The sequence below is a fragment of the Helianthus annuus genome, chromosome 9, assembly GCF_002127325.2.
Source record: "Helianthus annuus cultivar XRQ/B chromosome 9, HanXRQr2.0-SUNRISE, whole genome shotgun sequence".
Classification (NCBI taxonomy): domain Eukaryota; kingdom Viridiplantae; phylum Streptophyta; class Magnoliopsida; order Asterales; family Asteraceae; genus Helianthus; species Helianthus annuus.
Genome location: NC_035441.2, coordinates 165,127,732 through 165,199,820, shown reverse-complemented (window position 1 = coordinate 165,199,820; position 72,089 = coordinate 165,127,732). Strand labels below are relative to the sequence as shown.

General features: G+C 36.5%; 2 protein-coding genes across 2 annotated transcripts; one reads left to right on the top strand and one right to left on the bottom strand.

Annotated features, from left to right (window-relative positions):
* Positions 1–32,765: 32,765 nt before the first annotated feature.
* Positions 32,766–39,277, top strand: LOC110879393 (kinesin-like protein KIN-4A). The gene is made up of 24 exons (XM_022127844.2): positions 32,766–33,180; positions 33,560–33,706; positions 33,784–33,933; positions 34,006–34,259; positions 34,346–34,524; positions 34,626–34,750; positions 34,845–34,881; positions 34,972–35,171; positions 35,256–35,372; positions 35,451–35,529; positions 35,634–35,746; positions 35,826–35,924; positions 35,996–36,226; positions 36,308–36,388; positions 36,479–36,550; positions 36,634–36,724; positions 36,807–36,838; positions 36,911–37,008; positions 37,079–37,177; positions 37,262–37,483; positions 37,561–37,726; positions 38,236–38,391; positions 38,473–38,817; positions 38,903–39,277. The coding sequence occupies exons 1-23, from the start codon at positions 33,040–33,042 to the stop codon at positions 38,710–38,712; spliced, it is 3,129 nt and encodes a 1,042-aa protein (XP_021983536.1). The 5' UTR covers positions 32,766–33,039; the 3' UTR covers positions 38,713–38,817; positions 38,903–39,277.
* Positions 39,278–41,258: 1,981 nt separating this feature from the next.
* LOC110879392 (probable inactive receptor kinase At5g67200) lies at positions 41,259–44,463 on the bottom strand. The gene is made up of 2 exons (XM_022127843.2): positions 42,867–44,463; positions 41,259–42,017 (listed from the first exon to the last, which is right to left on the bottom strand). The coding sequence occupies exons 1-2, from the start codon at positions 44,284–44,286 to the stop codon at positions 41,458–41,460; spliced, it is 1,980 nt and encodes a 659-aa protein (XP_021983535.1). The 5' UTR covers positions 44,287–44,463; the 3' UTR covers positions 41,259–41,457.
* Positions 44,464–72,089: the final 27,626 nt, after the last annotated feature.

The window sequence follows — 72,089 nt, the reverse complement described above, 5'->3', positions numbered from 1 at the left end:
CTTGGCATCATTTAAATGCAAATGACCACGTCTTAAGCACGGGGTGTAGGCATACACCTGACTGTTGCGTATGAAAAACGGTATCTCACTCTCTTGTGGGCCTATACTTGTGGTGTGTCTATTAATCTTGTCTCGGTTTCTATATCGGGCCCTGAATGTATAACAAATATGTAAATCTGTATACAAGATTATTTTTAAATAATTGTCCCAAGTTATAAAAGATTTTATGCCTGGTGCATCCAAATCAATTTTTATAAAAACTTTTCAAAAGAGTCAGTTAATTGTATTTACTAGTGAAAACTGACGTATTTTACAAAAAGGTTAAGTGCAGGTACTACACGAAATGGGCTGGAACTCCTGAGTGATTAAATAAAGAGTCTTGCAAGCTTTTATCACTTTAAGTCTGTTGAACAATATTCCTTTTGTTTTGATCCGCCTGTGGATCCATTTTGTAACCGTTGTGTAATATTTTATTATACTTTCGAATCGGTTTGTAATATTATTACTTTAGTCTTCCGCTGTGCATTGAACTGTGAATAATTGACTATGATGATATCAACTACGTCAAGATACTCCCCACCAGGCCCACCGGTAATATGTGGAAATATTGGGGTGTGACATCCACTAACCTCATGATGTTCACCATTGCACAAAATCACCACAAAGATGATTCGGATGGTCATGAATAATATGAAAACATAAGCTAACTCTTCTAATTCACCATGTAACCAAGTGAGTTCAACTAGACGGGTGCATTCCAAACATGATTATGGTTGGAGACTTTGTGTACTTTGTTCACTTTGTTTACTTGAAAGTTACTTTGTGACTTAGATTGTATGAAAATGGAGGTATATTGTTACAACCCCCGACCCTTCCCTGGACGGGAGCCATGAACCGCACAAGTGGTACCGGTGTTTATTAAAATTATCGCAGCGAAAATTTCATCAGGACCAGGTGTTAGGGAAAATATCAGAGTTTTCAAACAGCGTAGTTTTCATGTCATAATATATGGGATGAAACCCATACTTACATAAAGGGTTTTCACGGGGATAAACCATTAATTACAAAACACGTTTTATTTAGGTTACATAGCCACTTATTTAAGTTTGAGTGCCTCGTAGCACTTTTCCTTCCCTTCATAGTAAATCACCTGAAACGCGTTTTAAAAACATTTGATCAGCGAAAAATACCGGCGAGTTCATTCAATTGTATAAAAAGACACAATGTTATAATTACAGTATTAAGGGTTTTCACATTTGTTTATATCATTAGATTACTCAAATCAGTACTTGTCACACGCCCATTTCGGTGACTATGGTCATATCACTGTTAGCCCTCAATTGTCCAATAGCAAAGCTTATCAAGTAGTGTATACAAAACCCCACATACCGGCAGTAATTTAAGAATACAAAAACTTAATCCTCTGTAATTATAAGTAATAACTGGAAAAAATAGGGTTTTGAAAGCATTTGACAAAAGAGAATGTCACACCCCAACCGATGGCAGAAACATCAGGGCGTGGCATTAAGCGAATCAGATTGCTCAAGAGAATCCACAACACTACTTGTTTCGATATAGATTAATCAAAATTTCATAAATATGTCTAAAATGTCAAACACATTCCACAACCAATCATAATGTATCAAAATGACATAAACATTCAAATATTGTTCAAAATTTTCTAATTAAGATGAGTTTCTAAGCATTATCCTAGCTTGTTTTCTTGATTCCCAGCTACTATATGCCTGCAACATGTATTAAAATAAAATCAACAAAAAATATTGGTGAGTATACAAGTTTGAATACGTAGTATAATAGTTTACGTATAAAACTCATATCCAACATGAACAACATATCACAAGTTTCAACATGCTAGTTAACGTGGTTCATATGATAACCCAAGTCTCCAACGCGTTAACATGCCTTTCCTAATTCGACGCATTGAAGAGGAGGTAAAAGAATCAAAACTTAACAATACTCCCCAAGACTCTGACGGAATTTCACTTGTTTCCGGCTCAGATCTGGTGTAAAAGTGTGAGATTCCTTTAGATTTTGTATAAAAGTTGTGAAAATCCTTTAGATCTGGGGCCGATCTTGGTTAAATGGTGCTCCACAACAGTTTGCATAAACAACTGAGTGGAAACCACCTTCAAGAGGCCCAAACTAGTTGATTTTCAAGAAAATGTTGAAGTGTTCGTGTGATTTTGATGAAGAATGTGGTGTAGAAGTGATTAAGGATGAAAGTTGTACAAGATTTGAGGTGAAATACTTACAAAAAGGGCTTGAATCGTGATTGAAAGGGTCTGGGAGCTTGAGAGCAAATGAGCCGAATGAAAGGTGAAAATGGAGGTCAAGTGCTCTATTTATAGGTGACAGCGACAACTCCCAGTCGGTGGAGGAGGGCAGGCGATCAGATGGCCTTCTGGTCGAATGGCCATCCGATCGGATGGCCATCCGATCGGATGTCCATCCGATCGGATGTCCATTCGGACAGTCGACTCTCGTTTGCTAGTTTTCCAACTTTGGTTCGTTTTGCGAGCTAGATTAAGTGTTGCGTTTCGTATTATTGTGAGTAATCGTTGCATGTGCACAAGGAGTTTCCATGTTTTAGGTTTGCGTTTAAGCTAGTTTTTCGTTCAGTAAGTGTCAAAACATAACAAGTGTCGAGCTTCTAGAATATACAAGAGTCAAGATTCACATCGTTCATGTATATATAGTATCACGAGAGTCAAGCATCACAAGAGTCAAGATTCTGTTTAGAGATATCATTCACACATAGAGTAAAAGTTTCACATGGTTCAACAAAATTTAAGGTTCAAATAGTATCATTTCTTATTATGATCGATTGTCTCGAGATTACAAGCATCACAAGGTTGGAAGTATGACGAGACTTGCCAAGATAATAAAAGTATCGAAACGTTGGGCGTTACAGAGAATGACTCACATTGAAGAATTTTAGGGTTTTTAGGCCTCATGGGTTTAAGTCATGGTTCCCAGATATACACACAGTGTAACACGTATTAGTGTAAGAAAAAATCAAACTTCAACGATAATCACGAGATCAAAACGACAACGTATAAAGTATCACCTTATTCAGGCAGAACTTCGCCTTTTCGTTGCTAGGGTTTCGGATTAATCGGACAGGGCATCATTTCGGTGCTTAGGGTTTTGTACACGGGTATCGTGACAGAGACTCGGGAACAGAGATTCGAGGAGTATAGAAATCGAATTTGAGAAATTCGCTTGTGCAATGTGACTGTCCCAGAGCTGCCCTATTTATACGCGAAAAAAGAGCATCGTCGCGTCATGCGACAGGCACCTATGGTTTGGTCGCGACATGCGACGAGCACACCTAGAGCTTAGGTATGCTTAGTCGGCCACATAGGCTTGCCACGTGGCACCTGCCACCTGGGAATCTGGTCATTTTCAAACCACGCGACAATGTCAAAGCTCCGTTGCGCCACGCGATGGGCATTTTTTATACTCTTTTCGTTTTTGGTTTTCGTGGGCACGTGTTCGGGGTTTCGATTACGAGTTTCTAGAATCTTTTGGAGATTTGTTACATATATGACCTTAAAGTTTATGAATTCATACCTCAACACCAGTCTTCCAACAATAGAACTTGTTGGTAACTTGGTTTGTTGCAAAGAAATCCAAGAAACAAAGTACATGATGAACAAGTATGAAAGTTTTACGAAAAACACCCAACTTGGACCTCAAAATGGTGATGTACCATATTTGTTTACTTGGTAAACATGTGGTACCACTCCTAGAGGTTATCCAAGGAAGGAGAAACAAGAAAACATGAAGAAAAGATGAAGGAAGTGAGTTTAAAACTCACTTTTGCACTTAGAACTTTTCTGCCCAAACTTGCAAAATCCTGAAGATTTGGAGTGTTTAAGAGTGATTAAAGGGTGTGTAAAATGTTTATGTGGTGGTAAGGGGTTGGGATTAGGGTTTGGGTGTTATATGAGGTGGTTGGGGGTTTAAAGGAGCGAAATAGAGCCAAAATTCATGAGTTTGAAACATTCTGCCAGACCTGGTGATTTTCGACAGTCATGCGGATCAAGTGCGTGGTCGTACGGATCACGACAAGCATGACCGTGCGCATCAGGTGCATGGTCGTGCGGGTCATGGAATGCATGGTCATGCGCATCAGTTACATGGCCGTGCGGCCTGTAAACAAACCGAACGAACACGAACATAGGCATGTTCGTGTTCGTTCATTTAACTTTAACCGAACACGAACACGAACATATAATCGAATACATTTTTTTGTTCGTGTTCGTTCTGTAAGAAATCAGGAACGTTCGTGTTCGTTTATGTTCGTTCGTTTAAAGCCTAAACGAATAGTTCATGAACATAAATGAACACAAACGAACATAAAAAAATTAACTGCACATATTTGAATAAACATAAATTAACATGATTGAAGAAACAAGTCTAATATATTACATTTCATCCGAAAACATATCTAAATAAGGGTTCATAGATATACTAAGTAGTTATATTTATATAAGTATTTAGAAAACCTAATATTTATATAAATAAAACTATTTATGTATTTATTAAAATTTAAACGAACATAACCGAACGTTCACGAACATAAATGAACGAACACAAGGTGTGTTCATGTTCGTTCATTTAATTAAATGAACAAATTTTTTTGTTCGTGTTCGTTTGTTTATTAAATAAACGAACTTCCCGTCGAACAAGTTCATGAACAGTTCATGAACGTTCGGTTCGTTTACAGGCCTACGTGCGGCACATGCATAATTTACCAAACTTTCCAAGTTTTGCAGTTTGACCCCCTAGAGTTTGATAATTCCATTATTATATGCTAGAAACTCATAGTTAAGCATGTTTTTGGGTATTTAGGTGTATGCAAGAATGTATAATAATAGAACACATATGATTAACGTTCCAAATAAAAATATAATCTCGATGTATGGTTGGGTTTTTAATTAAAAACACGTATTCGTGATTGTTTACGTATTATGCAAGTATGATTACGCAAAAATGATACAAAATATGATTTCCGTTATGATCAAGTCTTGGAATTACAAGGACTAATATTAAAATATGAATTACAAATAAAATAGAAAAAGATTGAAAAATACGGAACGTTACACCTACCACTAATTCAATAAACCATTTCTTTCTTTTTTCTTCTTATTTTTCTTATGACCCATCTTTGTGTGTTAACTCTTCCACCTCCTTCTCGATTTACAAGCTCTAATATCAATTTTGGAAAATAAGTCCTCAGGCGAAAACAAAAACATGAGACGAACGAACTTGTTCGAATCTTTTTATTATAAAGTTATAAGCTAAAGCACACGGTTACAATCACCTAACCATCTATTTATACTAAACCAACATCTTGGAAAACAAGAAACCTAAACACCTCATATAAGAAACTATATAAATGTCACACCCCAACCGATGGCGGAATCATCGGGGCGCGGCACTAGGCGAATCAGATTGCTCAAGAGGATCCATAACAACTATATTGCGATAATATTTATTACATTTGTCATCCCATACTAACAAACAATACAATCACATAAGTTATCACAGATTTCTTGTCCTCTCGAACAATTCAAATCCGACAACCTATAATTTAGATGAGTTTCTAGACTTCCTAGCTTGATTTGATGTAAACTTCGGCTAAACCTGCAACATACGTTAAAACTTTGTCAATACAAAAGTATTGGCGAGTATACAGGTTTGATATGTGATAGTGTGATAGATTAAAAGTGCTGCGAATTTCCACTTACATAAACGTAATACACAACATATATACTCACAAAACTGATACTACCAGCTAAGTCCTCGATGCTCGACTCTTGATGGCATAACTAGACCCCGTCGGGCGAAATAGTACTATACTAGTCTTGGTGGGACGTCACGAGTATAAGTCCTAGCATACATGTACTAGCATCACGTATATCTATGCAAACAGTTATTCGCAAGTGAAAAATAATCCAATTAAATCATTCGTTTGATAAGTTTGGTTTTTATGGAACGTATGTTACACCCAAAATTCGATAAAAGGGGTCAAGTATACTCACAGCGCGTTTTCGGTTAGGTTTGCGGAACCGGTGCCGGAGAATATCCTGATTTCAGATAATTTACGTGAGTGATAGGTTACTATGCGTTAAACGGTATCGATTTGCGTGAAACCGGGCGAAATTGGGTTAAAATCGGACAAAATAGTGAAATTGGGCTGAAAATTGTAATTGGGCTGGAAATTGTAATTGGGCTGGCCCAGTCGAACAGGCCACTCGATCGAGTGGGCCTGGTCGATCGGTTGGGCTTGGTCCTGATCGATCGGACAGCCTGATCGATCGACCAGCTGTTCGATCGACTAGCTGCTCGATCGACCAGCTGTTCGATCGACTAGCTGCTCGATCGACTAGCTGTTCGATCGACCAGCTGTTCGATCGACCAGCTGTTCGATCGACTAGCTGCTCGATCGACCAGCTGTTCGATCGACTAGCTGTTCGATCGATTGGGCCACTCGATTGGCCATCCTGTTCGGCTGTTTTCGATGATTTTTCGAGCGTTTTTCAGCGTTTTGGGTTAGGACGTTACGATGAGGTGTTAAGCAACTGAAATCCCGTCAATTCCGACCTGTTTTAACGGCCGGGAATCACCCCGTTCGTCGGAACTGGTCGTTTTTGTCGGTTTTTCCGTGTTTAACTCGAAATCGATCATTTTATCACTAGATCTGATGTAAAAACCTTGATTTTACTTAGGAAATGCCCTGGATCTGAGTTGTTCTTGATGATATGAGGTCAACACTTGAAGTTCATAAGAACTTTGTGATGAAATCTATCCGAACATCCCAAATCCGTGGCCTTTTGATTAGAAAAACATTGATTTGGTCGAGATTCATGAAAAATCGTATGTAAATCATCCGAATCTGAGTTGTTCTTCATGGGATGACATCACCTTTGAAGAACTTTGTGGTGACATCACCTTAGAACACCCCAAATCCGTTGATTTCACGGTTAAAAATTGAGATTTGAAAGATAGAAAGATGAAGGATTGCATTTGGATCAAGAAAGTACAAGATTCGGGTTGAAAACTTACAAGAATCGGAAGAAATCGAGAGATTTGAGGGCTGGAACGTCTTGGTCGGTTAGGAGCAGCAACACAAGTGTTTGGGAGTGAATGGAGGGGTATTTATAGGCAAGGAAGGGGAAAGGAAGGCAAAACAGCGACTGGATCGGCTGGCCCAGTCGATCGGCTGGCCCAGTCGATCGGTTGGCCCAGTCGATCAGCTGGCCCAGTCGATCGGTTGGCCCAGTCGATCGGCTGGCCCAGTCGATCGGGTGGCCCAGTCGATCGGCTGGCCCAGTCGATCGGCTGGCCCAGTCGATCGGCTGGTCCATTCGATCGGACTGGTCCATCCGATCGGACTGGCCCATCCGATCGGACTGGCCTATCTGATTGGGCCGGTCTGACCAATTGGACTAGTCTGATCGAATTGATCCGTTCGGAAGCCTTTTGATCCCGTTTTTGGTGCGATTTCGACGGTTTAAGCCATATTTTTATATATTTATATAATTATTAATTTATTTATTATAATTAATCACAAAAGGGCCGTATATACGTATTTATGTATCCAATTCTCAGTGCGGTGATCGAGTTACGCGTGCCTTCGAGTGCGTTCTTCGATGTGATGTGCCACAATGATTATCGGGGCACCACTTACTCATATTGCCATCATCGTCATGACGGTTAGAGTCATAGTACTCACCCGATAACCCTCGTTAGCGTTGATTACTCACATTTTGACACCTCACGCTCATCGAGAAGGGTAGTTTAGGCCCATATTCGACATCATCGTGAGTGTTATGCGAAATAGGTTTGTAATTGCGATAGAATATGCGTAATTATTCGATTGTACTTCGATTTAGCGATAAAATTGATATAGTTACATTATGATCCGAATCTCCGGTGCTAGGCGTAACGAGTGTATCGAGTAGTAACAACGCACGAAGGTGCGGGTTGTTACAGTATCCCCTCCTTTAGGAAATTTCGTCCCGAAATTAATCCAATAGTAGGGTCGTAAGAGTTGATGCGATTGAGAGTAGAGATTAATAGCGTCTAGACAACGAGCGATCGATTAAGATTTGGCGAGTGAAAATAGAGAGAGCATATGATTCGATTACTTAGAAGTGATAACACATACAAAAAGCAATTTTATAGCGTTTTAAACTTACCAATACTCTATTAATTTCCGAAGTTAATTAAGAAAAATCTCCTCATGGCGCGGTGTCGACCGTTTTGATGTCCACACCAGCGCTATGTGGAGGGTTTTGTTATTTGATAACAGGTTTTGAGTTTTACATTTTAAAAGAATCAGGTGGCAAAATAAGTTTTAAGAAAACTTTCCTACAACGTGGGTTCGAGCGGAACTCGACTGCCGAACCCTCGTTCTCGGGAAGATTCCTGTCGGTCATTGCAAAGGTTTTTAAGAAAAGAATTGGACTTATGAAATTTTCATTGGGCACGGAGCCAAACTGATTCAATGTTTTCTCCATGTTGTAAGGAATTTCATTTGTCCAACGGTTTTAGTAAAAATTTTATAAAAATAGGTTTTCCTTAATACTATGGAAAAATAACTTACATCGGGCCCCACGTGGCACCTTCCCACAAAAGTTCGTTAATATGGTTAAAACACTTATATATAGGAAGTACCAGCGGCGTATCCACCATGCTTTACCCATATTAACTCTGTTTCATGAGGCAGTGTCATGCGTGCCGATAAGACACAGATAGAATTTCGATTCCCTTGATCCTAGCGATGAGGTGCTAGATCGAGTTTTGAATAGAAATAAGTTGGATGCAAACCAAGCGTAGGCAGCGGGTGCGAGTAGTCCGGTCGCACAACGCTGATATGGTATGCTTGGTTGGGCAACGAATGACACGATTTTGATTCGGGTAAATGAGATTTCGATTTGATTCCATACGAAGTTCGCATGGCACGTTTCCACAAGACTTGCTAATATGACAAACACCATGTTTCCATATTAGTTTTATCTTGTGAAGCAATGTCATGCACCCTAACATTACACCACCTGCGATGACTTCCAAGTAACATTCGAACATCGATAGACAATAGATTTCAACAGATTGATAAGCGACGATTGTTGCGTTGCGAGTGATAGACGATTGATTGAACTGATTACACCACGAATAGTACTAAGGCTAGCCCACACGGCCTTTTTCCACAAGGTCAACTAATATGGTCAAAACATCACCATGTTTCAACCTTGTTAGTTTCGTCTCGTGAAGCGAGGTCTTGTGCGCTAACATGACACGTAGAATGCGTGCATTGATAAGTAATAGCGAACCATGATAAGAGTATCGAGTTGGTGGATTAGGTGCGAGGCGCGTTAAGAGTGGAAGGCGGCGAGTGATTCTCGATACTCGTCCTAGCGAGTCCACCATAGGCGATCCACACCAGCTGATAGAGATTCACTCAATTGACAATAACTAGCGTTAGAAATTTCTAGACAAACACATAATGCGATTGCGAACTCGAGCCACATATCGAATGATTTGATTGCGAGATTGATCCGGCAAAACTGCGATTAAGTTGCGTTCTAGACTTTACGACCAGTCTCGCGTTGCTCCAATTGCTCTTCGGGGTGAACTTACCTAAGTTCATCGATGTGGCAATTTGTGTACGCGGACTTACGAGAAGCCTCGCAGTGATGCGGTTTAGTTTTGTTACGCCTTGTGATTGATGGTAGAGTGTCAAATTAACCATAATAGTATAATAGGTCTAATAACGTCCAACTCCACATGGCACTTTCTTCACGAAGTTTCGGTAGTATGGTAAAGCGTACCCCCGCGTCACCCCTACTACTTATGCCCCGTGCTTTGGTGTCACACTTTGTTGACACGACCAAGACCCTTGACCGTGCTTTGAAACGTTATGGCACTTTCTTCACGAAGTTTCGGTAGTATGGTAAAGCGTACCCCCGCGTCACCCCTACTACTTATGCCCCGTGCTTTGGTGTCACACTTTGTTGACACGACCAAGACCCTTGACCGTGCTTTTAAACGTTATGGCACCATTAGAACTTCACTACGATCTCCGTGCACTGACCAAGGTAATCCCGTGTGCACCCGTGATTAGTTGTCCCTTGCACGTATACCGTACCTCATTCTAAGAGTGTTATAGGGATAAAATACATAATATAGTACATAGTGCTAGCGTTTAGATAGTGCCCGATTGTAAGAGAAATAGGATCCACATGCGATGATATATGAAATAAGTTCCAGAAATGATAGCGATAAGTCGGATTATTACAACAACATTAGGATCAAAATAACGTTGTTGTGGATACTTGCGGAGACGGCGGTTGCTGATGACTTCCTTCCAGGTTACGGTCTTGTACGGCACTGCGACGTATAATGCCCATACCAGTTGCAACTTGCGCAATAGCGACATTTTGCTTCTAGCGGGTGATGATACGTGCATGTGAAACACAGGGGATGAGATCCATTGTAAGCGCGCTTAGACTGAACTGGAACTGATCGGAGAGGTTCGGGTTGCGGCAGTCCAGTTGTTGAAGAGTCTGGGCTCACGGTCCTTCGTTTGCGGCTCGGTTGGGCTTCTTGAGTTGATGCAGTGTTGTTTTCGGATTCGCCTGACGATTTAGCGGAGGCATTGTCGGAGTAATTCTTAGAAGAATCCTTCGAGGAGCTGTCAGATGATCCATCGACCGATTCTCCAGAGGAATCGTCGGATGAGTTGATGATGATTGCTTGATGAGCTCGTTTGACAGGCTTCTTGGAGAAGAATCCGTCCACGACTCGTTTGCTGTTGAGCTCTGCGGCTAGACGGTAGGCTTCTTCGATGGTAGTAGGTTTTGCAGCTTCGACAAAGTCACCCACACACTCTGGTAAGCCACGAATATACTTCGCGATAGCTTTCTTTGGAGTGTCGACTTGACTTGGGCAGATTATGCTAAGCTGTTTGAACCTTGCTGTATAGCTCGCATTGTCACTTTCGGTTTGCTTGATTTCCCAAAATTCGTTCTCTAGCTTCTGGACTTCGTGAGGAGGACAATATTCTTCCTTCATGAGTTCCTTCAGCTCGCCCCATGAGAGGGCGTAAGCTGCGGAGATCCCACGTTTGTTGCGTTCGGTGGTCCACCAATCGAGTGCTCGGGATTGGAATACTCCGGTGGCGCAAGTAGTTTGAAGGTCCTCGGGGCACCCACTCTGACGAAGGGTAACCTCGATGGCATCGAACCACTGGAGTAATTGAGAAACACCTCCTTCACCCGTGAAAGGCATTGGATCACAGGCTTTGAAGTGTTTGTAGAGGAATGCAGATTCCGTCTTGACGTCTTCCGGGGCTCGAGAGTGGCTTTGAGAGTGCACTTGCGCGACAATTTGAGGAATGAGCTTGACCACTTCCTTGGTCACAATTGAGGCAATCCTCTTATCGGCGCGTCGTTGGGCTCTTCTCCTAGCTACTCGTCTCGAGATCGAGTTGTTGGAAGGCATCTAGACAGAAGGATTCGGAATGAGATTCGATCATAATGATTTTTAAACTTTTGATGCGATTTGATTCGATCAAAACTCGGTATAGAATTTAATTAAACACATAGGAGCCACATAGGAAAATTCTAGGTTCCTAAATTCTCACATAATTGATTCGTTTTGTATATAGTACGTATAGGTATAGCTGTAGGTTACACATAGATATTGGTCCAGAATTCGCGAGGACGTGATAAGAGAAGTAGCGTAAGCGAATTCGAGTACTTAGGCGTTTGTTTTGTTGCGATCATTCGGTCTTTGTTTTAGATTGCGATGGCTGTGCAGGTTGTGCGCTTTGTAAATCGAGGTTCGTAAATTCGATAAATCGAGAAATCGGTAAATCGTAAAGCTTAAATTTGAAAACTCATAGACGTAATTGATACCATATACGTAATAGTTTAGATAGAATGCCTTGGGTGTTTAGGCGTTGACTACCCAAGTAACCCGACTATACCCAACAAGTTCGGGCATACGCGTTGACCTAGGGGACTCATGCTTCCACTGGGATGCAGCTCCTGACATTCGTCTCTCTAGTCTTTGCGTAGCCTGAGTCGTTGTTATGGTCGTGACCTTGGTGAGAGCTTTTGTAAACCATTTTATGGAGTGGAACAGTTGATTAAGGTATGGGTTTCACCCCTGGCTTAACAACTTCGTTCCCATTTGTGGTTGTGCTCATCGAATAAATCCGAGAGTTCCACCAGAATTTCGAAATGGAGACCTTTTGTCGAGATGTGGATGTCACTCCTAGCTCAACAAAGAGTTCTCGTGCTAGAAAAATACGCTGAGTGAGTGATCCTATCGAGAGTTATTGGTTTTCACACCTGGTCTCGACTAGATCACTCGGTTTTGTTATGCGAGTAGTTTTGAAAACATGTGTATTGTGTCAGCCTTAGGAAAGGCTAAGTAACCTTCTAGCCTTAGGAAAGGCTCTTTGTGTGAAGCTGTAGTATGCGGTGTTCACACAATAGTTGTAACTTTTCAACAAATTCGATCGAGAGTAGCAAGTTGGCCCAAACAAACCCTAACGAGTTCGTAAGAGTCGGCCTGTTGGTACTTAGACTATAGACTAGGTCACTTTCATAAGACATCGACCCGGACTAGGTCGAGTCTCAAACTTTGCCTAATTCCCTATAGTTATGGCTCTGATACCAATCTGTCACACCCCAACCGATGGCGGAATCATCGGGGCGCGGCACTAGGCGAATCAGATTGCTCAAGAGGATCCATAACAACTATATTGCGATAATATTTATTACATTTGTCATCCCATACTAACAAACAATACAATCACATAAGTTATCACAGATTTCTTGTCCTCTCGAACAATTCAAATCCGACAACCTATAATTTAGATGAGTTTCTAGACTTCCTAGCTTGATTTGATGTAAACTTCGGCTAAACCTGCAACATACGTTAAAACTTTGTCAATACAAAAGTATTGGCGAGTATACAGGTTTGATATGTGATAGTGTGATAGATTAAAAGTGCTGCGAATTTCCACTTACATAAACGTAATACACAACATATATACTCACAAAACTGATACTACCAGCTAAGTCCTCGATGCTCGACTCTTGATGGCATAACTAGACCCCGTCGGGCGAAATAGTACTATACTAGTCTTGGTGGGACGTCACGAGTATAAGTCCTAGCATACATGTACTAGCATCACGTATATCTATGCAAACAGTTATTCGCAAGTGAAAAATAATCCAATTAAATCATTCGTTTGATAAGTTTGGTTTTTATGGAACGTATGTTACACCCAAAATTCGATAAAAGGGGTCAAGTATACTCACAGCGCGTTTTCGGTTAGGTTTGCGGAACCGGTGCCGGAGAATATCCTGATTTCAGATAATTTACGTGAGTGATAGGTTACTATGCGTTAAACGGTATCGATTTGCGTGAAACCGGGCGAAATTGGGTTAAAATCGGACAAAATAGTGAAATTGGGCTGAAAATTGTAATTGGGCTGGAAATTGTAATTGGGCTGGCCCAGTCGAACAGGCCACTCGATCGAGTGGGCCTGGTCGATCGGTTGGGCTTGGTCCTGATCGATCGGACAGCCTGATCGATCGACCAGCTGTTCGATCGACTAGCTGCTCGATCGACCAGCTGTTCGATCGACTAGCTGCTCGATCGACTAGCTGTTCGATCGACCAGCTGTTCGATCGACCAGCTGTTCGATCGACTAGCTGCTCGATCGACCAGCTGTTCGATCGACTAGCTGTTCGATCGATTGGGCCACTCGATTGGCCATCCTGTTCGGCTGTTTTCGATGATTTTTCGAGCGTTTTTCAGCGTTTTGGGTTAGGACGTTACGATGAGGTGTTAAGCAACTGAAATCCCGTCAATTCCGACCTGTTTTAACGGCCGGGAATCACCCCGTTCGTCGGAACTGGTCGTTTTTGTCGGTTTTTCCGTGTTTAACTCGAAATCGATCATTTTATCACTAGATCTGATGTAAAAACCTTGATTTTACTTAGGAAATGCCCTGGATCTGAGTTGTTCTTGATGATATGAGGTCAACACTTGAAGTTCATAAGAACTTTGTGATGAAATCTATCCGAACATCCCAAATCCGTGGCCTTTTGATTAGAAAAACATTGATTTGGTCGAGATTCATGAAAAATCGTATGTAAATCATCCGAATCTGAGTTGTTCTTCATGGGATGACATCACCTTTGAAGAACTTTGTGGTGACATCACCTTAGAACACCCCAAATCCGTTGATTTCACGGTTAAAAATTGAGATTTGAAAGATAGAAAGATGAAGGATTGCATTTGGATCAAGAAAGTACAAGATTCGGGTTGAAAACTTACAAGAATCGGAAGAAATCGAGAGATTTGAGGGCTGGAACGTCTTGGTCGGTTAGGAGCAGCAACACAAGTGTTTGGGAGTGAATGGAGGGGTATTTATAGGCAAGGAAGGGGAAAGGAAGGCAAAACAGCGACTGGATCGGCTGGCCCAGTCGATCGGCTGGCCCAGTCGATCGGTTGGCCCAGTCGATCGGCTGGCCCAGTCGATCGGTTGGCCCAGTCGATCGGCTGGCCCAGTCGATCGGGTGGCCCAGTCGATCGGCTGGCCCAGTCGATCGGCTGGCCCAGTCGATCGGCTGGTCCATTCGATCGGACTGGTCCATCCGATCGGACTGGCCCATCCGATCGGACTGGCCTATCTGATTGGGCCGGTCTGACCAATTGGACTAGTCTGATCGAATTGATCCGTTCGGAAGCCTTTTGATCCCGTTTTTGGTGCGATTTCGACGGTTTAAGCCATATTTTTATATATTTATATAATTATTAATTTATTTATTATAATTAATCACAAAAGGGCCGTATATACGTATTTATGTATCCAATTCTCAGTGCGGTGATCGAGTTACGCGTGCCTTCGAGTGCGTTCTTCGATGTGATGTGCCACAATGATTATCGGGGCACCACTTACTCATATTGCCATCATCGTCATGACGGTTAGAGTCATAGTACTCACCCGATAACCCTCGTTAGCGTTGATTACTCACATTTTGACACCTCACGCTCATCGAGAAGGGTAGTTTAGGCCCATATTCGACATCATCGTGAGTGTTATGCGAAATAGGTTTGTAATTGCGATAGAATATGCGTAATTATTCGATTGTACTTCGATTTAGCGATAAAATTGATATAGTTACATTATGATCCGAATCTCCGGTGCTAGGCGTAACGAGTGTATCGAGTAGTAACAACGCACGAAGGTGCGGGTTGTTACAATAAATACCTTATATTTTAACAAAAAATACGACTTCATAAATAAAACTTACTACTTAATCCATCTAACTATTAAATTATGACAAGATCAACCCGACACCAACATCTAAATACCAAATCACACAACATATGAAAGGTGAACCCCACCCTTTGAACTTTGATGTAGATACACTTCTTGACGCAAAGTCTTTGTCAATCCCTTAGGTCTAATTCATATAAACCATCGATTCAATGCTTTTGGCAAAATCAGACGGTCGACCACCCAATAATGCCTAGAATGAGCCTTTTTATTTTCTACACCAATTTTTTGACAACTATGATTTTAGTTGATGAATAATACATTTACATATGTAGACCTAAAGACTTTAAAAGACATATTTATTTTATCTAAACAAATTTACAATCTCTAAATTTTGTTTTAAATATCATGTTCTAAAAAGTAGTTATAACTTTTTTATATATGAAACCTTCAAAATGTTTTAAAGATTTATAACCTTAATTAAATTAATTACTTTCCTAACAAAAAAATGTTGTGAAAGTTTCATTGAGAAGTATATAAAAGATTTTGTTAACAAAATAAAAAGTGTAATTTTATTGAGAACAAAACAGGACTTACTATAAAACACTTTTTATAAGAGATTGATATTTCAAAATATGACTTGTAGTATCTCTTTCTAAAACTTTAAAGTGATTATTAGTAAGAAAATTTAAATTTGAATGTTAATTTAAAAAATAGTGTTGTTTAAGAAGAGCCAATGGCTTGAATCCCGCTTGGAAGAAGCTCACTTGAAAGTGGATCGGTTGTAATCTATTAGAAGTTGAACCAACTCTAGACATGATGTCATTCGAATTTTTCCCAATACTAATTTATTTTAATCTACTCTAAATTTTATATTTAAAATATTTTAATTAATTTACCAAAAGCTAAAATAACATCCAATAACAAATAAATTAAGGGGTGAAATATGGTATTTATAAACTTATATATTTAAAATATTGCAATTAATTTTAAAAAAATCTAAAATAACATCAAATAATAAATAAATTGATAAATATTCATAATTATAGCTATAACAAATTTTATAAATTAAGTTTGATTTTATAACTTAAGGGTGAAATTTATTTTAAAACAACAAAGAAAGTTTAATTTGTATTTTACATATTACTATATGTAACACCACGCAAAATCATACCCAATAAAATAAAGACACGTGTCATGTAAGACAAGCATGTCAGGAACCCGGATCAAATAAAGATGTGTGGTAGGATTTAAAAAGGGGCGACATGTTATTAAAACACCTCTGAGCGACCCAAGTTATAAATCCCAAGATCCTTAAATCGTTTTGATAAACATCTGATATATTAGCCGGTTGTTTCCAAATAAATAAAATTCCATTTTTTTTACGGAAATTGGATTCTTAAAATATTACTACAATGATTAGAAATTTACAATACTTGATTAAAGGAATTGAACTTGAGCTAAACATGTATTCTTGAGAATTCCGTCATTTCAAAGCTTGCCATAAAGATCCAAGATGTGAAAGTTCATGCAAGGCATGCAAAAGCCTGCCCATATGGTCCCCTACTGCAGAGAAAACATGAGAATTCGGACACTACAAATTTGCATGGTCAAAATTTGGAAGTTTACAAAATTTTTGGATTCTGGTCATCGGTTACGGACCGTGTGGCTTTAAGCTTACGGTCCGCAAGGATCGGTTACGGACCACATCCAATTAAGCATACGGTCCGCAAGGAGCATACCTGGGCGCATCAGACCAGGGTCGGTTACGGACCGTATCCGTATAGGCTTACGGTCCACAAGGGGTGGATACGGACCGCAAGGCATCTTGCTTACGGTCCGTAAGCCTGTCGCTGGCAGCAGGTTTTGGACAGCTGCCTGTTCAGCCTGTTGCATCGCCTTATTAGTGTGGTTTTCGAAATCAGGGGCTTAGTAACTGGTATATAGCCACATAGGGGCACCTGGGATCATCTCACAACATTGGTAGAGTTACTTGGCAAGATCTTGTGACATTTGGTGCACTATATAAGAACTTGAGGTTACCACTTTGAGACTTGCTTGTTCAAACACAACTTCAAGCATCTCTGGAGCTTCTCTGGACAGCAATCAAGCAACTCTTAAGTCCCTAATCATACTTAGGACCATTGTAAGTGTCCCTAATCCTCTTTAATTTAGTTTAGCTTAGTTAATTAGCTAAAAGTCAAACCGTCGTAATTAAGGTTTGACTTCGAGATTAAGCTATAATTATCCAGTCAAATCTCGAATTAAAAATACCTATAAGTAGGTAATTATGTGGGTAATAAACCCTTAAAGGGGTATTCTCAGATTCCCACTCTAACTATGTCAATTGTCGGGTCAAAGCTTACTTTAAAAAAGTCAACGGAATGCTTATTTTCAAATTAATGCATAATTAGCAATGTAGGATTCATGCAACCTGTTTTATCATTAATATAACTTGGTAAATAATATAAGAACATGTCTAAACATGTTCAACTCGACAATTTTCAGTGTAGGCTCGGTTTGGAACCGAAAGTCGCATAGTTTGACTTATGCTTTGACTTTCAGTTCTGACCCGTTTAAGCCAAGTTTAGGATTGCCTTAGAGCTTCTTTTGGACCTATTTATGTGTTAGTATAACCCTCTGTGATTATACAACTTGGTTCATTAGATATCCGAATCATATGCATGTTTCCGCTAATTGCCTAATTGTTGACTATTATGCCCTTGTCACCTTAAAATGCGATTTTTGAAAAAGTAAAAGAGTAGGAACATTTGCTACTGATTTATAAACTTGTACCTAAAATTTGATATCAGTTTGAGGTCTAGATTTAGAGTTATGCTCATTAGCGTAATTAGAAGCCCTTTTAGTAAATAAATGGCATAATTAGCATATAGCCTATCTAAACCCAAATTTTAATATAAAACTTTTTACCTACTGATATAAAGTAATATTTTGGTATTTTCGAAGATTTTTATTTATTTTTAGGCTGAGCATAACTTAGAGTTTTAAGCTTATTTCGGTTATTGCCGGTTTTGCCCTTTTGGGCTATAAAATAAGTTTTATAAATCCTTTTGACCTCAAACCTTTTTCTACTAATCTAATATAGTAAATAACTTATTTTGAGCCTTCTGGAATTTTTAAAAAATATCAGCTTTCTATACAAAACCCAGAGATGGCTCTAAATCGCCTTTTTAAGCGTTTTAACGACATAGTATGTATCAAAACTAGTTTATATATATATATAAGGTTTGATACCTACTGATATATTCAGTAAATTTTTATATTATGACAGTAAACAAAAGTTTTAAACTCAGATTTTCAGTTTTGACCTTTTAGGCTTATGTGAAATTACCAAAATGCCCCTATGGTGCATAATATGGTTATAATTAATAAAATTCACATATATATGATACTTTACTGTTATAACCCATTAAAATGAGTATGTTTACTGATTTATTTAGACCTGTAACTCAGGTTACTAATTAAACTCTTTTATACCCTTTTAAATGACCAAATTGCCCTTATGAGGCATAATTTGAGTTTTAAATCATTTTGGGCATAATAGGAGATATCTTACTGATGTCACAACATATTTTAGTACATATTAACTCAGGGAACTTGTATATGATTCATATGGTTACTCGTTACGCACTTTCCGCGTTCGGATCGGCTTATGTAACTAGTTTACACATTTTAGCCGAAACGGGTCAAACCATATCATTATTGTCTTAAAATCCAGAATGTGATTATGTTACCCATATTAAACAAGCATGCAAGCTTGTCGGGTCAAAACCACATTCTAAACCGGTCTTCGCCTTCCATGCGATTGAACCGTATTCTTTCTTTAAAACTAACCGGTCTAAGCTTAGGCTAAATTAAAGACCCATTAGGATTCTAATAGGTTATTATAAACCTTCGTTCTAGAATAGGAGATCCAGTAAAAGATATTTGCACTTGCTAATTGTGACAATACTTGCTCAGGTAAATACTTTTAACTTATTTTCCCTTATACGGGCTTGGGGTACGGTATATAAAATACCGATTGGTCGGGCATTTGACCTTAATCGATTGGTGGTTAAGTATTATCAAGATGACCCGTTTGAAAATTTGTTTTGTTTGTTTAACGCCTTTGGGGGTTTAATGACCATGTCCCGGATATCCTTGGCATCATTCATAGAATGGCCACGACCTTAGCACACGAGTGTAGGCGTACACCCGTTAGTGCATTTATAATTATCAAGGTATAACCGCTGGTTTCCCATCGCGGGACTATACTATGTGGTGTGTCTATTAATCTTTAACCCGGCACGAACGAGGCGACTGAACGCATAACAAACATGTAATTCTTTACAAGTATTATATTCAAATAATTATCCCAAGTTATAAAAAAAATTTATGCCACGTGCATATAAATCAATTTTTCAAACCTTTTCAAAATGAGTCAGTTAAATTGTATTTACCAGTGTAAACTGACGTATTTTCCCAAAAAGGTTAAGTGCAGATATACTACGCGTAATAGGCTGGCCTCTCCTAGCATCAAATAGAAGTCTCGCAAGCTTAGATGCCAAATTCTGTTGAACTATGTTTCCTCTTTATTTTGATCTGCCTGTAGATCTGTTTCAACTACATTGTGATACTTAAATATTACAATATTTATTCGGTTGAAATAAATCTATCTTTTTGCTTCCGCTGTGCATTTTAAATTGTGTTGTTTGACTATGATGATATCAACTACGTCACGATACTTCCCACCGGGCCTACCGGTGACACGTGGAAAATAGGGGTGTGACACTATAAAGGTTTAAGTGAAAAGAAATCAAATAAAGAGGGTTTGATTTACATTTTAACTATTAACGTAAGGGCTGATTTGTTAACTTTGGGTGAAATTTATTTTAAAATAAACAAGAGTCTAATTAATATTTTACCTTTTACTATAAAGGCTTGATTAAAAAAAATCAAATCAAAAGGATTTAATTTGTATTTTAACTATTAATATAAAGGTCTAAGTTTAATAAAAAAAGCACCAAAGGGGTCTAAGTTTAATAAAAAAAAAAAGCACCAAAGGATCGGGGGTGGTGTTCCAAGACGGGAGAATTTAATTTTAATAAAATAAAAAGATACACAAAGTGCGTGTTATGTCTTTTTTTATATATATAAAATTTTCGTTGAGAAGTGTTTTTAACAAATTAAAAACGTTGCGTAGTGTCCGTGTTAAGTTTTCGTTGAGATTTGCTTTTTTTCCTATATGTGTTTTTATTTTAATTTTGTTGAAATAGTTAAGTCCGCCATAAAATGCAAGTTCTCTTCCTAATATATATGTGTATATCTATATATTTATATATCATTTCTTCTTTTTGGACATGTGATACTAGTAGGGTCTTAAAAGGAAGCAGGACTTATGTCTAGCCATATATTAGCATGAGTGAGTAATGACAAAGAAACACATCAATAATGCTTCCTCAATCCCAAATAAAGTTAAACCAATTATTTGTTTTTTATACATACAAATAAAGAGGATCAGAAATCAATACTTAAATTTGTACAATCTATTTGTTTTTTATACATACAAATAAAGAGGATCAGAAATCAATACTTAAATTTGTACAATCATAACATGCATTTTATATAAATTTTAAAAGATTGCCCACATAATTAATTTATTATATGAAAATATTAAACATAAACTTGTAATTGCCGTGTATACAGTCAAAAGTAAACTCACATTTTAACCTTTGAAACGTTGGGTAAAACTTCTTCTTTTGAGCGAATAGGTTGTTTATGTAAGGTTTCATGTCAATAATCATGTGTTTATAAAACGATATATTAATATAAATTATAAATTTAAATAGGTTGTTTATGTAGCGTTTCATGCCAATAATCATGTGTTTGTAAAACGATATTTTAATATAAATTATAAATCTATACTATATAATAAAAGAAACCACTTTTGAGACACTTGTCATCATATTAGGGCATCTCATATAGATAATTATTATTTTAATTTAATTTTTTCTAATTAATTATAGATAACTCTCCTATTAAATATTATTTAGTTTAATATCTTATGGATAATTATTATTTAGTTTAATCTTTTCTTCTCATTAGAGTTATCTATAATTAATTAGAAAAAATTAAATTAAAATAATAATTATCTATATGAGATGCCCTAATATGATGACAAGTGTCTCAAAAGTGGTTTCTTTTATTATATAGTATAGATTTAGAGAAAATTATGATTTTGGCCCCTGTAGTTATATCACTTTTACCCTTTTAGCCCAAAAAAGATTTTTTTTAACATCTGAGTCCCCAACGTCTTCTTTTCTAACCCTTTTGGCCCCTAACACTAACCCCATCCATTAAATGTTAGGGGCCAAAAGGGATAAAAAAAAAGACGTTAGGGGCCAAAAAGGTTAGAAAAAAAGACGTTGGGGGCTTATATGTTAAAAAATTCTTTTTGGGCTAAAAAGGTAAAAGTGATATAACCACGGGGGCCAAAATTGTAATTTTAATTTTTGATATATAAAATTAGATTTATTCAATTCGTACAATACATGAGGTTTTTTAAGGATATATATATTTTTTATTATTTAGTAAAGAAAAATTACATTTATTCAAACCATGTAATTCACATACTTTTAAATATATAATTTTTTTATTATTTGGTATATAAAATTACATTTATTCAACCCGTGGAATAAATGGGGTTTTTTAAAGATGTATTATTTTTTTTATTTGGTAAACAATATTACAATTATTCAACTCGTGTAATACATGTGGTTTTAAAAATATAACTTTTTATTTTGTATATAAAATTACATTTATTCAACCTGTACAATATTGTTCTTATAGATATAATTTTTTATTATTTAATAGATAAAATTATATTTATTCAACTCGTGCAATAAAGAAGGATTTTAAATATATATTATTTTATTATTTAGTATATAAAATTCATTTATTCAACCCGTGTAATACACGGGGTTATAACCTAGTTTAAATATAAATACAACTTACTTTTTGTCATTTAATCTTTTAGTTAACTTGTATCATCCTCTGTAGATTATATTTATATTCAAAATATATGTCAATTTGTATTATATCAGAATTTTCTCCCAATCACATACACTAAAATATAAACTAATAAACCCATTTGTACTTGACAAAAAATAACATTAATCCTAATGGTCAATATTAGCTTAAGACTGCGGGGTATGGGGCGGGGGTTTGGGCGTGGGTGGGCTGAAAACGTCCTAGCCACCACCCCGGGTGGGCATGAGTTTGGGCGTGGCCCTTGGGGCATGGGTTTCAAGCCGGGCGTGGGGCGGTCTGGCCAAGCTGACATGGCGGGCTCTAATTGGACAAACCAAAAGAAGCCGTTGGGCTAGCCGTTGGCCAACGGCTATTTAAAAAAAAAAAAACAAATAAAATTTAATTTTTCCACTATAAAACCTCACAATTTCTTCCATTTTTTTACCACATTCATCTTCAATTCTCCATCTACAAAACGAAAAAAATGCATCCTCATAACCGTCCTTTTGACCCGAACAACCCGTATGCATACCAAGAAAATAATCCTAGCCCACCACCCACTCGTCCAATGGCTCGTCCATTTTTCATACACTCTTCTATGCCCGACATGGCGGGTTATGCATCGTATATCGGGAATCGTGTGTTTACTAACTTCCCACACACCGACGATTCGATACCTACCCCGTTTACACAATCGCCCATCGACCTTTCACCAACCACCATCGATCTTTCACAAAACGAAACCGTCCCAGAAACTCAACCACCCAACGATGGTCCTTCTGCACCCCAACCCATAAAAAAGAGAAGCCATAAGAAAAAAACCGAGGCGGATAAAGCACTTGAAACCATCAAGCGAAAACAACTAAAATGGATCGTTCCTGAAGAACTTGCATTGGCGAGGGGTTGGTTTCAACAATCTCAACATTCAACTTTAGGTATTCTTAAACTTTGTTTTTATTGATGTTTTTTTTTATATAACTTTGTAATATATTAAATTTTGTTTTTATAAAAACAGGAAATTCTCAACATCGAACCCATTTGTGGCAAGGGGTTAGTAAAATATTCCATGAAGAATTGGGAAAAGAGGTTTATCGTGAAAACGATAGCTTATCCTCGAAGTGGACCGAGATAAGCACCCAACTTACAAAATATAGTGGTTTTTTAAATAAAGCAAAACAAAACCCAAAAAGTGGTGAAACCGAAGCCGACATTGTGACGAATGCATTGCTTCAATTCAAGACAAATGTGGGGACCGACTTCCGTTTCATGCATTGTTGGGAGATTTGTAAGTTTCATCCAAAGTGGGCGAATATCCCCAGTGGTAGCGAAAGCAACACGTCTTCCAAAAGGTCGAGGGCCTCGTCCCAATCTGATGCACGAGATCAAGAGATTGAGGACCTTTTTGATGATTTGCCAAGCCCAAACCGGCCTGAGTATGGAAGAGATGCCACAAAAAGGCGTGCTCAAAAATCAAGATGTGCTACGGCATCACCTTCAGCTGGGAGTTCTCTCTTGCATAGAGGAATATACAGCGACCAGTTGGATGCCATTTCATCCAAGATGGATACATTCAACGTCTTCCAACAACAAAGGATCGAAATTCGGAAGAGCAAAGAAGCTAGAGATGCCGCTAGAGAAGCCGAGAGACAAAGACGGGAGGATTTGAAAATTCTATCCCAGCCGATTGATCACCTAAAGGGTGACGAGTTGGAAATAGTCTTGCAGATGAGAGAAGAGATAAAAAACAAATATAAACATTAGGAAATTTTTTTATGTAATTTTCTTTAATTTTTATGTAATTTTCTTTAATTACAAAGAGCCCAAAGAGCCCAGCCGGGTCAGCCCAGCGAAGCCCACCAAACCCACGCCCAGGCAAGTCAAGTTGTAGATAATTAAAAGTTGTTAATTATCTAGTGTAATTCTAATTAGGATTACTTGTCTAGCGAGTTAGGATAGTTATAAATAGATGATCAGTGTTATAAATTCATCAAGAGAAGTGTAATCGGTTTTAAGCTATAATAGAACTTGAGACTTGTGCCTACTACATGGTATGATATGATGGTGGACACAACAACATAGGGTCTATCAGGGAGCGAGGTGTAATCATTTGGGTTGAGGTTTTGATCACGGTTCATGCGTCAGGAATTACTGTTTATGGCGTTTTTGCCTCATAATATTTATTGCCTAGCAGGTATATTATCGTTCAATTGTCCGAAGCAATAGATGACAAAAGAGGGAGGACCCTTATTAGTTAATGAAACATTAAAAAATTGTCAAAAACCAAAATAAAAATTTAATAAAATTTTAAAAGTTAATACATTATATTTACTAGTTAAGAAAATCTTAGAATAATCAAGTAAACCCTTTAACACAAGTCTCAATATTCAATGAAACACATGATATCGAATATGTTAGATTAAAAGTTAAACATATCATGTGATTTATTTGGTAGATAGAAAAACAATGGAAAACGATCTGTGTTCAAGATGCGGGTTAAGGGAGGAATCAGTGGAACACTTAATATATGAATGCATAATGTCAAAAGCGGTTTGGTGGAACATTCTTGTGTGGCTGAAATTACCGACTAATGCGGACATGAGTACATGCAAGAAGATGATGGAATACCCGGACGGCTTGGCTGGATCACCCGAATGGAAGAAAATAGTGAAACTAGTCTTTCAAACAACGGTATGGAACCTTTGGAAGACACGAAACGAAAAGGAGTTTAAAGGAGGCACGAAAGTAGGAAGTAAAGTAATCGACGACATTAAAGAAGAAACGTTCTTGTGGTTGAAAAGTAGATCAAAGCTCAAAGAATTAGTATGGGAGAGATGGGTGGATTTCAATATTAGAGACATAGTCAAATAATACGAGTAATGGGCGGATGGGGTGAGTTAAGGGCGTTATGAGTTTGTTTATATTTCTATTCGTAGTGTAACATTTTGGGTTTTACAGCATATGCTGGCCCTGTTCTATAATCATAGAATTCTGCCGTTTCAAAAAAAAAAAAAAAAAAAGATAGAAAAACAATGATTGGTCAAAGTACGATTCGATGAATATAATCATGTGTTGTCCATAAAAAATGTCAATTGTGTTTTTCATACAAACAATCTTCAAATCAAGGACTCATTCAACACAGGATGCCCATGTGTTAAACCATCAAAATATTACAAATTAAAACGTTGAGGTTATAAAGAAACCATGTACCGAACTAGTGAGATGCACATCTACTTGTCCGGGCACAAAAGTTGCCATAAAACGATCGTTAAAAGCAAGCGACTGGTGATGCTGGAAACAATACTTCAAGATGCATCGCCATCCACACCCATTCTTTTGATACATCTGACTTTGTGGTATATTTGTACTATGTAATGAAGTGTGCTAACAAATTCTTACTTTGAACTCTTCTTGTCAAATGCACTTCCAACATGTAACAGTAACCTGACTATGATATCATAGAAAATAACACTTTATTCATCTTAAAATAACTCTTCGTTTTTGTGTTATCTTCTTTGAAAACATGTTATTTTTACCACCTTTAATAACAAAATATTACGTGTGTGTTAATCATGCATACTTTGTGGTGATAAAATTGACATATCTTATTACATTATGTGACACAGAAAAGACATGTTTTAAACGTACATCGGTTAATTATACCAAATTAGGTAGTAACAAAAGGAGTAAATAATAAATGAGAAATAAAATTTGGAAAACTTGTTTGTAATGTGAACGAAAGAAAGACAAAAAAGGAGGGTTGGCAGAATCGTGAGGACTAAGATACACGGAGAAATAGAATGGAAGTAAGAAGATGCACTTGTTCATATTCCTAACATCACGTGCTATGTTCCCCACCTTCTTCTAATTGGCTCATATCATGACATAAACCATACTTTTAACTTTTAAGGTTAATTATATTAATAATGCTAATCATCGTTTGTTTTTATATCTTTCTAGTTTATTCTTGATAAAATTAACACTTTTTTTATTCCTTTGACAAAAGCCTTTGATTCCATCACAGGGACTTTGTTTATCGGTAAAATGTAATTATTATTTTTGTTGTATAAAGGGGTATTTTTATAGCAAGATTTTGTTGTATAAAAGGTTATTTTTATAGCGAGGTATAAAGGTAGTTAAGATTGTGTTTTAGATGTTTAAAAGCTTTTTTGAATTTATTTAAAGCAAAGTGTATGCATTTGAACTAAACTTATTATTTATTTTACTATTTAATATATCTTAAATTAATTATTTGTATCTAAATAATATAAAAGCGGTCCTATGATTTGACAAAAAAATAAATAAATAAATAACACACGTTTTTGTTTTAGCATTGGATCAAAAAGTAACAAGTGAGGGTGAGAAAGTACCGAATCATAACCAAAAACCAAAGCGTAAACCAATTGTTTTTACAGAAATTAATCATAACTGATAAAATTGATCGGTTATGATTAAGTGAATATGGTTAGCCGACCATTCAGTTATGGTTGTGGATATGGTTAATATAGGAACTAGGATCACTTTTTATAAAATATAATTACAAAATATATAATAGCGAGACACTCGTTATTCGTAGGAAATATCATAGTACAATAACTTTGATAGCATCTCTGGTGGGTCCTTCACACACATTTGATAGCATCTTAGACTCGTGTATTCATCATCTTAAGTTTTGAACCATGCTCCTTGACTACAACAAAGAGCACACTAAAACTTTGACGGTTTTGATTGAGGCACGTGTTCAACACGCTTCACTTAAAACAGATTCCACGCCTCCTCTCAGATGGTTATGTCTCCCAGGATACAACAATCGGAACAGTATGTGTACTGCTGGAGATGACTCTCATACCCGAGATAGCACCAGGTATAATGGTGTTTAGAAAATAGGAAATATTCAGAAGTGTAAAAAATATAATTTAGAGAATGCATTTCTCTAAATTTTCACCCAACAAAGACAACCTTCATCTGTGTATAATATTTCTATTCAATATGTCGCAGAATGAACCATGTTTCCTGTACTTATACACATTGTAGTCAACATATAATTAAAACCCATTTAATCTTGTAGTTAATACAATATTAAACAAGATAATTAATCTTGTAACTACAAGACCATAAAAAGGTTTTAATTGCATTAAAATGGAGTTGAAGTGGTCAACGTAACTGTCAATTCATGACGCTCTCGTAACTGACGGAGACTAGGTTGACTGATCGTGACCCGCGCCCAAGCGCGCTGCACACTATACAGTCGGATCCACGTCTATGCGAGTCGTAGGCCACTCGAATGCTAGACATGCACACTGCACTAGAACTCGCGCTATGCGCGCGGCACCCAGACCAGTGCGCCTAGTTACTACTGCAAACCTGCGTGCGCTTGAACTGGCCTGCCAGTCCGTGCGCCACGCTTCAAGGATCTGACGCCATGCCATATGGAGTCGCGCACCATACGAATGCCACTACGCATACCAGGACGCCACCTGGTCATGCGCCATCCATACTCGCGCGCCACTTGCATTCTTCGCCATAGCCAATGACGTGCGCCATGTGCCAGGAGCTCGCACCGCATCGACATGCGCCATGCCATGACATTCGCCTACGCCACCCAAGGGTGCGCCATAAGCGAACTCGCCATGTATCTGACCACGAGCTCATGGGCAAAAATACAAAGGCGGTGCGCGAAGTTCAAAGTGCACCACATTGGGCCTATAGCCCACGTCACACACGCATATGTGCGGGTGAGATGCACCCTTTGGGTTCCCACTAGTCTTTGCCTTTAATGAAACAATTTACAAGGAATGCTCCTCCTTATATACCACTTTAAGTTTTGTCATCCCACCTATGTGGGACAAGGTGACAAATCTCAATCCATTTTTCTCATCTTTGTTTTTACAAATATACAACTTCAAGCTTCGATATCTCATTCATCTTAGCTCTATTTGGACGTAGTTTGAACACAAACCCATATATAAATATTTATACAACACATATATAAATATTATTAATGTCCAAAATATTTAGTGAAAAACTCATTTTCACTAAATTTCCAACAGTTAATGTGTCTTTGTTAATTGACTTTAACCTAAACTGAATCAAACCTTGTATGTTTGTGATTTTCCAACTTTTATACATCTAATTCAAGCTTTTATGCTTCCTTTCCGGCTTCAAATATTTAAACGCATGTTGTGATTGTCCATAGCCGAGCTTGAAACTTGCGTAAGGGAGTTTGTAACACCATAACCTAACCATTTTCAGTTTGAACAAAGCCAAAACAAATTATTGAACAATTAACTAAAGTTAACTGAAACCTACATTGAACTGACTCGTGCTTGAACAGCCATTAGTTATAGTTATGGTTAAGCTTCCATACCAAACCGAATCTACTTCGCACACCCTAGTAACAAGTTTGACATTTTCAGCTTCAATGTTGTAACATTTTTCATATTTAACAACGTTCTTTACAAATTTTGTTAAGTTTTACAAATCTTACTAGTTTTTTGTATCAACCCATTTAGCAACTCTACATAATCATCTACCGGTCCCCTATTATCATGCACCTATCGAAAACTGACACTACCATTGTTTGGCTCTGTCCCATACCACCCTCCACTAGCAGCATTGTGACCTTACCTAACCCTATTGTTGTTATTTATCCACTTGATTTTAGATTTTGAAAGAGGAAAGGGATGGAAATATAGTTTGATATGGTTCACCAGAATTTCGATTTGGATCCATGTATGTTGAATGGCGACAATGGTTGTTGGCGAAATATTCGTAAAATCCCTTAGTGAACTAGGCCGATTGTCAATAGTTTCTCATGGAGGTTGATGGCGAAATTGGTTGGTGGTGGTTGCAGTCTTGCAGAGAGGTTAAGATGTTGGTCGGGGCCGTTGATCGAAATTTAAGGAGAGGACATGTCCTTGCAAACGTGGCTGTTTTTGGGCGTTAAACATCATGAATTGAGGCGTTATACAATGTTAAAAAGGGCGTGAGGAAATTGGCATGAGCTCATTCACGCTTGTGAATTCAAATCTTGCAAAAAGATGATGCTTTTGTCTTGGAATTTAATTGTACACACCAATGAGAATTTTTTTTGGCTACTTGCCCTACATCACCCATTTCTTTTTTTAATGTTAATTTAATGGGTATTGGGAAGTGAAAACTTATGAAATCATAATACACAAGCGTGAAGAAAAGTGAGTGAGAGTTAATGTCTATGTGACGATGACGTGGAGTGAGAAAGTATGAAACTAGTCTATAACAGATAGCCTTATTATTATTATTATTATTATTATTTAAGTAAATTACATAAATGGATTTTTGTGGTTTGTAAAGGTAAACTAGTCAATTTATATAAACTTAACAAAAAAATTTTTATAAGAAGATAGTTTTAGATCCAAATATGTTACGAAAACTTGAAATACTAACATGCTAATTTAAAAAAATTAGAACTCAAATTAGGGCTGTAAACGAGTCTAGCCGAGTCGAGTCAGGGTGGGGTCGAGCTCAAGCTCGAAATTAATTCAGGCGGTTAAACTGGCTTGAGCTTTACGTCGGAGTTAAACGAGCCTAAGAACGAGCCAACGAGCCGAGCCATGGGCCGAGCCGAGCTTAGCTCGAGCTGGGCTTGGTTACAAAATGAGCCAGCTTGGTTCACGTCATTTCAAATTGAGTTTTTTTTAGCTAGTTTTTCTCGAGCTTCTTTCGAGCGAGCTACGAGTCGCAAGCTTTTAGAACAGCCCTAACTCAAATCCATTTTTTTACCAAGACGTATGAATGATTTGTATGTTTAGCTCTATTGTTAATTGAGGTTCTCACGAGTGGTAAAAGAAAAAACATGAGGTAAGTAAAATTGTATAATATTTAATATTCATGGGTGGAGATACAATAGGAAGTTTATTTGGCTAGAAAGGATAGAAAGTGATCTTGACCATTCATTAAGTTAATCAAGGGCTAAGATTAAATCAGGGAAATTGAAAGGAAAAAAAGAGGCGCGTGAGTTTGTTTAAGGGCATTCTAGTCAATCCAAGCCAATAGTTTCTCTCTCCTCCAATTTCCCCTCATCTTTTAAACGTTAATAACTTTTTCATACGACATTATTTTTTTTTATAAAAATTGCACCAAAAAAACGAGCGTTTTTTTATCTTTAAAACGAGTATACTATTGCTATATTTTTAAAAAAAAAATTTAAAACCCAGTTGCGTAAAACGCAATAAAAAAACCACCAGCTACGTAAAACGCAATGAAAAAAAAAACCTTAAAAAATGACATTTTTCTAAAACGCAATGCACCAAAAACACAAAGAAATGACTTATTTGTAAAACGCAATGGCCAGAAAACACATAAAATGTGTTTTACCTAAAACACAATGCACCAAAAACACAAAGAAATGACTTATTTGTAAAACGCAATGGTCAGAATACACTTAAAATGTCTGTTTTCTAAAACGCAATGGACTGAAAACACATAAAAAAGTGTTTTACCTAAAACGCAATGCACAAAAAACACCAAGAAATGTCTTATATGTAAAACGCAATGGCCAGAAAACACTTAAAAATGACTCATTCTAAAACGCAATGGACTGAAAACACCTAAAAAATGTGTTTTTACCTAAATGAGCCAATTTATGGAAAATTATGGACTGAAACGCAATGGCCAGCCCTTGGACCCCGCCAGGGGCTGCCGCCCCTGGGACCCCGCTACCGGGGGCTGCCGTCCCCGGACCCCCGCAAAGATCGTAAAACGCAATGACTAAATAAAAAACCCAGATCATGAAAATGAAATTAAAGAATTTCTTACATGGATCGAAGCCGATTTCTTCATCAATTGACAAAATTTGAATGATAGAAACACTTATCAACGCTCGAATCGAACGAATCGAGTGATTATCTCCGAAATCACTGGAAAAAACGAGATTTTTTTATGTAATTAAACTGGGTTTTCTTCAAAAAAAAGCTGAAGAACACGTTGATCGGGTTCTGAATCATTGATTGGTGATGAAAATCGCACTATAATGTAGTGATTATTGAGATAGAAAGTGAAGAAATAGTTGAAGATTGTGGGTTTTGAAAATGGTGGGTTTTTGAATTTACTGGGTTCTGAAAAAGGAAGAAGAAGGAGTTCGATTGATTAAAATACCCTTTCTCTTTATTTTAAAATTTGCCACATGTCATAATCCTATGGCTTCCTATCCTTCCTAGTGAAAATTAACTTCCTATTTGATCTTTTCTCTAATATTCATTAGTGAGATCAAGACGTTAGGGTTTCTTTGGTGGCTGAATAGATCAAATCATAAAGGGATAGAGTGGAGAGATTGGTGTGCTTTTGTAAATATGTAATTGTTTTTTGGTTGTAGCTTTTTGGTCAGCCGCTGGTTTGTGAATGAAGTTTACCTTTAAAAAAAATTTTAATATTCATTATTTTATCAGTATCATTGAGAAAACAATAATTATTCCCGGGGAAATGCGCGAGGCTGTAAAAAAGCAAATAAGATGAGAAGAGCCGTTAGAAGGGCAATTTGGGAAAGTGTGGTTTAGACGCTTTACTGGCATCCCCACCCACACACAAACCATATGCCCACTGCCTTGACGTAAACACAACACTTTTTTCTAATTTTTTTATATATTTTTGCTAGAAAATTCATTAATTACTTACTTAAAAAAATATCTGTCCATGTTTAGGTCAGTGGGATTGAACGAGGATTCATTGTGTCACCTTAAATTCATCTTATCAATAGTTTTTTTTTTTTTTTTTAACTTGGAGGGCATGTGATAAAGCCCCATTCTCATTAATGGCGCCCACTCATTCACACACAGACATCTCACCATTGTTCGTCATTGCAATCATATCCCGTCAATAGCGCCCCCTGATGGTGCCGGTGGTATGGTAGGGGGGGGGGGTATTGTGTATAATTGGCTGATGTGGCATGGACATAACGCCCCATACCTCGAAGGCTTACACAACATTTTAATATATTACGTTTAACTTTAATAAAATCTATATCTATACTGAATAAATAAATAATTATCCCACTTGTCTACATGAGAGATGAATATTATTTTTTTCTTACTTTTATTTTTTACCCATTTTACGTAATATTTTTTCCGACTTATCTTGTTTGGCGTCAACGATTAGTTAATAAATTACATAAGGTACTTACACATAATTTTAATTGTATTCTATCTAAATATACCATTTATAATTTTCAATTCTTAATTGCTAGCTATATATATAACCTGTGTATTATACAACTTAACATTAAGAGCTCCAAGTTTATTATTTTTCAAATATAAACAACCTATATTGACTATTCCTATAGTTATAATAAATTCACCTATATTTTTTAGTCAGACAAATAAAAAAATTAATAAAAACATAAAAAATATTAATTAAGTTCTACTTACAGGTTGTTGCGGATGCTGTCGTTACAGTTTAGTCTCTCTTTCTCTCTCTCTCTCTCCCACCCTCACCCTTTTGCTGCACTCCACTCATCTCTCTCTCATATGTCTTTACATTTCTCTCTCATGTCGTCGTATCTGTAACTCCAGAAGAAGCTGATTTCCTTCCCTTCATACAACACACTTCCGATATTACTCTCTCCCTCCTTATCCGCCATTATTCCGATTCTCATAACTTCATCCTCATTCCGCCAAATCTACTTCTGTTTCTGATTTAATGTAATGGAATCTCCACCACCACCACCAGCATCAACCATGGAGGATTGTTGCGTCAAAGTAGCCGTACACATTCGACCGCTTATCGGTGACGAAAAGCTTCAAGCCTGTAAGGATTGTGTCGCCGTTGTTCCAGGAAAACCTCAGGTTCATTACCGGATTATTATTCTCCTCGCTATAATAATAATAATTTCGGTTAGTTTTTAGTGTCGTCTTAAGTGTTAATTGAATCTAGGTTATTAGAGATCCGGTAGATCTTAACGTTAAGTGACTCAATTATTATTATAATTTTGACTAATTTGATCGCAAATCATATTTAATTTATGATCTGAGAGTTGATTCAGTTGTTTTTGTTAATTGTGATGGAAATGTTTGCTCATTAATGAGGAAATCACATGTCTCTGTTGAGATTTTATTGTAGATTAACGATTGTTACATGGATGATTAGGTTTGATTTTGATGTGTTTGTTAATGTGTGAAATGATTAATTGGTCAAATACATGAATTATTGGTTATTCTGGTGCAGGTGCAATTAGGTACACATTCTTTTACTTTTGATCATGTGTATGGTAGCACCGGAACTCCATCGTCTTCCATGTTTGAAGAGTGTGTTGCTCCTCTTGTTGATGGTTTGTTTCAAGGATATAATGCTACTGTTCTCGCTTATGGCCAGGTATATTCAAGGAATTAAGATGAACAATATTATGTTGTTCATGATGATATTATTATTTGACATTTCAAATTTTACAGACCGGTTCGGGCAAGACATACACCATGGGTTCTGGCTGCAAAGACGGTTCCCAAACCGGCCTTATTCCTCAAGCGATGAATGCTTTATTTAACAAGATCGAAAGTTTAAAAGACCAGATAGAATTCCAGTTACATGTTTCTTTCATTGAGGTATGCTATTGTTAAGTTTAAGTTTGTAAATATGTATCCTTAAAGTTTTAACCAAACGATTCTTGTTTAAAGATTCTAAAAGAAGAAGTACGCGACTTGCTGGATCCAAACTCGAGTAACAAATCTGAGACACCAAATGGTCAACCAGGAAAAGTCAACATACCCGGGAAGCCACCGATACAAATTCGTGAAAATTCAAACGGTGTCATAACACTTGCCGGATCTACTGAATGTAGTGTACAAACACTAAAAGAAATGGCTGATTGTTTGGAGCATGGATCGTTGAGCAGGGCAACCGGGAGTACAAATATGAATAACCAGTCAAGGTTGATTACTCTAGTTTGACTTTTTTGCATCTTTCAATCTATCTCTTCTATACATAAGTTCTTATATATCTTAACCTTTTATGTAGCCGTTCACATGCTATATTCACCATCACAGTTGAACAGATACGCAAAACAAATTCTGGTGATAATAATTTGAATGAATCTATGAGTGATGAGTATCTTTGTGCTAAGTTGCATTTAGTGGATCTTGCTGGATCAGAACGGGCTAAAAGAACAGGTTCAGATGGCATGCGATTCAAAGAAGGTACTCATAACGAGTATTAGTTGTGTTCGGCTGTTCGCTATTCCTGATACTAAAAATACAAACATGATTTTTTTCTTCTTTTTTGTGTGTTTTGGAAACAGGGGTTCATATTAACAAGGGCCTTCTTGCGCTCGGAAATGTCATTAGTGCTCTTGGCGATGAAAAGAAACGGAAAGAAGGTGCTCATGTTCCATATCGTGATAGCAAACTTACGCGCCTCTTACAGGTTCGACACGATAAACTTTTCTTAGAACAAGAATTGTATTGTAGATAATACATACTCAATTTTGGATGATTTTTATACTTTACTAAAATGGCAGGATTCACTTGGTGGAAACAGCAGAACTGTTATGATTGGTAACTTTTTTAGATCCTAATTGTACTATTTTGTTACAAAGGTATTAGATTTTGCATAAAATTGTTAATTTAATAATTATTTGTTCCCAGCTTGCGTTAGTCCGGCTGATATAAACGCTGAGGAAACTTTGAACACGTTAAAGTATGCTAATCGTGCAAGGAACATTCAAAATAAGCCGGTGGTGAACAGAGATCCAATGTCAAGTGAAATGTTAAAAATGAGACAACAATTAGAGTGTTTGCAGGCAGAACTTTGTGCTCGTGGTGGTGGTTCAACACTTGAATTACAGGTACGTCTGTTAACATGAGTGATAATTCTTAATTCATAAAAATATAGTTATGAATTATTAAAAAAATCTGGTGTTTTATTTCAGGCATTAAGGGAGAAGATTTCTTGGCTTGAAGCTACTAATCAGGATCTTTGTCGGGAACTTCATGCTTACAGAAGCCGAGGCATTGCCATTCATCATTCTGAAATGAATGATAATCAAGTATGAATTGGTGTAAATATAACTTAATATCATTTGTATGAGTTGGTGTAAATGTAAGTTAATAAACACTTGTTACAGGTTGATGATTCTTTTTGCATGGAAAATGAAGTGCTAAGAAAAAGTGTTGATTCGTCTGATTATCAAATGAGTGAAAACGGTACGATTTGAGTTTCTTCTGATCTTGAATTCTTAACTTTAGGTTCTCTATCAACTATTATCTTGGTTAATAACATCTTTTTAACCTAAACGATGTATATATAGGGGATTCTGCGGTTATAGATGAAGCAGCAGCAAAAGAGTGGGAGCACACTCTTCTACAAGACTCCATGGATAAAGAACTACACGAGTTGAATAAACGTTTAGAGCAGAAAGAGGTGTGACATTGTTTTTTTCTGTTGTTGTGAATTTCTACTTTTATAATAGTTATTAATTACACATACATTTTATCTGCAGTCGGAGATGAAACTTTTTGGTGGATATGATACAATGACCCTTAAGCAACATTTTGGGAAGAAAATAATGGAACTCGAGGAAGAAAAACGGGAAGTACAGGTAATATGTGAACTCTTTTTTACCATTTTTGATATTTGATGTTAACTTTTGTTATCTACTTTGTGATGCAGAAAGAGAGGGACCGACTGCAGACGGAAATCGAAAATCTTTCATCTACTGCAGACGGGCAAACGCAAAAATTGCAAGATTTGCATTCCCACAAGTTGAAATCACTCGAGTCGCAAATTCAGGATCTCAAGAAGAAAAAAGACAGTCAAGTAATCGTTACGAAGCAAAAGCAAAAGAGTGATGAAGCAGCAAAAAAGTTGCAAGATGAGATACAATACATCAAGGCACAAAAGGTTGTTTTTTTTTTTTTTTGAAAAACCTATGTTTATACTTTACGCGGGTGATATTTGGTGCTAAATTATACGAGTTTGTAGGTTCAACTACAACACAGAATCAAGCAAGAAGCTGAACAATTTCGACAATGGAAGGCATCTCGAGAAAAAGAATTACTCCAGGCATGTATTTGCTTTTTTTTTCCAAACTCCGCTTATACTAGTAAAATTTCTTGCTAATTTATATGGAATCGTTTTGGTATACAATTGCAGCTAAAGAAAGAAGGGCGGAGGAATGAATATGAGAGGCACAAATTGCAAGCTCTAAATCAACGCCAGAAAATGGTTCGACTATAATCATCATCCATAGTTTTCTTTATATTTAAATAAGAAATTTGCAATGTCTCATTCATATACTATCACTAAAGGTTCTTCAAAGAAAGACAGAAGAGGCTGCAATGGCTACAAAGAGGCTCAAAGAATTACTAGAGGCCCGGAAGTCAACCCGTGACAACTCAGGTTTGGTTTGACTTTTGACACCAACAACTAAATCTTTATTTTTTGTTATTTGACTTTTGACCGTGCTGTTTTTGTTTTGTAGTGACTAGCCCTGGAAACGGAACAAATGTACAGGTAATCAATTACTGCTAGTTAAATTTAAGAACCTTTAATTCACTTTTATTAAATCAAATTATCTTTTTTCAGAGTAACGAGAAATCATTGCAGCGTTGGCTTGATCATGAGGTGGAAGTAATGGTGAACGTTCATGAAGTTCGACATGAATATGAGAAACAAAGCCAAGTGTATGCCTATAGTTTATTATAATAAAAATACAGAATTTTTTTTTCTTATTTTGGTTATTTAATTTGGCAGCCGTGCTGCACTGGCTGAGGAGCTAGCTGTTCTTAGACAAGTGGATGAATTTGCTTCTAAAGGAATTAGTCCTCCGAGAGGAAAAAATGGTTTCTCTAGGTATAAACAGTTTACTATATTTGTTACACAACTGTTTCCTTAAACCTCACAAAAACTAAATTCAGCCCGATTAACATGATTCAGGGCTTCATCGTTGTCACCTGAAGCTAGAATGTCAAGAATATCTTCATTAGAGAGCATGTTAAGCATTTCATCAAACTCACTTGTGTTCATGGCTACACAACTCTCTGAAGCTGAAGAACGAGAACGTGCTTTTGCCAATCGTGGCCGTTGGAATCAGCTTCGTTCAATGGCTGATGCCAAAAACCTGCTTCAATATATGTTCAATTCTCTTGCAGATGCCAGGTAACTGTTTTCTAATTTGTTATAAAACGCATCAAATAGGTAAGTCGTAAGATACTGATTTCTAGTGTTTGAAATAGGTGCCAATCATGGGAGAAAGATATCGAAATGAAGGAAATGGAAGAACAGTTACAAGAGCTCGTCGGTTTATTAAGTCAGAGTGAATTAAGACGAAAGGAAGTCGAAAAGGAGCTCAAAGTACGGGAACAACAAGCTGTCTCGATCGCATTGGCTTCATCAGCTTCGGTAAATCACTTCTTGAAATCTTCAAAACATTCTGGATAATATATAGAGTAAATTGTCATTTTCGTCCCAACATTTAGCCAGTTTTGCGACTTTCGCCCAAAGGTTTGTTTTTCGCATCTGGATCCAAAATGTTTGAAATCTTGCTATTTTCAACCGGCTCGTTAACTTCATCCGTCTTTCTCCGTTAAGTCGGGTATTTCCGTCTTTTTTTTTGTTAACTTAAAGGGCAATTCGGTCTTTTTCACTTTATGTACAAGTATTCAATATAGCGAATTGCCCTTTTAAGTTAACAAAAATGACGAAAATACCCCTGAATTAACAGAGAACTGGATGGAGTTAACGAGCCTGATGAAATGGCAAGATTTCAAACCTTTTGGATCCGGATGCGGAAAAGCATACCTTCGGGCGAAAATCGCAAAACTAACCAAACCTCAGGGACGAAAACGGCATTTTACTCTATAATAAATAAAATTTTTGTTTATTAATTCCTAACATGTTATTAAACACAGGGTAACTCTCACAATTCACTGAAACATGTGGCTGATGAAAAGAGTGGTCCGTTATCTCCAAACTCCGTTCCGGTACCCAAACAGCTGAAATACACAGCGGGCATAGTTAACGGTTCAGTGAGAGAATCAGCAGCCTTTACTGACCCAAAACGAAAGGTTAGTGTCTTGAATAATAATTACTAGCATAATGAATTTAGTCATTTATGTAGCTTGATGAATAAGGATATGTGAATGCAGATGGTACCCATGAGCCAGCTGTCGATGAAGAAGCTGGGCCAGCTGGCACTGGTGGGCCATTCCTCGGGGAAACTGTGGAGGTGGAAAAGGAGTCATCATCAATGGCTATTACAGTTCAAATGGAAATGGCAGAAACCATGGAGACTTTCGGAGCTCATCAAACACAGTGACGAAACAATCATGCGATCGAAACCTCGTCCGCTGCCAGCTTCTTCTGAAATCATGTACCATAGACATTAAGTTTAAATATATATATATATATATTTCTATTGTATATTCGTTCGTCTTTCACCACGCGTTCAACTCCAACATAAAGTATAGCGACGATTATGGAAATAAGCGCAGGTAACAAAACATTTGTAGCACTAATTGTGTGTTGAGTGTTGACGTATGCATATAAAGCGGTTAACTTTGACTTTATCTGGTGCAGTGTGATATTATAAGGTGACGTGTTGTGTGCTTGTAGATGGTTGTTTGATGTGCTGATCTGGAATAGGTAAGTTTATAGTATTGAAACATAGCTAGCTGCTGGGGCTGCTGCATCTTGTGATATGGGAGATTTATTTCATGGACCCTTTTTGATGTCTTTCCCCAGATGAAATAGTGTGTTGATGTGTTTTCTGGTTTGAATTTTTGGAAACATAAGTGTTGTTGGTAGTTGTATTGCTAATTTGTTTCTAGGCAATTGTTGTGTGAGTGCAGAAGATAGTGATTTTGTTGGAAACTGTTAAGACATTTATTAACAATGGCAGAAAATACATATTTGTAATGTTTGCTTACAATACTCTCCATTTTAATTTTTCAATGTTGTTGGGTGAGATAAGTCATGGATGGATGCATACGTACACGTATAGATGGTCAGATGGTCTTTTTTTTTTTTTTTTGAACGGCGATTTCATAAAACAGCGCGACTAGCAAGACGCTAGACCAAAAAAAATAAATAAACACCCGCAAAACATTACAAACTAAAGTTACACCAATTTCTCCATGATAACTCCTTACACGAAGTGACGAAGACCTATTCTGTATCCATAAGTATCTTAGTCACTTTATATCTTCGATAATCTTCGTGATATTTGTTTCCTTGTTTGAGAAAATTAGCTCGTTTCTCGCTTTCCACATACCCAACAAGCCGTCATTATGATACCTTGAACGATCTTTCTTTTGACCCGATCCATCTTTAAACTCTTGTGATAACATCCCGAACCGAGAATGCAAAATTATAGTGGAAATATAGCATGAAGAAAAAATATGGTCGCTTGTTTCGTCGTATTCTCCGCACCACTTACATAAGGCCGACTCCACATTCACATTTCTTCTAGCCAAAGCACATCGAGTTGGGAGCCGATCCATCTCCGCCTTCCATGCCAGAATGTTTACTTTTTTCGGGATCCAATTGTTCCAGTCCATAATAAAATGGGAATCGTTCAGGTGTTTTTCGAACAGGACCTTCTTCATAGAGGCTACTGAGAACAGCCCCTCCTTGTCTACCCACACCCAGCGGTCTGAAGCATCAGAGAGACATACATTTTGTAAAAGGCTTTGGCACCCATCTAGTTCCCTGCTCTCATCAATGGATAAATTTGAATTTTTCCGCCTCCATTTCCAAACATAATTCTACTCATCTTTGATGACACAATCTTCAATCAAGCAACCTTTGTTTCTTTCCTGTTTAAAAATGTTTGGGAAGAGAATTTTTAGCGGCTCTTGAGCTGACCAAGTATCGATCCGAACCGTATTTTATCACCCCGCCTGGCCACCCCTTTAATCAGATTAGAAAAAAAAAAACATTATGACTAGCCAAATAATTTTCCACTTTTGCAATCGACGTCCAAACACCGGAGCTATTTTTTGCGTGAGGGAGAAAGGGCCAGGATCTATTTGAAAGATGCAAGGACCCAATAACTTTTCTCCAGAGCGCATTTGTTTCGTTCATAAACCACGACCACCATTTCGAGAGGAGTGCGATGTTTGCATCTCTAAGAGGCGTGAGCCCTAATTCACCTGCGTCCTTCGGCTTTGTAATATTGTCCCAACACACCCAACTCATCTTGTTTTCACCCCAAAAAAAATTTCTTCGCTTTGCTTCCAGTTTATCAATCACACTTTGAGGAGCCTTATAAAGCGAAAAAAATATATATGGATAGTTTCTAGGACAGATTTTAGGATGGTCAACCTTCCTTCCACCGATAAAGTAGACGACTTCCATCCCGACAATCTCTTATCGAAAACATCGAACACCGGATCCCAATTCTGAATACGGTTCATGTTTGAACCGATTCGTAGCCCGAGATAAACACACGGAAGCGAATCAGCTTCACACTTAGTCCCATTAGCCATATCTGACACTTCATTTTGGTGAACTCCAACTCCATACAAGCTAGACTTTGCATAGTAAAAGCACCTTATAACCTAGCCATGTTAATGACATTCCTCCTCGACCACTCACCCACAATAATGGCATCGTCAGCAAACAAAAGATGGGAAATCACTGGACCCTCATTTATTGATAATTGATGTACGGATGAACATTTGTGCGTGTCAGCATGGTCATTTTGGGTTTGCTGAACATTTGTGCATGTCAGCATGGTCATTTTGGTTTTGTTCTTCGCTTCATCGCTTGTTGACCTGTCTAGACTCTAGACATTGCAAGGATGAACCACCGTGGACCTATACCACTTAGAATCACTCTACTTAACGGTTGTCTAAAAAAGATAAATTGTTTAATAAAACTATACTATTCAGTTATTAACAAAAAGATGTAAAAAGATAACTTATGAATATCATGGAGCAAAAAAAAAAAAAAAGATTAACATTAACAAAAGCATTTAAGGGTACGTTTGATTTGGAAGTGAACATGCATTCTACCCCACGACCCATCATGCAATAATTGTTCTCTCATCATCATAACTTCATTTTTGGAACCCGAATCTTTACAACACATAAAAAACTAAAAAAAATAATAATAAAAAAGGGCAAATTGCTTCACAATAAGGTCTCATTTAGTTCCTCTGTTACAGCAACTTCCTTGATCTCCTGAATCATCTTTAATACTTCCCACATGGTGGGTCTCTGCTCCGGCGAGCTCACCCTACACACTAACGCCACCTCAACCATCATAATCAGCCGGTTGTCCTCTCCGCCATTCATGGCCCTCATTGACCGTACCCAATTCACCATATCATCTGGCGTCAAATGCGGGTGCTCCGCCGCAGGCTTCCCAGTTAAAAGCTCAAGCAGTAGAACCCCGAATGAGTAGACATCGGACTTGGCTGTTGGCTGGTGGTTTAACTTGCGTGTTTCTGGTGCCTCATAGGCTGCAGAATCAGAATCAACATTGCCGCCGCCGCTGTCTACTAGGGCCGAAAGACAGTAGTCGGAGAGACAGGCTTCGAAATCGGAACCTAGGAGGACATTTGATAACTTAAGGTTGCCGTGAACAAGCCTCCATGCTTGGTGGATGTAAGATAGGCCTTGTGCCACGTCTTCTGCTATTTTCAAGCATGATGTCCAATGCAAAGGCTTTGCTCTCGTTGACTTTGACCCTGCATATATTACAATTGTAATGACAAAATCATTAATATTTATCACATAACATACGTAAAATTAAATTAAACAAATACACGTGAAAAGTACATTCCAACAGAATACTGATGAAAATAAAGATACGTGATCAATAAATGAAAAGCTAGCAGAATACTAAATTTTCAAAAGAAATATGACAACATAAAAAGTTTAAATATAAGAATTAAAATGGTTGATCATAAAATCCCAATAAAAATGGTTAATATCACGAAAACCCAATAAAATGGTAACTATGATGAAAACCCAACATGCTTTCACATTTTGCCTAAACATGCAAAAAACACATAAATGTTAGTTAATCGACCTATTTCTTTTCTATATTAAAGCCCCTACAACTTGTTTATAATGCATTTACTTAGAAAAATATATGTAAAATAAAAACTCAGCACCTCTTAAATTGATCAACATGTCATAAATTATCAATTTTTTTGTAAAATTAAAATTATACAATCTTATTTGTTTAAACATTTTTAAAAAGACATTTTCATTTTTTAGGACTTTAATATGTGAAAATTATGTCAAGTGACATTTAGAACACTAGTGCGAGTGTCATGGCTATTTTTAAAACATACCAACTTATTTTACAAAAATTTGTGCATCACTTTCAATAACAACCCACCAACCTGCAAGTCTGAAAGATTCCAATAGACTCTAGCGAGGGTAAAAATAATAATATTCACAAAACAACAAAATAATCCACGTGTGAAATATCTAGTCATAGATTTGACTAACCAGCTACACCGAGTCAACCCGGACCTAAACCATCCAACTGAGTTAACTCAACTCAAAAGTAAATTTAACAAACTCACCATGAATGAGAGAAAACAAACTCCCATTAGCCTGATAATCATAAACCAGCAACCTCTCTTCCTTGGCCTGAAAATACGCTCTAAGCGGGACCAAATTCGGGTGGCGCAACCCACCAACCGCATCCATGTGCCTCTCAAACATCTCCTTACTGGTCCCACACATCCTCGAACCATCTAACCGCTTCACACACACAATCGAACCATTCTCCAGCACCGCTTTATACGTACTCGCCAACGACCCCCTCCCCAACAACTCAGCATTTGCTCTCATCAACTGTTCTATACTATACACCTGCGTTTCACCCGCACTAAACACTAAATTCCCGCTCTTCCTCATCGCTATCCCGTTCTGCACCTTCTTCACCTTCTCTTCTAGCTCGTTTGTTTCATGTATCCTGATCACGTCAGCTGCAGCGTCAGCAGCTTCCGCCAGTTCCATCATCTCACTCGTCGTTGACACGATGTTTCCATTATTCTTATTCTTCTTTGATGATGATTTGGTTGATAGAAGTAAACACATAACAGAACAAAGTAGTAGAACTACGCCACTGGAGAAGCCTAGAATTAACGCTAATCGTTTGTGGTTACTTGAATCTGAGTTGTGATTTTGAATGTTCTGGATTCCTTCTTGCAACTGTGCGCTTTGTCCTAACATTATTCCAGGTGGTGGTGCTGATGTTGAAGATGATGACGTGGCGTTTTTACCGAAGAACGGACCGATGAAGCTGCATTCAGTACGGACGATCTCACCGCAAAGTCCAGGATTGTGTGAAAACGACGTCGTAGTGAAGTTAGCTAGCGTCGGAGTCACCGGAACCGGACCGGACAGCTTATTGAACGAGACGTTAAAGATCTGAAGAGACGAGTGATTCAGAGGAGGAACAGAACCGTTAAGACGGTTAGAATCGAGCCGGAGATAGTTCAACCGGTCTAGATTAGTAATATTGACAGGAATAGGACCGGATAATCTGTTGAAGGACAGATCTAGGGTTTTAAGACGGTGAAGAGATGAGATTGAAACCGGAATGGTACCGGAGAAACGGTTGTGGTTGAGAAACAGTGTTTTGAGGTTGATAAGTCTGGTGAGGTCTGGTATGGTGCCGGTGAGAGAGTTGTTTTGGAGGCTGAGTACTCGTAACTGGTCGAGAAGAGTTAATGTGTTGGATGCGAAAACGCCGGTGAGGTGTAGGTTTTCGAGAACGAGACGGATGACTTTACCGTTTGACTGGCATTGTACGCCTTGCCATTTGCAGTGAGTGGAGGTTGTGTTGATGGAGAACGGTAGGTTGTTGTGGAGGTCAGCTTTGGATGTGAAGGCTAGAATGGATAATGCGTCGGGAGGAGGTGGTGGTGGTGAGAGGGTTAATGCTGAGGGAAAGAGGGTGAAGAAGAGGAAGATGATGGTGTTGGTGGATATCATGGTTAATGGTGGTGGGGGAGATTAGAGGAGGACGCCATGGGAGGGGACCTGCAAATAATAATAATAATAATACACAGGAAGGTGGAAGGGGGAAGAGGGAAGAATATCTATCACGTGAATGGTTTTTGGATGAGGAAAATATAGAAAAAGAGGACATGGGTTTGGATTTGGTGAATCATGGGAGTTTGTTTTAAATATGGCTTTAATTTAAAATTCGGGAAATAGATTCACTTTGCTTCGTCACTTCTTTTCTTAGATTATTGAGGTTATGGATGTTAATTACGTACCAGGTGTTATATCACTCATCTCTAATATATCATCTAAAACCATTATTTTAATGGTGTAATCATGATCAAAGCCATTATCTATTTTGTTTTTTTAATACACTTTTGTCTTAAAATCATAGGAGGGTGGTAAACATGGTTCAATCCATATATGAACCATCATCAATTAAGGAAGGGGCGGTGTACCATTTAATAAATGGTCCTATATGGTAAATAATGTCCCAACCCACGCCCCCATAGCCTGATAATGAGGTTGCATTGAAACAGTAATAAAAGTAAGCACGCTATTTAAAATATCATATTTTGAAGGTTGCAAGAGGAAAAAAACCTCGGTAATAAAATAAAACTTTTAAGCAGTTTTGACGATTTGTACGTTCATGTTTCAATGACCTGTACATTATCACACCGACTCCACCGAATATTGGTGGTTAATGACTTAATGTAATATCAAGTGACCATAAAGAATACAACATTCCTAAGATAGTGTTTAAGACGTGTTAGGGGCGTTTATTAGTTAGTTTTATCAATTAGAAGTACAGATGGACTAAACTCGACTTAGTCACGTTTAACACACAATATGTAGAATCTTTAATAGACCTTCATCTTTCGAATTATTTATTGAAGAAACATGCACCTAGACTAAGGATCTTTCGAGTGAATCTGGTTTATCTTCTACAACAATAATCGGAACTTGGATTTGCAAAACAGAACGCCGTTAGGACTCTTCACAGGAATGGGGTTATCCTTTGACCACCCTTCAGCATGAGAATAAGTATTCGTGTTTGGTAGAACTAAGGTGTTTAGAGAGAGAGAGAGAGAGTGTGTATATCGACGGAGTGAACAAATTACCTTTGACTTGGTCTCATGTATTTGTAGTGATTGGTGGTTAAGGTTTTTCTCTTTCGATTAAGTCAAAATAGATGTTGACCAGTTTGTTATTAGGTGAACTAGGTCATACCTCGTCATTTATCTTATTTTGTTCTTAATTAACTATTCGCGTGAATCGTACATAAAAATATTCTTCATCTACAAGGATGTTATATTATTATCAAAATTTAAATATATAAAAAGAACTAAAACTTCAGTCACATGTTTAGCTAAAGAAATATAAAGCTTGGCTAAGTAGTTTGAATTGTTTCAAAATGTTTAGTCACTTTTTGTTTCTTTTAACTCTTTTTGTGTTTGAATTGTAACAGTACCACTTTTACGAGTCCTTTGAAGATATGTTATATATAAAGAATTATTTTACAAACAAAATACATAAATTAGATAATATTTACCAATGCACCTTTGTCCTTTGTGTTCTCCATGCATAATCATGAAAAATAATTTAGTTTAGATGTGAAGGACTATTTAGAGTTAATTATATAATTAGTCACAATGATTTACATAAAGTAACATTTCAAGGTATTAATAGTTTAAAATTACTTTCTAGGATACTAACTTTTCATTTTTGACATATAAGGGTATTAATGTTAATTCCCTGGTTAAATATAACTCCAACACCCTCACGTGCAAAAAAAACGTGAGGGTATAATCATCCAACAACATGTCCTTCCTTTTAAAAACTTGAATAGTGGATATCATTATAACATTACGTAAAAATTTAAACCCTCATTCATAAGACACCCTTTCGTATTCACTGTTCATAGTTCTTTACGATTTAAGGTTTGAACAACGACAATGACTCAGACACGAAGACGAACCCTTCGATTACGAAGCTAAGTATGGTAAGTATTGTATCTTGTTCAATTCCCCAAATTTTGTACAATTTTGCAAGAAACTTGTAATGTGAATGTCATGACACCTCAATCATTGAATGTTGTTTACAGGTGGGATGCCAAAAGTTTTTTCTTTGAAGATTCACTACGAAGGGTAGTTTGCTATCAATAATCAGAACTACTATTATAAAGGGGGTAAGGTAATCTGTTGATTTCATGGATACAGACTTCTTCTCTATCCATGAACTCATCGATGCTATGAAACTGTTAGGGCACACACAAGAAGATATTGTTTTGCATTCTTATTATCTGGTCCGTGGTAAAGAATTAGGTAATGGTCTAAGGCATTTAGATTGTGACGATGATATCCGAGGTTTGAATAATTGTGTGCAAGAAATGCAAGGTGTTCATGTCATACGTGTATGCATTGAGCATGGTTTAGGTATTCTCAATGAAGATGTAATTGTGAATGAGTCTAGCATGCATGATGTTAGGAATAAGCAGAATATACATGAGGGGGAGAGGGAAATATGGACTAGAATATGCATGAAGAGGGGGGAATATGGACCAGAATATGCATGAAGAGGGGAGATATATGGGCCAGAATATGGATCATGTTGAATATAACATGGGTGAAAATAGGAATGACATGTTTAGTGATGCTTGTATAAATGAGTTGTTTCGTGATGATAACATACTTGCTGGTTCATTACAACCATATGTTAGAACAACAGAAGTTAATAAGACTGATAAGGTTGATAAAGAGACTAATGAGGGTTTCAAGGATGTTGATATGGCTGAACAGAATAATTAAGAGGATGATGATGAGGACATTGTAGATAAGGAGAATGAAGTTTATGAGGTAGATGTTGACATGAGTCATTTTAATGATAAGTTTAAGGCTAAGAATACGATACCTAATGATAGTAATGAAAAAGAGAAGGGTAAAGAAACTAGAGTTGCCGGGATTCTAAATATGATCCTTTAGCTGAATAATACTTTAGGAATGATTCCCTTGGCACATCTGAATCAGAAGAAGAATAAGGTGGAATAGAAAATTCAAGGAAAAAGGCATTTAGAAGGCTTAGAAAACATGAAGCAAGCAAGGAAAGGTGTGCATTTTATGTTAGTCAGTTTTTTGGTAACAATTTAGAGGTAAAAGCACTTATTAGAAGGCATGCAATTGAGACTAGAAGGGAGATTGATGTGCTTAAAATACAACATATAAATTACATCAAATGATGCATAAAATCAACCCTTTTCTAGTATTAATGTTGGAAAAAGCTTGTGTTTTTGTTCCTTTTCAATAAACAGGGTTAAAAGAGCTTAAAAGAACAAAAGAAGCAAAAAGACAACAAAAACCAACATAAAATGCAATGAAGAAGGATTGACGCAACTTGCCGAGCCCCCATCCACATCCAAACCCAAGAAATAACAAAAACAGAAGCTCTGGCACGGGGCCGTGCTCACCTAGCATGGGCCGTGCCCGGTGGAAATTCACTGCAGCAAAAAGAGACAACAACAAGAGACAAAATTCAAGCTCAACACGGGGCTATGCTAAAACAACACGAGGCGTGGTCAACTCTTGGATTTCCAGAATCTGAAGAAGTACAACAAGTACATTGGCCACGAGCCATGTCGTTGACACACGGGGCCGTGTTAGTACGATATGTTTCAGCTATAAATAGGGGTGCTTGGTTTCACTTCAACCCATCCCTTGGCAAACCACTTCTCTCTCACTTGCCACCACTCCATGTAACACCTCGTAAAATTGTGTTCAATAATGTGTTGACACGTGTCCCTAATCTTAAACATACTTAAAAGTAGGGGTGTGCATGGGTCTGTTTTGACCTAAAATGTCACACCCTGACTTTTGCGGAAGCGTGATTATTGGTGTGACTTCTTAATACCATTGCATATGATCATAACAACACTATATGATAAAACCAGTAGATGTACATCCATTAATTTAAGTTTAAAAGTAGTACAACATAATTGTCTGAAATAACGAGACCAATTTCAAGTTACCAACCATAACATGTTTTAAGGAGTTCAAAAAGACTCAACAAAAGATTTTTAAAACAACCCCGAGTTTAGGACCACGTATCTCGTCCAGGATTAAGATACGCCTCCTAAGTCCTAATGACTTGGATGACATCTTTATTCACAACGCAGCTTAAAAACTCCAACGCCCGCCAGATCCATTTACTAATTCCTTGAAATACATGTAGTTTGAAAAATCAACAAAAGTTGAGCGAGTTCATGTGTAAGTAAGTATGTATAAACCTTTGTAAAAATGTCTGTATGTATGAAAATCCCTGGTATGTAGCAATAAGGAAAAACCATCATTGGGTTGCAAAGCCAATGATAAGTGTGAAGTGATGCAGGAAGACTCAACCCTAGCGGATTTGTGCATCGGGCACTTAGTCAACTCATGGTCCACTCAGCGGACTCAGGAGTGGGGCTCGCTACACCCAAATAGATCTATCACTAATGTCCCTCGGTCCTACAACGAGGATTAATGGCCTTAAGTGTCATGCCCACCACTCACATGTTCACGTATTAAAAACCCTCCTTAAGCTAACCATACCATGTAAATAAATGTCTGTAAATGTCTGTAACATGTATTTCACCCCCGAAGTATAAAACTGAAAACAGTTAAAGAGAAAAGGGGGACATGAACTCACTGTATTGCGTCTTCGGTACTCGTAACCCAAATCTCTTCAGCAAACACGACTACCTACAATGGTCTAACATCTATTAGACGAACGGGTCGTGCCTTGTCTTAGTATTTATGTCTTTGAGTTACGTTTCTTACATTATTTCGAGTGATAATTATTTGTCAAAATAATTTGTATTTCAACTTAATCATATGTCGTGTTGGAATATTTGTTCGTTCCATATTCTAGTGTCAATACTTCTAAAGTATCTTATATACGCGTTTCCTTCCCAAGGATGGGATGCCGGAAATATATATTTAACCATATTCATGTATGAAACCAACCTCCGATACTTTGTATTTTGTGATAAATATTATGACGAGTTTTATTTTTGAAAACAAAATCTAAAGTATACTAGTAAACACCCGTCTCAAAAATATTTATTAAGTGTTGAGATTTTCGGAAAATTTCGTCATAGTCTCCTTTGTAAACGGAGGTGTCCATGCTTAATTAGCATATCATTTTCTTTTACACATATCCCGTAATTCATTTTCAATTATCAAACCGACATATAAACGTACAAAGCATTACTTACTTTATTTCGGCTTCATTACTCAAAACTGGACTGTTTTCGAGGATTTTTATAAAATAGTTAACCTTTTCCAAAAATTCTCAAATTTTTACAGACGGTTCTATTTGTTCCAAAATTTATTGTGTAAAAATATCAAAGTCCAGTTCGTTACCCATATTTTATGGAAAATCGTTTTCTCGACTGCAATCAGATTTGTTACTTTCTGATTGCAGTTTACGGAAATATTCACTAAAAATTAACCGTAAGTCCGTTTGACGAAATTCCAGTTGGAGGGTCGTCCTGACAACGGTGTCCATCTACTGTAAAAATTTCATGAGTCGGTTTTACTCAGGTTTCAGGTTATGACTTCGAAAACAACACACTTTTTCTGCAGTAAAAATGCAGCTTGAGCTGCTGTCCAAAAATAGTCTTTTAAAAATAGTAAACGGTCTCAAAAAATTACGATTCCAGTGCCATTTGTTTAGTTATTCCAAAATAATCATTTTAGCCTTCAGAAAATCCATTTTTCGATTTAAAATGATCCCGTTACAGCCTGTTGAAGTTGGCTGGAAATCCAACTCAGCAAGCTGTTTACATTGTAGAAGTGACTAAAAACGCGTAAACAAGGACCCTAACCATGGTTTATTGATGAGCAAATGTTAAAACTTCAATCATGCTTTAACCAACCCTAAACCATTCAGATTTCAACCTCACACAACCTTTTTATATATGGTTTTTAGGCAGAATTTTAAGTTCACATTTTAGTGTTTTAGCTTTTGGATGACATGAACATTCAAACAAAACATAACAAGAATCAAGGTGGAACAAGAGTGTGAAGAGACTTACTACTAGCACAAGGCTAGGGTAGTAATCTTAGGATGAGATGATGGTGAAATGTTGGTGACAAAACTTGAATCAAGCTTCCTTGAAAACCTTTAATCTTGCACTTCTATGGATGAATCCTCAATCTTTGAATGAGAGCTTTTGGAGAAGAAAATGGAGATGGTGAAGGAATGTGGTAGTGAAATCGGTTATGGAGAGAGGGGGGGGGGGTGTGAGCTGAAATTAAGGGGGGAGGAGAGAGGAGGTTGAGTGTGGAGTTGATAGTAATGATGAACAATCTTGGGAACATGCATTCTTGAGCTTAGGGTAATCATACCCAATAATTTTGACCAATAGAACCAAGATCACCTTTACACAATATCTAAACAATATATTTTTAAATCATTAGGGCAGATTTTCGGTTGGGGGGGTAAAGTGTAAATTTTTGTTAATTAATAGGTATTAAGTTAGAAGGTTAAGGGTATTTCCAAGTGTAGTGGGTGTATGTCATTTTTACATGGTGTATGGGGATTTTTGTGACCATAATTAATTTAAAATGATAAAATAATATTTCTGACAATATTTTTGTGTCTCGGGTAATGTCTGGTTGTTCGGTTTCGTATCGTTCCGTTAAAGCGTTTAATTGTCCCGTATAGCGTCTTTTGTGCATCTTTTTGTAACGAAATTAATTCCAACACTTAGGAAAGTGTCCAGGACCATTTAGTCAATACTCTGTATAATATGAGTGTGTTAAAAGCTGAATTGTTACTAAAATGCGGAATTCTGTAATTAAATTGCGTTTTAGGCACTTTCCGGCACTCAAACTATCACCTAGTGACATAGTCTTATGGTCCTCACTTCCCTACACTCCATACTGGTGTAGTGTTTTATCCCTTGCCCATACTGGCCTAAAAATAGTATTTGTCTAAGTGCTGGCATTGTCAGCATGTGTCTGAGTTATTCGCTCACTGTACTAACTGTGCTTTATGCATCAGGTTTGTCACTAAGAGTCTGTATGAAATAATTGAAGTGACTGTATGTAAAGTGATGCACATGTATGTATGTAACATAAATCAGTAAGCAGTTTAAAATGTCAGTTGTAATGAAGCACAACCCTTAAGCACATAATTAAAATTAATTAATTTGTACAATACCTGTAATTGTGAGGATTGTCACATAAAACCATAACCATAACCGCGATGTCGGTTAACCGTAACTGATCGGTTATGGTGGTTATGGTTATTCGGTTTTGATGGTTTTAGCGGGTCGGTTATGGGTGGTTAACCTTGTATTTAGCTTAGCTAAAAATAGCTTAATTTTTTTTAACATGGAATAAATTGTTATTGCATATTTGTATATATTAGTATATTACATAATATAAAAAATACATATAATCTATAATATTAATACCGATTATTATCGAATATTGAAATAAAGTGATATGATACATTCCATAAATTCAAATAAACATCCAACCAAAACCACAAAACGATATGAAAAACCTATAAATGCTAAAAATCTTCAATAAACAACATCAAATATTAAAAATATGGTGAAATATCCTAAATCCTAAAAAAAAATTATTACATGTCGATTCGGTTCGGTTATGGTGGGTATGGAAAAAATGATAACCATAACCGACCCGCTACTTTCGGTTTTCAAAAAAACTATTAACCGACCCACCAGTTTTCTATTTGGTTCAGTTTTGTCGGTTCGGTTTTGTCGGTTAATTCGGTTTTCTGCAGACCCCTACTTAAAAGTTGGCTAAGAGGGACTACTATGTCAAAATTGAAAAGTTTGAATGTGGAGGGACTAAAAGTGTCAACATGCTGAAACTATGCCTCTGAGTGAATTTATACGGTGTCCGTATTCTCAAATGAGCCACTTGTTGGACAAGAGGAGCCGTTTGTATAATTGTTTGAAAAGTTTGCGTAATCGTTTGAAAGTTTGCGCAACAAAGGGTTAAAAGCGCCAACATGTTAATTCTTACCTCTAACTGACCTTTTAACAAACCGAGAGCTTCATGATGTTCAATCATACTCTCAGGAATGCCTAATATCAGCTATTTAGGTCCTTGATGCCATTAAACGATAATACGCACAAGTTTGTGCGTTAAAAGGACTAAAAGCATCAACGTGTGAATCTACACCTCTAAGTGACCTTTTATACGAACCGGGAACTCTGTAATGCTCGGTCGTACTCCCGGGTGTGCCTAAGATTGGCCACTAACGACTTTCGTACCTTATAATAACATTATATACGAAACTAGATAATATTGTGCCAAAAGTGTGAACAACAAAAAGTATAAAAGAAGTAAATAACATGCAGGGGCTGAACTTGTCAATTGAGGAAGTTGTTTGGCTGGGTCGGAGGTATGTCACGGGCAGCGACCACATTGGGCCTGCCCCTTCGCGGGCCGCCATCCCTTAACAACAATATATATATATATATATATATATATATATATATATATATATATATATATATATATATATATATATATATATATATATATATATATATATATATATAAACAGGATCAGGAGAAAACGCTCAAAAGTGTGAGAACGGTGAGAACGCTTCCTGGCCTAACACGTGTCACGCCGCTTAGAGAAAGGCGGATGGGCTCTTTTGTCCTTTCATATTTCTTTTTTATTAACGCGTATCCCTTCATCTTTCCATTTTTTGGCGTTTATTAAATACGCGGTGTTTTTATTGTTTTTAGATCAGAACTATATTAAATATTTTGGCGTTTTAAGTATTGTTTTGGCATTTTTATTGATTTTTAGATTAGGATGCAGGCTTTTAATTTAAAAAACATCAGCAATTTTCTTGATTTTATTATATCAAGTGTTTTGCCATTTAGGATACATGCCTATAATGTGACAGGCAATTATGGTGTTTTGAAAAGATAAATAATTTTCAATTTTCCATGTAGTGGCATTAACATAACTATAATGTTTTTGGCAATAAATGATACCGTCTCTTTATTTTACTGTTTCTTTCAATTTTCATCTGTCAATTAGTGTTGATTTTTCCAGTAATACTTTGTTTGCGTTTTTGGCGTTTTATATAGCAACCTCGTACTTTGCTAGCATTCGTTCTCACACTATCAGGCGTTTTGGTGGTTGTAGATTTTGGCGTTTTATACTCAACTTTTTTAAAGTAGCAGAGAATTAGATGATAAACAACAAAGAATTACATAACAAACATTAGAAAATGAAAAAAAAATTATAAATTACAATCTAATTTCTCATTCAAATCTTCACTGTCATCAGCCTCTTCTACTTTAACTTTTTTGGCGTTTTGAACCTGTTTTTGAATGCCTTATGTAGATCCTTATTTTCTTACATAACGACCGTCTTTAGAAGATGCTTATTTTTTGTGGCATCCTTTATGGTGCGTGGATATATACTTGTTTGATGACATGTTGAAGACCAACGCCTGCTCTAATGTATTGATCCCTTCATGCCATCCATATATCCATCAAGAACAAAGTGACATGATGTCATATCAGTGTCATCAGTCTCTTTGTCTTGAATATTTGGCCATCTCATTCAGCAAAAGATTATAGAGATACCCAACTCAGAGAAGAATCCATTCAGTGAAACTTCATTCAGATCAATACTCAATATAGCAGAATCGAGGTTCTGCATCTGTGGCTTTTTTAAGTATTTTTTTTTGGCGTTTTTAAAGTGAATGGTTTCTAGGGAATATGGCGTTTGTTTCTGGTTTTGTGATAAGTTGTTTGTGCAGAGAAGTCTCTCTTTATAGGATGTTTTTGGCGCATAGTTTAGGCGGGATTTATTTATAATAAATGATATTAATAAAGTAGCCGTCTTTTCAGTTTTACTGTGTATTTTTACTGTTTTTTTGTTCAGCTTTTCAGGTTTGGCGTTTTTGAATGGGTTTAAGTAGTTTTTGGCGGGTTTTTTTTCTATTTTTAGTTTTTTTTTAATTAATACTTCTGCAAGTTACTTTCATTATAGTTTGGGAGTTTTTGGCGTTTTTACTCCATTTATGGCGTTTTCATATGCATTATGACTGTTTGGCGTTTAATTAAGATAATGTATTTTTTATTCTAAGTTGAAAAATACATAGCATACAACAGAAAAAGAAATTAAAAAAATAAAAAAAAACAATTCATCTTCCAAATTTTCACTATCATCAGTCTCTTTCTTCTTTGAATCATGTTCGCTGGTGGTTTGGCTTAGCCATGCTTGTGTTTTTGTGGCCGTTTGGAAAGACAAAATGACATGAGTTTTTTTTTTTAATATGTATCTTCAAACAACTTAGTAGTGTCATTCGTCTTTTCATGCCATTTAAATATTCATCAAGGACAAAACACAGAAAATGACATAAGTCTGACCCCAGCATCTTTTTGTTTATGATTTGTCCATCTCATGCAGCAAAATGTTATTTGAGTCACAGCACCTCATGGAAGAATGCATTATCCGACACTTTGGCGTAGAACAATATTTTAAATATACAAGAAACGATATTTGGCATTTTTGGCGTTTTACTGAGGAAATAGTGTATCTGAAAGAACCGTCGATCTTTTGAAATCTTTTGATGTTAAGTATTTTGGCGTTTTCTAAGATGAATGGTATATAGTAGAAAATATGGCGTTTTTGAGTAGTTGTGTTTGATGCTTTGGGAATTTTGGCGTTTGTAAGTTGAATGGTATATAGTAGAAAATATGGCGTTTCAGGTTCTGGGGGATGTGTTTTTATGTCTTGGATGTTTTTTGTTTATATAGCGATGTGATTGGTCCGTATTGGCGTTTTATTCATCATTATGGCGTTTTGGTATAGAGGTGTAAAGACGCTTTTACCCTTAATGAGGCGCGTCCACGTAATAAAATTGTTGTTATTTACGAAAACGCCACCGCGCCAATCTAGTACATAGATTGTTTTAATCGGACGATCCATAAGCGTTCTCACCGTTCTCACACTTTCTACCGTTTTCTCCAAGTCCCGACCCTATATATATATATATATAGAAACAGGATCGGGAGAAAACGATCAAAAGTGTGAGAAGGGTGAGAACGCTTCCTGGCCCAACACGTGTCACGCCGCTTAGAAAAGGGCGGAGGGGCTTTTTTGTCCTTTCATCTTCTGCTTTTCCAGTTCCGCTTTTTCCCAATGTTGTTTTAATTTTTGGTTTTTAAGATTTTTGACGTTAACCAAATTCAATAATTAATGGCGTTTTAATGGTTCCATTGTATCAACATTTTGGCGTTTATGGCGTTATTCACATTGTATGCCATTGGAACCCAGGGGGCAGGAAATCTATTTGAATGGCGTTTTCCAGGGCGTTTTAAACAAGTTTGACTATTGATCTATTATTTTTTATAAACATTTTGGCGTTTTACTATTATTAAATTATATTTCAACCACAGGAAAAAAAAATACAAGGGAAGGAAATAAATTAAAAATCCTAATCGGATCTCTTTTACCAATTTTCAGTGTCACCAATCTCTCTCTTCTTTAATAGTACAAGAACTGTCACCAAATATATGACGTTTTATGTAAAACTTAACAAACCCATGGGTTTAATTTTTTTTGCCTGCTCGTCTGTTGTACTGGCTTTTTTTGTGGATATTTGGGGACATAGATCTATGGCGTATGAGTGGGTTTTTCGCTTTTTCTTTATCTGGATCTTCATCTTTATAGTGAACCCACTCTTCAGTGTCATTGACCTCTTCTCCTCATCCAAACCTTCTTCAAGAACAAAAAATACAAAATGCCATATGACTGGCATCAGTATCTTTTTCCTGAAATTTTGTCCATCTCATGCAGCAAAATCTTTCTGAGTTACCCCCTCTGATAACAATTCATTCAGTTTATTTGTTGGCGTTTTACAGTGGGTGGTATTTAGTAGTATTGGCGTTTGTTTTTTTTGGTTTGATCAAATGGAAGTTGCTGAGATGTATCATTTTATAGGATGTCTTTTTGGCGCCTAAATTAGGCGGTGCATTATTATAATAAAGTATTTGTCTTTTCAGTTACTGTTTTGTAATTAATGTTTTTGATAAGCTTTATCTCTGAAGTCTGTAACACGTCCCATCTTTCAAGTTTGGCGTTTTAGATTCTTCAGTATTTACTGATTTTGTATTTACTGTTTCTAGTTACATCTTCAAGTTTGCTTTTTATTTTTTTTTTATTTTTTTTTGGGTTTTTTATAATAAATTTTCAAAGTAATTTTATTATAGTTTGGGAGTTTTTTGGTGGCGTTTAACTGGATGATATCGTTTAAACAAGCATTTCGGCTGTTTTGGCGTTTTTATTATATATGGCGTTTTTATTATATAACAATTAACTGAAAAGGAAAATAAAAAAAAAACAATACATAAACAATTGATCTTCCAAATCTTCTCTGTCTCCAGTCTCTTTCTTCTCTTTCTGAATCATGTTAACTGGCTGGTTCGACTTTCGTATGATTCATTTTGTTTTTTTGTTTTTCAAATAGTTTTTTGTGTTGCTGTTTGGAAGCAGACAGTCTGACATCAGGATCTTTTTCTTGAAGATTTGTCCATCTCATGCAGCAAAATGTTATTGAGTTTATATCCTTCAGCCAACAATCTTGAATTTTTACAATCAACGATGTTTGATTTTTTTAAACTTTTTTGGTGTTTTACCGATAAAAAGAACGCCACGAAATAAGATCACCTTAAACCTCAAATTTTGATCATGCTAAAATCAATAATGTTTTACTGTATGAGATGGACAACATTGTTAATCCTCGGTTAAGAAAGATAACTGACAATGTTGTCCACCCCATACAGCTAAACTTTATTGACAACAAACCTCAATAATGTTTTTGTATGTTTTGGCGTTATAAATTTGATGGAAGTTTAGGATAAGTCAATGAGATTTTACTCAATGAAATGGACTATATCCTCACTTAAGGATTTTGTCTATTTCATTGAGCGAAATCTTACTAACAACCAAACTGAATTTCAAAAAAACGTTTTTGGGGTTGAAGATATTTGATGTTTGGGTTTTTTGGCGTTTCTAAGGCGAATGAGTTATATGAAATATGGCGTTTGGGTATTTGTTTGTGTTTTTAACTGAGGGTCTGAGATGGTGTACATATAGGATTTTTTGGCCGTTTTTTTAGGCGGGATTTTACTATAATTAAGTTTGGCGTTTTATATTTAATGGCGTTTTACTTAGAATGGTCTGTGATTTTTGTTTTTGGCGTTTTATTTCATGATTTGGCGTTTTGTGTTGAGTAGTCAAAAGACCCTTTTACCCTTAATGAAGCGCGTCCACGTAATAAAATTGATGTTATCTACGAAAACGCCACCGCCCGAATCTAGTCCATAGATTGTTTTGATCGGACGATCGTTAAGCGTTCTCACTGTTCTCACACTTTCTATCGTTTTCTCTAAATCCCGACCCTATATATATATATATATATATGTGTGTGTGTGTGTGTGTATAGTGTTGGGATCAGGAGAAAACGCCCAAAAGTGTGAGAACGGTGAGAACGCATCCTGGCCCAACACGTGGTGCGCGATATAATTAGGGCGTATGGGTTTTTTTGTCATTTTATCTTCCGCTTTTCACAATATTGATTTATTTTTGGGGTTTAAGAGTTTTTGGCGTTAGCCAAACTCAATAATTATATGGCGTTTTAATGGTTTCATTGTATTAATATTTTGGCGCTTATGGCGTTTTTCAAATCGTATACCATTGGAACCCCAAGGGGTCAGAATATCTCTCTGAATGACGTTTTTCAAGGCGTTTTAGACAAGATGGCCCATTGTTCTATTATTTTTTATATACATTTTGGCGTTTGTGGTATTTTGGCGTTTTACAATCGAAAAATTATATTACAACCACATGGGAAAAAATAGAAGCGAAAAAAATAAATTAAAAATCCTAATCGGATCTCTCTTCACAATCTTCACTCTCATCAGTCTCTCTCTTCTTTAATACTACAAGAACTGTCACCAAATATATGGCGTTTTATGTAAAACTTAACAAACCCATCGGTTTGATTATTTTGTCTGCTCGTCTGTTAAAGTGGCTTTTGTGGATGTTTGGGGACATAGATCTACGAAGTGTGGGTGGGTTTTTCACTTTGTTCTTCAACTTGATCTTCATCTTTATAATCATCACACTCTTCAGTGTCATTAATCTCTTCTCCTCAGCCAAGCCTTCTTCGAGAACAAAGAACACAAAATGACATATGATTGTCATCAGTATCTTTTTCTTGAAGATTTGTCCATTTCATACAGCAAAATCTTATTGAGTTACTCCCTCCCCTCACCTAACAATCCATTCAGTGAAACTTCACGAAGAATAATACTGAATATCCAAGAAAGCATATTAGCTATCTTTGATTTTTTTTTAATTTTTTGGTGTTTTAGAATGAGTGGTATTTAGTAGTATTGGCGTTTGTTTTTTGGTTTGATCAAATGGAAGTTGCTGAGATGTATCATTTTATAGGATGTTTTTTGGCGCGTGGGTTAGACGGTGCATTATTATAATAAAGTATTCGTCGTTTCAGTTACTATTTATAATTACTGTTTTTGATAAGCTTTATCTCTGAAGTCTGTAACATGTCTCATCTTTCAAGTTTGACGTTTTAGATTCTAATATAATAAATTTTCCGTCTCTTCAGGTTTACTATTTTGTAGTTACTGTTTCTAGTTACCTTTTCAAGTTTGGTTTTTATTTTTTTTTTGTTTTATTTTTTTTTTAATTTTTTGGGTTTTTTTATAATACTTGTCCAAAGTAATTTTATTATATTTTGGTAGTTTTGGGGGCGTTTTATGGCATGATGGCGTTTTGACAAGCATTTGGCTGTGTGGCGTTCTTATTATATATGGCGTTGTTATTATATAACAATCAACTGAAAATTAAAATTAAAAAAAATATATATAAACAATTGATCTTCCAAATCTTCATTGTCACCAGTCTCTTTCTTCTTTTGAAGCATCTTCACTGGCTGTTTCGACTTTCGTATGATTGATTTTGATTTTTTGTTTTTGAAGTAGTTTTTTTGTTGCTGTGTGGAAGCACAAAGTCTGAAATCAGCCTCTTTTTCTTGAAGATTTGTCCATCTCATGCACCAAAATGTTATTGAGTTACACCCTCCAGCCAACAATCTTGAATTTCCAAAGAACAATGTTTGATCTTTTTAACTTTTTGGCGTTTTACCGAGAAAAAGAACGCCACTAAATAAAAGTACCTTAAACCTCTAAATTTGATCATGCTAAATCAATAGTGTTTTGCTATATGAGATGGACAACATTGTTAATCTCCAGTTAAGAAAGATGTCTGACAATGTTGTCCACCCCATACAGCTAAACTTTATTGAGAACAAACCTTAATAATGTTTTTGTATGTTTTGGCGTTATAAATTGGATCGAAGTTGAGGATAAAGTCAATAAGATTTTACTCAATGAAATGGACAATATCCTCACTTAAGGATTTTGTCCATTACATTGAGCGAAACCTTAACGACAACCAAACTGAATTTCAAATAAACGTTTTGGTTTAGAGGATATTTGATGTTTGGGTTTTTTGGCGTTTCTAAGACGAATGGTATATATTAAATATGACGTTTCGGTGTTTGTGTGTTTTAATGGAAGGTCTGAGATGTTGTATATATAGAATGTTTTTTGGCGGTTTTTTTAGGCTGGATTTTATTATAATTAAGTTTGGCATTTTATATCTAATGGTGTTTTTCGATTAAGATGGTGTGTGCTATTGTAGGTTAAGGCGGTAATTTAAATGGCGTTTTATTTCATGAGATGGCGTTTTGTGTAGAGAAGTCAAAAGACTTTTTACCCTTAATGAAGCGCGCCACAGTAATAAAAGTGATGTTATTTATGAAAACGCCACCGCGTCATCTAGTCCATAGATTGTTTTAGTTTGACGATACATAATCGTTCTCTCCGTTCTCACATTTTCACGTTTCTCTAAATCTTGAACCTATATATATATATAGGATAATGTTATATGAAAAACCCTTCAATTTTAGAAAACCTTGCAAACCCAATGCATGGTCCACATTTATCCACGTGTCCCAGCCATCTTCATTTCTTTTTTGCTTTTGAGGGCACATTGGTCTTTTTATATTTTCACTTCTCTCCTCTTGTCAGATCACTAACTCTCTATTTGTCATTTGTAGAGCATCAAAAAGATCAAACTCTCTCTTTCTTATTTCACTTTCTTATCCATGTTTTATGTATCATTTTTCTTGATGAAGAAATCCAACATTTTACCAATCAAATTTAGACCGAAATGAAGAACAAAAATCAGATCGATCAATCCCTGACGAAGAACGTGGTTTTGTGATGAAGATGTTAATATATGAAGCCAGATCTACGTGAAAACCCCTTCCAGATCTTGTTCCATTCCCGTTTAGATCTCGTTTGTCCACATGTTTCATAATGTTGTTACAGATCTGGATATTTGTGAGTTTTTTACACTTTTTTAGTTATATAAAATATGATTTGTATTTGTTTCAGATCTTGATATTTGTGAGTTTTTACACTCTTTTACTTTTATGCAACATATGTTTTCATATATGTTTGATTCTGGGTATTTTGTATGGATTTTTCTGATTTTGTGGAGTTTATGTTAGTTGATAACTTGAGCATGTAGATATGAACTTTTGAAAGATGATTATAAATATTAAAAATATTCATAAAACCTGGTTGTTAATAGGTTTTTGTGTAATGGTTGTTTTAGAGATGAAACATGATTTTTTTTTTTGTTAAAATGGTTCTTAAAAGGGGTAAATGTTTATGTAATTTGCAGGTTTTTATTTTTATGTTAAAAAGTTATGCTTGGTTTGGTTGCTTGTTTGGGCTTTTGATCTGAATAGTAACTGTTTTTTGTTGGTTTGGTTGCTTTATTTGGGGCTTTTGATATGAATAGTAACTGTTTTTGTGATGTTGTTTGGGGCTATGAATGTGTTAATATTTCTGTCTGGTTAAAGACTTAACGGTTATCTTATCTTTTTGTTATTAGACAGTAATGGATACAAGGGAAATAAGATCCAATTCTCGGGACCGTTGGTTTCGTTAAACGTGGATCAGATGCTCAAGGATCATGACCATGTTTATGTTACAGCACAACACAACTAACACGTGTTATAGTTTGAACTTCTCGGACATGCATGTGTTACATGTGACATGAAACCCAAGTACAACGTAACACGTGTTACGTGTGACATGAAAACACATTTTTTTAACTTCCCTGGCATACGCACACCCACATGTTTACAAACCGTTTCAAGACCGACCCAAACAATAAAGCAAGGGTAGCCGCTGAAAAGCTAAGGCAACAAAGGTAGCCGCTGAAAAGCTAAGGCAGACTGTCAAAGGAAGCTCCACCATTTTCTTAGTGCTATGTATTTTCGTTTACTAGTAATATGTAATGTGAGACTCTTATTGTTTTATCTAGTACATGATGTTAAAACGGTATGGACTTAACACATTCTGGAAGTCTTAACACATGTTATTTCAGGTATACTATGTTGTTATTAAGTTACTATTGGAGTTTATGCATCCATTATGGAAGTCTTAACACACGTTATAATAGAGGCTTAACACACGTTATACATGTCAGGCGCGTAACACATGTTACATTATGTATATACAAAATGGGTGTGCATACAAATCATTGGAGTTTATGCATCCATTCTTAGTACTATGTATTTTCGTTTACTAGTAATATGTAATGTGAGACTCTTATTGTTTTCTCTAGTACACGATGTTAAAACGGTCTAGACTTAACACATTTTCTATTGGAGGCACCCGTATTTGTACCTCTGCTGTTACAGTTACTATTGAAGTAGGCGCTAGTCGGGCGGTGGAGTACCGACTAGCGATTAATCGGGATTAGTCGGATTGAGATATTTACATGTAATTTTTAATTATATATATGCACACCCATTTTTATACGTGGTTTTTAAAGTAGACATGCTTTAACACCTTATTAACCAATTGTTTATAAGTAATTGGCATAAATTTATAAGGTTTGGTCAAAAAATAGCCGACGTATGCCAAAATTTGGCCAGAATAGGATCGTCATTGACCGCCTAGCAATTAATCGGTCGTTAATCGGTGAACCACCGATTAGTGATTAATCGGGGACTATTCGGAGACTAGTCGGGATTTTTAGAACAATGGTGCTATGTATTTTCGTTTACTAGTAATATGTAATGTGAGACTCTTATTGTTTTCTCTAGTACACGATGTTAAAACGGTCTAGACTTAACACATTTTCTGTTGGAGGCGCCCGTATTTGTACCTCTGCTGTTACAGTTACTATTGAAGTCTATGCATCCATTCTGGAAGTCTTAACACATGTTATAATAGAGTCTTAACACACGTTATATCAGGTTTACTCTGTTGTTATTAAAGTTACTATTGGAGTTTATGCATCCATTATGGAAGTCTTAACACATGTTATAATAGATGCTTAACACACGTTATATATTTCAGTCGCTTAATACATGTTACAGTATGTATATACACATCATGGTGTTTTGGAAACCACTAGCTTATACATGACACCATGTTAAGTTAAACCAAGATTATAACAGAGTCTTAACACATTTTATCCCAGGTATACGGTGTTACGATATTAACTTGTATGTTCCATATTAACTTGTATGCTCCATATTAACTTGTACACGTGTTACGATCAGTATATGCACATCATAGTGTTTTGCAAACCACTTTCATATACATGAATACAAGTCGGGTTACAACAAGATTATAATGGATGCTTAACACATGTTATCATATGTATACAAGTGGGGTTACAACAATACTACGATATTAACTAAGCTCACCACTAACACATGAATACAAGTCGGGTTACCACTTTTGATATACATGAATATAAGTCGGGTTATAATGGATGCTTACATGTTATCATATGTATACAAGTGGGGTTACAACAAGATTACGATATTAACTAAGCTCACCATTAAATTCATCGCCCCCGTCGACTGTTTTCACCCTTGTCACAAGTTAATCAATTACATGTTCCGAACAGACACATTGTAACACATGTTAGATCAGTATATACACATCATGGTGTTTTGTAAACCACTAGCTTATACTTGAATACATGTCAGGTTACAAAAAGATTATAACAGAGGCTTAACACATGTTATACATTCCAAAATGTGCAAAGCATGTTAGAAACGAACGAAAACTTGTTACAGCATGAAAACTTCTTTATGGATCTATTACAGTATGAATCACTAACACATGTTATAAACGAACGAAAACTTCTTTCCCAAAAGAGTTGACTTATTCAATGTCCCCGCATTTACGTCGCCTACATCCATCCAGCTTGTCAATTGAATATCTTTATGGATCTGTTTCTATAAATCAACACACGTTATGTATCATTCTAACAGGTGCTTAACACATGTTATGGGTCTGTTTCTGTAAATAAAACAACCCAACAAAAAAAAACACTAACTGTTCAGATCAAAAGCCCAAACCAGCCAACCAAACCAACAAAAAAAACAATTATTGTTAAGATCAAAATCCCCAAACAAGCAACCAAACCAACAAAAAATCCTGTTCAAAATCTCATCCTAAACTTTTCGATTTATTTAAAATACATGAACATTAACCATTACTAGATCTTGATTGAAGACAGAGGAGAGGAGATGAGAGAGAGAGAGAGAGAGAGAGAGAGAGAGAGAGAGAGAACATTAACCATTACTAGATCTTGACTCCGACGACGTTCCGAACTCCGGCGCCACCAACCACCCACCCTCCACCACCTTCTACAACCACCCACTGTCGCCGCTATCAACCACCAACACCCCAGAATGAACCAGTCACCACCTTCCACCAACCACCAGATCTGCAACCACCATCGTCTTCTGCAACTGAATCATGCTTTGATCTGCAACCACCATCGTCTTCTGCAACTGAATCTGGAATTAGTATTTCTTGAAATCTTGAAGGTACATATTTTAATTCCGAAATGAGACCATCTTCTTCTTGTTCTTCTTCACGTTTGTGGGGTGAGGGAGGAAAGAGATGTGATAATTGTGAGTAGAGAGTGGGAGAGAGAAAAAGGGATATGATTTTGAAATCTCTTATTTGATTTGACATTACAACATGGCAGATGAGTTTGTGATTTCCAATGCTCAAAAAGTCTTTTTTACTACCCAAAATGCCCTTTATGCATTAATTTAAATCTAATATATACACCAAAAAAGGAGAGCCATTGATCTATTAAAGTGAAACCAAATCAAGGGTGAATCTAGGGTTTCCAAGGTTTCTTAAAAAAGATGGGGTTTCTTATAGAGCCCACCCCTATATATATATATATATATATTGTTTATTGTTTTATGCATTACTTGATCACCACTCCTAAGTTCTAAACCATTTAAACAATTCTAGGGGCTTGTAAACTGGTTTGTAATAGCTGGTATAACACATGTAATCATCCTAAGAAGTCCTCTAACACATGGAACGAGCCTAGCAAATCCCAAACATTATATAAAGGTGTTGATTTTCGTTTCAAACTTGCACCTTTCATTCATTCTTTCTATACTTCTCAATATTGGAAGTTCCTGAGCAATTGGGAGCATCCTCTGAGTTTTGGTCAGTCCCTAGGACCACTTGTAAGTGTTCCTTTCGTGACTAGTTCGTTTATTAGGCTTTTAAAGCCGAAAAGTCAAGCGTTTACGATAAACGCTTTGACTTTCAGTTAGACCTTAAATGGTCAAGCCATTGTTCGCAACGAACATGGCTACGTGATCGTAATTAGGTAGGTGTTAATCCCTAAAAAAGGGCACCTCCTAAGAATCTCGTTTGCTTGGTCAATTGACGAGTCAACATATTAATGTTATAAAAAGTCAACGGGTCAGAATTTGAAATAATTGCGATATGAGTTTAGAAGTGTTCTAAAATATGTTTTATCATTTAAACAACTTAGTAAAAATTATTAGAACATGTGTAAACATGTTCGGCTCGTCAATTCCAGTTTTAGGGTCGGTTCGCAACCGAAAGTCGCGAAGTTTGACTTCTGCGTTGACTTTCGCTTATAAACCGAATTAAATTAGTTTGCTACTGATTTAAGGTTCCGTTATGATTGTAATATGATGTAGCATAACCCTATAAGGTTATATTACACGATCTTAATAGTAATCTGAGTTTTATGCAAGTTGCCGTAATTATGTCATACTTTGACCATCATGCCCTTTTAAGCAAAAATAAGGCTTTAAACACCAATAAGCTTGCAAATGATTTAGGTACTGATATGTTAACATGTTTAACATATTTTGATCTTACAAATCAGATCATAAACTGAATTTGCGTATAATGTCGTAAATTATGCTTTAAAGTGACCAAACATACCCTTTAGGCGCGTAGATCGGTTTTAAGCATAGTTTCTCATACCAAACTCATTGCCTACTGATGTAATATACTTATTAGAATATTTTGGGATATTAATTCAGTTTACAAAACTGAGTTTATGCACAAGTTCTTGAATTATGTCCTTAAATGATGATAATGCCCTTTTGGCACCTAAAATGGTTTTAAAACATAATTTTCATACAAAACCTTTTTATTACTGATATGTTATATTAATTAACATATTTTGGTCATATAGACCTGATCATAACATTAGTTTTCCTAAAAGATCGCAAATATTGTCATTAAACGACTTTAACGCCTTTTTGGCGTGTAGTATGGTTTTAAACCATAACTACCAACCAAGACTTGTTACCTACTGATTTTATAAATCATTTTAAATATTTTTATAGTAGGTACATGATATAAACTCAGATTCACAAATTAGCTTTCAAAACTATGTGTGTGAAATTGCCAAAATGCCCATACGGAACATAGTTTGATCTTAAAATATAAAAAACACATATGTTTGATATCCTACTGATATTATATCCAAAATAATGTGTTTTCGCAGAATGTTTATGGTCGTAACATCAGATTATACGCAAGTTCCTTTTATACGTCGCTAAATGACCAAAACGCCTTTATGTAGCATAGTTTGATTTTAAAACCTTAACGGGCATACAAGTTGATATCCTACTGATATTATAACTTGTTTAAAGTATATTGGCATATGGAACTTGTTCATGACTCATCCGGTTACTCGTTTTATACGCGTACGATTAGATTTACGTAACTAGTTTATGTAAGTTTAGCGAAACGGGTTTAACCTTATCATTTTTACTTCAAAATCCAGAATGTATTTAGTTTACCTATATTATACAAGTCTTCATACTTATTGGGTCTAAATTACATTCCATTCCGGTCATCGCCTAATTTAGTGTATTTTACCGTTTTTAATACTTTAAGCTAACCGGTCTTAGTCTGTGACTTAAATAAGACCTGTTAGCATTCTAAATTGGTTATATATTACCATCATTACAGACTAGAGCCTCCTGGTAAAAGCTATCTAAACTTATCTAGTGAAGTATACGACTGAGTTATTTAAACCTTGCTGTGAATCAAGTATTAGCTCAGGTAAATACTTTTAACTTATTTTCTCTTATACGGGCTTGGGAAGCGGTAAATTATTACCGCTTGGTCGAGTATGGGATCACTTATCCGGATTGTGGTTAACAAATCTGCATAACCCGTTTTATCCTGTTTTATTTGATAACTTAAACATTGGGGGTTAACACGACCGTGTCCTGGATATCCTCGGCTCATTTAATTGCAAATGGCCACGACCTATGCATGGGGTGTAGGCATAAACCTGACAGATGCAAATGCTAATATATATTATACCCACAAGGTTGGGGATAACTCCTTTGTGGGTTTATAAAAGTGGTGTGTCGTTTAATCATGTCTCGGTTTCTATACTAGGCCCCATATGTATTGACAAACATGTAAAACTGTGTACAAGATTAAAAGTTTAATTGTCCCAAGTTATAAAAGATTTTTCGTGCCTTGTGCACCTAAATCAAATTTTGAAAATGTTTTCAAATGTGTCAGTTAATTGTATTTACCAGTGTAAACTGACGTATTTTCAAAAGACTAAGTGACAGGTACTATACGCAATTAGGTTGGGAGCTGCTTGGTGTCAATAAAGGATCTTGCAAATCCTTAGGATGCCCTAAAGTCTGTTAAACTTCATTTTGTACATTTTATAATGATCTGCCTGTGGATTTGATATTACAAGCTCGTTTGTAATTATTACTTTGGTATTTTCAGACAATTGGGTTTGTAATAATATTTTATATTCCAAGACTTCCGCTGTGCTATTATGTGTACGTTTGACTATGACAATACCAAACTTACGTCACGATACTCCCCACCGGGCCCACCAGGCTGAGCTATAAATATTTGGGTGTGACACTCCACCGCCACTACAACACCATCATCCACCACCATCATCCATTTTCCATCTTTTAGAGTGTGTATGTAGTCTTAGGATCCAAGATTGATCGTAAAAATCTTTATCAAACAAAGGCCATGCTTGGCTAAATTCTTACATCACTTAGTGAAGATATATCTTTTATGTATTTCTTTTATGATTTCCAATCTTTGGCAACTTTTTAATTGGGTATGTATTAATGACTTTATTAATTATTTTTTTATATTGAAGGCGAATTTATTCAACCATTCTTCATATGTCGTTTATTCACATATTCATGTCTTTACGGTCTATATAAAGTATGTTAACTACTTGGAAGGGGGTTAGAAGGGTGGTTGGGTAATTCTATATCTCGTTCAGTGTATAGATCCTGCGAGAACCTGGTGCAAGTTTAGTACTACTCCATGGATTGGCCGGGAATGACTGGCTGACTGAGAGTAAGAAATCACTTGCACCCCTTATTCATAAACTACTATTAAAACTTTAAACCAACCCCGCGAAGACTGTATCCCTGCTGACTCAGACCAACGGGTTGAGGGTGACCGCTGCCTGGAAGAGGGTCCACCACATTTTGCATTAATAACTTACTTAATTATTTTTCAATATTCTGACCTAGTGGGATTGTTTCCTTGCTGACTCAAACCACTAGGTTGAGGGTTGCGTCGCCTTAAAAAAGGGGCATACTACTATAACTAAGATAATTTCTTAAAATACCAAAGTGCGGAAATCATTAAAAGGGTACATGAAAGATAAGTCGGATCCAAGTGATTCTTTCTTGTCTATTTATTTTTATTTTATTTTATTTTCTGTTTTTATATTTTTGTTAGTTTAAAAATCTTTTCCCAAGTTTGATTCGATTAGACGTTGACGATAAGCCGATATTAAAAGCTCTTGTGTCCTTGGACGACCTCGGTATCTTTCCATCACTATACTACGTCCGCGATGTGTATACTTGCCCTAGCGTGTGTGTAGAGTGATAGTAGAATATCGTGTTTTATAAATTTAAAACTTAAAATCGGCGAGTAAAAAGAGCTAAAAAATATAACCAAAAATACACTCACACCGACACACGTCAAAGATTATGTTTTATAGAAATGACCAGGAAAGGATCAGGGTTGTGTGTAAAGGTACCATACCTGATTTTGAACAAACCCAAAAAAATGGCCCAACTGATGATGGAAAGGTGGGCCCATGCAAGAAAAGTAAAAAGAATGGTGGTAGGTTAACAAAAGAAGATCCCAATAAATGTCCTTGCGTAGTGTATGTGTCCAGAATTAAAGATGAACCAACTTGGGTTATCAAAACCTATAACCTACAACACAGATGTTTTCAGATAAGATCTGTTAAGCACTTCACATCTGAATGGTTATCCAAGGAGATAATGCTGGATATTGAGTCAAACCCTAAAGTACCAATAAAGGCCATTCAAGATCAGTTCAGTTGAAGAGGAAATTTGAGATGGAAATGTCCAAAATGAAGGCATTTAGGGCAAAAAAACATGTTGCACAAAAGGTAATTGGTGATTACACCAACCAATACAGGCTGCTAAACGATTTATGGCCTTGAACTGCAGAGAACAAACCCTAACACAACTTTCAAAGTTGACCTTGAACCATCCAGTCTTTTTTCTCTGAAGATATTGTTTTCTATCCAAAATTTAGAGTTTTATAATACCCTTGTCAGATTTCGAACCATGTCAAGTTTTAAAGGCAAGTTATGGCCAATTCTTTCCAGCAAGTTATTGTTTTCCATACAAAATTTGGAGTTTTATAATACCCTTGTCAGATTTTGGACAACGTCAGGTTTTAAAGGCAAGTTATGGTCAATTTTCCTAATGCCCTACAATACATCACCTTTCAGTATTATGCCATGCCCCAACATTACAATATTCAAAACATAACTTAGCATTTCATATCTTAGAACATTCGTTCCAACATTACAATAATTAATTGACGCCTAATTCCCTAATTAATGGGAGGATCAATCCACACAAAAAACTTATACTTTAATATCTGCAAATACACGAATTCAATGAATTAATCTACAAATACACGAATTAGGGAATTAGGCGTCAAATACTTACCATTTGTGGGCATGTATAAAATCTTCGTTCAAGGTTTTTGGTGCTCTTCGATGTCTTCAGCAATGTTGCTCTACCACACTTGCATATAGCCATCCTGATTTCATGTAACACCTCGTAAAAATCATGTCCAATAATGTGTTGACACGTATACTAAACCCTAATGAAGTTAAACGTTGACTATTAGGGACTAATTTTGCGAAAAAAAATCAAAAACTTTGAATGTGGAAGGACTGAAAGTGTCAACATGCTTAAACTAAGTCTCTGAATAACCTTACACGGTATTCGTATTCTCATATTAAGCCACTTGTTGGATAATTGAAACCGTTTGCGTAATTAATTGAAAGTTTGCACGGTGAAGGGTTAAAAGCGTCAACATGTTTTATTATACCTCTGAGTGACCTTTTAATGAACCTGGAGCATTATGATATTTATCGTATTCTTGGGAATACATAATATTGGCCATTTAGGGCTTTAATACCGATAAACGATAATACGCACAAGTTTGTGTGTTAAAAGGGTTAAAAGTGTCAACATGTTAATTCTTACCTCTGAGTGACCTTTTAACAAACCCGAAGCATCATGATGTTTGATAATACTCTCGGGAATGCCCAATATGGGCTACATAGGGCTTTGAGCCAATAAAACGATAATACGCGCAAGTTTGTGCGTTATAGGGGCCAAAAGTGTCAACATCTAAAACTACACCTGTGAGTGACCATTTAAGTGAACTGGAGCATCGTAATGTTCAGTCATACACTCAGGAATGCCTAATATTGGCTATGTAAGGCTTTTATGCCATTTCGCGATAATACGAGCAAGTCCGCAAATTAAGGGGTTAAAAGCATCAACGCATAAATTCATACTTCTGAGAGACCTTTTAACGAACCGAGAAGTTTATGATGCTTGGTTATACTCTTAGGTGTGCCTAATATTGGCCTAGGATAGCTTTTTATCATAAAAACAACGACACGTGAGAGTTTGGAAGTACAGGGGCTAAATATGTCAACAGATGAAACTTAGAGTATACTGACCATGTCCTTACGGACCGTATACAAGGGACTATACGGTTCGTATGCTCTTGCCAGCTACAAAAAAATTCTTGTTCCCCACTCCAAGCATCCAAAAACCTTCAAAACGATTCTATAGGCTTGTATATGGTATTGTACAGGTAAGGGGCACTTATAATCATCCTAGAGAGCCCCATAACACTTGGCAATCATCTAAGAATCCTTCAGACACTATAAATAGGCCTTGATTTTCATGAATAACTTGCACCATTTCCTTTCTTTCCTTCTCTATCTCAAATCTGGAAGTTCCTGAGTTGATTGGGAGCATCCTTTGAGTCTATTCAGTCCATAGGACCACTTGTAAGTGTTCCTTTCATGACTAGTTCTTTTAGTTGGCTTTTATAGCCAAAAAGTCAAGTGTTTACGATAAACGCTTTGACTTTTAGTTAAACCTTAAATGGTCAAGCCATTGTTCGCAACGAACATGGCTACGTTATCGTAATTAGGTAGGTGTTAATCCCTCAAAAGGGCACCTCCTAAGAATCACGTTTGCTTGGTCAATAGACGAGTCAACATAATATTGTTTTAAAAAGTCAACGGGTCAGTTTTTGAAATAATTGCGATATGAGTTTAGAAGTATTCTAAAATACGTTTTATCATTTAAACAGCTTGGTAATAATTATTAGAACATGTGTAAACATGTTCGGCTCGTCAATTCCAGTTTTAGGGTCGGTTCGCAACCGAAAGTCGCAAAGTTTGACTTCTTCGTTGATTTTCGATTATGAACCGAATTAGATTAGTTTGCTACTAATTTTAGGCTCCATTATGATCTTAATATAATGTAGCATAACCCTATAAGGTTATATTACACAATCATACTAGAAATCTGAGATTTTGCACATGTTCCGTTAATATGTCGTATTTGACCGTTATGCCCTTTTTTAGCAAAAATAATGTTTTAGCCACCAATAAGCTTTCAAACAACTTAGGTACTGATATGTTAACATGTTTAACATATTTCGATGTTACGAACCTGATCATAAACTGAGTTTGCGTGAAATATCGTAATTTATGCTTTAAATCGACCAAAGTGCCCTTTAAGCGCATAGATCGGTTTTAAGCATAATTTCTCATAACAAACTCATTGCCTACTAATATAATATCATAATTAGGATAATTTGGGATGTCCATTCAGTTTACAAACTAAGTTTACGCATACGTTCTTGAATTACGTCCTTAAAATGACAATAATGCCCTTTTTGCACCTAAAATGATTTAAAAGCACAATTTTCGTACAAAAC

What these genes read in the sequence shown, in the direction of transcription:
- LOC110879393 (XM_022127844.2), top strand. Translation starts at nt 33,040, where the DNA reads ATGGAATCTCCACCACCACCACCAGCATCAACCATGGAGGATTGTTGC. An exon ending in AATATGAATAACCAGTCAAG is followed by an intron (nt 34,260 to 34,345) that starts GTTGATTACTCT and finishes CCTTTTATGTAG; the next exon opens with CCGTTCACATGCTATATTCA. An exon ending in AAGAAAAACGGGAAGTACAG is followed by an intron (nt 35,925 to 35,995) that starts GTAATATGTGAA and finishes TTTGTGATGCAG; the next exon opens with AAAGAGAGGGACCGACTGCA.
- LOC110879392 (XM_022127843.2), bottom strand. Translation starts at nt 44,286, where the DNA reads ATGATATCCACCAACACCATCATCTTCCTCTTCTTCACCCTCTTTCCC. An exon ending in TTTGTTTTCTCTCATTCATG is followed by an intron (nt 42,018 to 42,866) that starts GTGAGTTTGTTA and finishes TAATATATGCAG; the next exon opens with GGTCAAAGTCAACGAGAGCA.